The sequence below is a fragment of the Salvelinus alpinus genome, chromosome 4 (assembly GCF_045679555.1).
Source record: "Salvelinus alpinus chromosome 4, SLU_Salpinus.1, whole genome shotgun sequence".
Classification (NCBI taxonomy): Eukaryota; Metazoa; Chordata; class Actinopteri; order Salmoniformes; family Salmonidae; genus Salvelinus; species Salvelinus alpinus.
In genome coordinates this window covers 53492226-53564314 of record NC_092089.1, presented here as the reverse complement: position 1 = coordinate 53564314, position 72089 = coordinate 53492226, and the positions used below count along the sequence as shown (strand labels likewise).

The following is a 72089-nucleotide window of genomic DNA, read 5'->3' as shown; positions in this document are numbered from 1 at the left end:
TTTAAGCGTGATCAGTTTGGATAGATTATTGCCTGAAAGGGGGCTTCTGCATTGATTCCCTCATGTCAATCATTGACAGTGACTCTCAAATTTCCAGACATCAGCAAGTAATGCGCAATCATTCGGCCAGTGGATTTAGAGCACTGTGGATTTAAACATAACACATAAACAATAGGAAAATACCAAGCCATGTCAGGTTGGGGCAACAATGGTAGTAGATGTGGTGTTATCCCAAAACATTGTAAATTGCTTTAAGACCCAGTGAAAAACACTGTAAATGCAATTCCTTCTTTATTCAGTCATCTGAAGAACTCAGTCTTATATAATGTCTTTATAACCTCAGCACAGGTCAATAACACCCTTCCTCTTAAAAATAAATGTAAAAAAGAGAAAAAAAGAGGGAAAAAAGGGAAACATGAAGTGGTGTTTGTATTGGCCTCCCTACCCACTCCCCTGCCATGTGCCAAAATTTTGGCTACTTCCTGAGTCATGGGAGAGATTATTTGCACAAATGAAAATATGTTTAAATAATGGAAATTGGGATCAACGAGTCATTCTGCTTGAATGATTCCTGTTCTTAATCCCTAAAAACTAAGCACACGGAAAGTACTGGAAAGCATTAAAATGGTTGGCTGTGAAAAATCCAATTTGTTCATTAGAGGTGAAATCAATGTGGCGTTTCATGTGGAGATACTACTGTGATAGTCAAATTGTGGTGAGGCTATATGCCAATATTATAGTCTAAAGCACTCATTATCAAACCAGTGCATAGGAATAACAAAGACGAGTTAAAAAGGATTTGGATACAAAATATGGAATACATAGCTGGAATTAGATGATATTACAAAGAACCAGTATATTTCCCACACATACTGTAAGGACTCATAGATCAACAACAAAAAATGTGCTTATAGCCATCAAGACATGCAATTACTGGGAACTCTATAGTCCAATACAAACAACACGGCTAAACTGGACGATTAAAAACTGAGATGAATCGATATGTATCATTCTCTAACTCGATTGTAAAACTCAATTTTCTCATAATGGCCCCTGCTAATGAGGAAGCTCCAGCAGGTCATGTGACTAGAGTAGGCCCTAATCATTGGAGTGTTACAGTAAGTCATGCCAGTTTATTGGCGTAAAATTCCATAATGGCACCAATCAATAGCCACGAGGAGGCTTTCACGCCAACTCCCGAATTTGACATATTTGAATAACAACCACAGAGGGAGAATGAGGGGCGGTATTGAGGCTCATCGTCAGTGAGAAAAGAGACGATAGCATCTGATGTGATTTTCATGCTATACCTGCCTGTAGATAGGGCAAAAACAGCTTGAAGTTGACAAATTATGGACTGACATGGGTCATGTATAGGTGAAAGACCTGGACTGTAATCATGAAAAAAAACAGTGCCTCCTTTTTAGTGTCAAATCTAGGTGACCTCTTGAGCCACTTGTACTTATTCATCATCATGAGACGAAAAAACAATGATGGAATGGAGATTTAATTTCTTCATGTATGGAACATATTTTGCATAGTACCGTTTTTCAAAAGTTTGGGACTCCCATATCACCTTGATGCACAATGGAGGTGGACCATAGACAGAAAGGTTGGGGGAATAACTGATTCAATTAAGGTCCTCAACCCCCTCTGATGTCCCCTAACCCCCTCCCTGAGAACCATGAGATCTGTGCGTAGGGAATAATGTAGGGCTGGAGGGAGCCGGGGTGGGAGATAAAAGGCCACATCAGAATGATGATCTCTATTGATCGGCAACCTTGGCCCCACAGAGGAGGTCCAGCATTCGTCACGTCGAAGCTGAACCCAATAGTTGATCCACGCTGCCTCTGATGGATGGAGCCTGCTCTCCAAGTTTGTTTAATTGATGACATGTTCCTTTTGAGGTGGACCACCATTATGTTCTACTCATTCATTGATTTTCCAAAACACTTTTTTTCCCTCTTTTCTCTCCTTTTTTTCATGACCGAACTGCACAAGATAAACTCCCCACTTTGACAGGCCCCCACACCAAGTGGTGTGTCCTTCAAGAGGCTCACGACCAGCCAGTTAGATCCTTGAGCACCACTGATGAACGTACCTCTTTGTTAGTGTGGAGGCCTGCTTGGTGTTTCGACTTAAAAGTATGAGAACTGATTAAAAGGGAGAAAAAAATTCCCTCTTCTCATATCACTATCCCCCAAACATGGATAACTGAGTCACTGATGGTGGGGCTCAAGGCTGAGTTGAGATTAATCTGAAGAGTAAACTCACACGCATGCACATGTCACATGTTGCCCTCCCTTATATTTTCCCTTTTGGTTTGCAGTGATCTTTAAGTTATTTAGTGCCTTATTTTATACATTTACATGATTGTCTATGTTGCTGTGTTTCTCCCTCTTGTGTTTCCTAATTGATTTGTTGTAGACTTATCTCCTTTGGCTGGTCTCCTTGGCCATCTTAACTACCCTCCAGCAGCACGGATTATCTCTGGGACTGAACGTATGGCTAGTGTTAGCCAGACAGTGTTGGGGAGTAGTGAACTACATGTAGCTCAACTAGTAATTTAACTACATTTTGCAGTAGCTTAGTGGTAGTTGAACTAAATGAATATCTTGATGGTGTTTTCAGCAGTTAATAGAGTAAGTCAACTATATTTTCTTAAGGGTAGCTTTAGTGTAGCTTAACTTCTTCCAGTGTGAAGTAATTGGTAGCTTGGAAAACTAATTTCACAGTAGCTTCCCCAACACTGTAACCAGAATTGCTTACAGCTGCACTGTGGTCGGACAGGCTTCCTGTTTAGATTAAGACACTGTGGAACCGGGCACGAGATATGGCTCAGAAAATGTACCTCCTATCTAGGGATGAGAAATGCGTTTCACCCCGAATTGTCCCATTATCCCAACTGTTACACCGAGAAGATTGAACGACTTCTCGTTTTTAAGTAAACTGTCGTTTTCGTCCTTATGCTAGCTAGCAGTACCCACAGCAGCCATTATGGAATGACACGTCGCGTTGAACATTAAAGGAGGTGAATGGCTGATACTTCCATTCCAAAAGGGCTGCTGTGGCTTATGCTATCTAGCACAAGGACAAAAAAGGTACAATTCCGAGCCATATCTCGCACCGGCTCCACTGTGTCTTAATCTAAACAGGAAGTCTGTCCGACCCCAGTGCAGCTGTAAGCCAGCATAGGGTCGGAATCTAGTCTTTCTAGGTCGGTGTGAATGTGTGTGTGAATGGTGTGAACCAAAGATTGTTTAATTAAAAACCTTTGAATCCTGTATTATGTGGTGGCCTGGGATCTCAGAATTAGTTTTTGACACATACACACGTACGTATGTATGTATGTATGTATGTACGTACGTACGTACACACACATACACAGTCCATGTGGAGTATCAGTTTCAGATGGGGAATACCTCACCACAGTGATTGGCCATAACATAAACTATTTTATTTACGTAAAAATTCCCAAAGTAATTTGTTCCATTTTAATTTCAAGTATATTTTCCTTTTGAAATTAGGTAATTTACAAACTCATGTTTAAAGTTTTTTTCACCAATTATTTGCTGAGATATTTTCAAGTTCTCAAGCCTTTGAGGCCTCTTGTACTCTAGCTACAGTTGAATACTGTTGATTTGTCCACCACAAACTCATCTTATGAAGGTAAACTAAATTAGAAAACTTTGTGAAAAAACACCATCACATTATGCTACAGTAAATGTGCACAGTCTGTGGAGAGAATCTAACACTTGTGTGATGAAGTAATCCTTACCTGAACACATCACTAACCACTGTGTGTAGACAATGGTATATGTTCAAATACGTAAACATTCAAGTGGGAGCAGGTATCAAACAAAACTGTGAATTGTGTTGTGAAACTCCAGCGCAGTTTCCATCAACTGTTTGGACAGAGAACCCAATATGAGCAGCTAATGTATTGGACCTGTTCAAGAGGCTAAAGTATAACCATGCCTAAGAGGTTCTTAACAATCCACACAGGAAAGAATTTGAATTGGTAAATCACACAATCCTATACCAGGGGATCTGGAGTGCGTAACTTTGTCATCTCGAGGGCCGCTGTGAAAACTAACACTTACTGAAGCAGCCAAGCGACCAGTCAAGCGGCAGCCTTTGGCCTTCTGAGGGAAATTCCAGCCTGAGGGGGAGATTCAGAGTTTCCAGAATATTATTCAATGGTATTGTCAGAGAAGGCTAACTATCTGGGCAACAATGCCAACCAGAGAGAGGGGGTAGTCTCTGTTTCTGTTGAAACAGGTGATGCAGGCTGATTCAGGCAAAACACAAACTAAAGCAGGAAGTACCAGTGACTCGCTCAATACGGAAGTGGTCAGATGACGCGGATGCTATGCTACAGGACTGTTTTGCTGGCACAGAAAAGCACAGAAAAGGACTCAAAACTCAGTCATCGGCTTCATTAAGTGCATCGACGACATCGTCCCCACAGTGACATATTGTACATATCCCAACCAGAAGCCATGGATTACAGGCAACATCCGCACCGAGCTAAAGGCTAGAGCTGCCGCTTTCAAGGAGCTGGACACTAATCCTGACGCTTATAAGAAATCCCGCTATGCCGTCAGACGAACTATCAAACAGGCAAAGTGTCAATACAAGATTAAGATTGAATCCTACTACACCGACACTGACGCTCATCGGATGTGGCAGGGCTTGCAAACTATTAAGGACTACAAAGGGAAACCAGGCCGCGAGCTGCCCATTGACACGAGCTTACCAGACAGGTAATTGCCTTTTATGCTCGCTTTGAGGCAAGCAACACTGAATCATGCATGAGAGCACCAGCTGTTCCGGATGAGTGTGTGATTACGCTCTCCATAATCGATGTGAGAAAGAACTTTAAATATGTCAACATTCACAAGGCTGTGTTGCCAGATGGATTACAAGGACGTGTACTCAGAGCAGGCGCAGACCAACTGGCAGGTGTCTTCACTGACCGAGTCTGTAATACCTACATGTTTCAAGCAGACCACAATAGGCATGTACCCAAGAAAGCAATGGTAACCTGCCTAAATGACTACCGCCCCATAGAACTCACGTCGGTAGTCATGAAGTGCTTTAAAAGGCTGGTCATGGCTCACATCAACACCATCATCCCGGAAACCCTAGACCCACCCCAATTTGCATACCGCCCAACAGATCCACAAATGATGCAATCTCAATCACACTCCACACTAACCTTTCCCACCTGGACAAAAGGAACACCTATGTGAGAATGCTATTCATTGACTACAGCTCAGCATTCAACACCATAGTGCCCACAAAGCTCATCACGGAGCTATGGACCCTAGGACTAAACACCTCCCTCTGCAACTGGATTCTGGACTTCCTGACGCGCCGCCCCTAGGTGGTAAGGGTAGGCAACAACACATCTGCAACGCAGATCCTCAACACAGGGGTCCCTCAGGGGTGCGTGCTCAGTCCCTTCCTATACTCCCAGTTCACCTACCACCGCATGGCCAATTACGACTCCAACATCATCAAGTTTGCTGACAACACAACGGTGGTAGGCCTATTCACCAACAACGATGAGACAACCTATAGGTAGGAGACCTGACAGTGTGGTGCCAGGAAATCAACCTCTCCCTCAACGTGAACAAGACAAAGGAGCTGATCGTGGAGTACAGGAAAAGTAGGGCCGAACACGCCCCCATTCACATCGACTGGGCTGTAGTGGAGCGGGTCAAGTTCCTTGGTGTCCACATCACCAACAAACTATCATGGTCCAAACACACCAAGACAGTTGTTAAGAGGGCACGACAACACCTTTTCCCCCTCAGGAGACTGAAAAGATTTGGCATGGGTCCTCAGACCCTCAAAGTTATACAGCTGCACCATCGAGAGCATCCTGACCAGTTGCATCACCGCCTGGTATGGCAACTGCTCGGCATCCGACCGTAAGGTGCTATAGAGGGTAGTGTGTATGGCGCAGTACATCACTGGGGCCAAGCTTCATGCCATCCCAAAAATTGGCAAAGACTCCAGTCACCCAAGTATTAGAATGTTCTTTCTGCTACCGCACGGAAAGAACCGGAGCGACAAGTCTAGGTCCAAAAGGTTCCTAAACAGCTTTTGCCATAAGACTGCTGAACAATTAATCAAATGGCCACCCGGCAAATTTAAATTGACTATTCAAAAGAATATATACACTGATGCCACTCGCTGTTTATTATCTATGCATCGTCATTTTACCCCTACCTGCAACTACAAATAACGTAGACTAACCTGCTCCCCCGCACATTGACTCAGTACTGGTACCCCCTGTATATACCCCCGTTATTGTTATTTATTGTTACTTTTTATTAATTTTTTTACTTTAGTTTATTTAGTAAATATTTTCTTAAAACTGCATTGTTGGTTAAGGGCTTGTAAGTAAGCATTTCACGGTAAGGTCAACACCTGTTGTATTCGGCGTGTGACAAATAACATTTTCATTTATTTGATGATCGGGGCCTGACTGCAGGTCACATAAAAAGGGTGTATTGTTCTAGCTCTAGCGGCATACTCTGAGGTTTTCCATAGGGACTGTCATATCACTTAGGATTACCCTATGGACCATTCCATGTCTTTGTAGTTGTTAAAGCTGTGTAACATGTCCAGTGTTACCAAACCAATTTTAACTAGCCTACTAATATTGTTGCACTCGCTAAGTCTAGGGGACTTAGGCCTAGTTAACTGGTCTGTAACCTGATTTAAGACATGCATCTATGTGAGAAATCAACGTATGCACCTAGGTGTTGAATGTACCCAGGGAGGAAGCAACCTTACTTTGGTCCAGGGCCAGCTCTGTCTCTTTTGACCTCTTGGTCAGCCAGTCCAAGCGGATTATTATTTGTTCAGATGGTGACGACACATAAATGTGTACAAAAGGAAAAAAATACTGAAGTCATGCCCAAACTAAAGACTCGAAAACAAAACGAAATGGGTCTTGGCCACCAAACAAAACCAGCCGCCTCACGGCTTGCATGCTGACGATCACCTTACCTATAAGATCTAATCCCTGTCTAAATCAGGGGAGACGGGGGGGGGGCGGGGGGGTTCTACTAAACTATATTGAATTTTTTTAAGAAGGTCATACCAAGGATACTTTTGTATTTGATTAAGAATTTGAAGACCCCTTGTAGTATCCCAAAAAATATATGTATATATATACACTGCTCAAAAAAATAAAGGGAACACTAAAATAACACATCCTAGATCTGAATGAATGAAATATTCTTATTAAATACTTTTTTCTTTACATAGTTGAATGTGCTGACAACAAAATCACACAAATTATCAATGGAAATCAAATGTATCAACCCATGGAGGTCTGGATTTGGAGTCACACTCAAAATTAAAGTGAAAAACCACACTACAGGCTGATCCAACTTTGATGTAATGTCCTTAAAACAAGTCAAAATGAGGCTCAGTAGTGTGTGTGGCCTCCACGTGCCTGTATGACCTCCCTACAATGCCTGGGCATGCTCCTGATGAGGTGGCGGATGGTCTCCTGAGGGATCTCCTCCCAGATCTGGACTAAAGCATCCGCCAACTCCTGGACAGTCTGTGGTGCAACGTGGCGTTGGTGGATGGAGCGAGACATGATGTCCCAGATGTGCTCAATTGGATTCAGGTCTGGGGAACGGGCGGGCCAGTCCATAGCATCAATGGCTTCCTCTTGCAAGAACTGCTGACACACTCCAGCCACATGAGGTCTAGCATTGTCTTGCATTAGGAGGAACCCAGGGCCAACCGCACCAGCATATGGTCTCACAAGGGGTCTGAGGATCTCATCTCGGTACCTAATGGCAGTCAGGCTACCTCTGGCGAGCACATGGAGGGCTGTGCGGCCCCCCAAAGAAATGCCACCCCACACCATGACTGACCCACAGCCAAACCGGTCATGCTGGAGGATGTTGCAGGCAGCAGAACGTTCTCCACGGCGTCTCCAGACTCTGTCACGTCTGTTACATGTGCTCAGTGTGAACCTGCTTTCATCTGTGAAGAGCACAGGGCGCCAGTGGCGAATTTGCCAATCTTGGTGTTCTCTGGCAAATGCCAAACGTCCTGCACGGTGTTGGGCTGTAAGCACAACCCCCACCTGTGGACGTCGGGCCCTCATACCACCCTCATGGAGTCTGTTTCTGACCGTTTGAGCAGACACATGCACATTTATGGCCTGTTGGAGGTCATTTTGCAGGGCTCTGGCAGTGCTCCTTCTGCTCCTCCTTGCACAAAGGCGGAGGTAGCGGTCCTGCGGCTGGGTTGTTGCCCACCTACGGCCTCCTCCACATCTCCTGATGTACTGGCCTGTCTCCTGGTAGCGCCTCCATGCTCTGGACACTACGCTGACAGACACAGCAAACCTTCTTGCCACAGCTCGCATTGATGTGCCATCCTGGATGAGCTGCACTACCTGAGCCACTTGTGTGGGTTGTAGACTCCGTCTCATGCTACCACTAGAGTGAAAGCACCGCCAGCATTCAAAAGTGACCAAAACATCAGCCAGGAAGCATAGGAACTGAGAAGTGGTCTGTGGTCACCACCTGCAGAACAACTCCTTTATTGGGGGTGTCTTGCTAATTGCCTATAATTTCCACCTTTTGTCTATTCCATTTGCACAACAGCATGTGAAATTTATTGTCAATCAGTGTTGCTTCCTAAGTGGACAGTTTGATTTCACAAAAGTGTGATTGACTTGGAGTTACATTGTGTTGTATAAGTGTTCTCTTTATTTTTTTGAGCAGTGTATATAAAAATCTGCTAGTAGCCCATCCAATCACGTTGAATAATCGATTCACTACATGGAACAGACCCCCCCTCACATTTGTTTGTTTTATTTGACATGCATTTAACTCCTTATTTGTGTCACTAAACAGTCTCCATAGATACTTCCATAATTATTTTTGTTTGACTGGTACCGGGAGACCTTCAGACGAGTCTCGAGGCCTATGGGCATTCTAGAGAAAAACTGATATGTAGGTGTTCGTGAGAGTCTCACCTTTACACAGAGGGGTCATATTAGTGTGTAGCCGAAACTGTTCAGACGTGACAGACAGAAGTTGGCAGATTGGCTGTACCGAGTCCCAAGACGCTTATCTCATCGTGTTCATGAGAGTCTCATCTTTCCATAAAGGGGTCATAATAGTTTGTAGGCCAAACCGTTCGGACGCTACAGATTTTGTGAGAAGACTCGATTTTCGGGCTGTCTCATGTTCTGACCTTAGGGGGTTAATTGGCAGCACCTGATGTGCTTATCAACCAGGCTCAACACTTGGACCAGGTTGCTGCTGCCCCCTGGGGGAATGGAGTGTGGAAGTGTATCCTAGATAATGTTTGTTTACGCTCTAAAACTAACTTTGCCCCCATGTCATAACAGCAGTAAAATCAATAAAAAAACAGGCATACTATGAGGGAAAATGGGTTCCCGACTAGGATTTGGCATCAACAGAGTACACCAACAACAAAAGGAGGGGAAATTGTGCAACAACAAAAAACATACTTTTTTTTTTCGATATAAAGCAAAAAAAACATACTTTTTTTTCGATTTAAAGCACCTATCTAAGATCCAAGGGCCCTGAGAATAGGATTGGATTACTGTCGGGCAGATTTACTCGCTTTGCTCTCGACCACTGCATCATCGTAGGGCCCCCTGCCTCTGGATCAATGGGGATATTTACTGCGCCTGTTTCAGGGAGACTTTCACAGTAGGCAGGGCATTAAACAAACACACGACAGGCCCTGTCCCAATGACAGGACGCTCTGTCTGTCTAATTGTCTGTCTCTGTCTGTCTGTCTGCCTACACTGTCACGCCCAAAATGCCACGCACATTCACTTAAACGGGTATTAGACCAGCAGGCCGGAGATGGGAGGGCGCTAGGCTATTATTTCAACAAGAGACAAAAGACAGTCTGAAAGAAACAGAGAGCATTTCACTAATAATGCAGGCGCATTTCACTCATAGCCGCGGACTGATATAGCCGTGTGTAGCGCGGGGGCGGCTATGGTTTCACTCCAGTTTGTTCAGGTTTTGGTAAAACTGCAGATTGTTTAAGGAGACCTAGTCCTAAAGTGTGATGAACGGAGTGACAATAGTGCCATTCTGACACACATATTTGCCTAAACGGTTATACAGTAACAATTCTCTTGTATTTGTTAACATCCATAGTATCTGGGAAACATTTGGCACAACCAAGTGAAAATTCCCTCACACATAATGTCAAGTTTATTAAACACTCACTGGTAATATATCTGTCTATGTCAGCGCAAAGTAAATCATGTTATGATATTGGGTTTATGGAAGTATCAAATATATGCTGAATTGCTAGTTGTGTGTTTTCAACCTCTGCCCTGAGTCCCCACGTAACCTCCTGCTCTGCAGGCTGGTGCACCATAATTGAAATCACTTGAGGTAAAATGGCCGTCCTTCACAAAGTGCTTTTATGAAGGTTAAAGCGGCATTCAGCAGTTCAAACAATAACTGCGCCATTACCCCACCACTGTTTTGGTCAAAAGCTGAGGGATTGGGCTGGAGAAATGTAACCACTCTCAATTTCCTTGACCTCTCTCTGGCTGGATGCAAGGACTGACCATCCATGATATCAAAATGATAGTTTAGCTATATTTTGAGGCTATACCGTGTTTGTTTACATTTACGTTGTTTACAGACATTGGACTAAAACAAGCTTATATGTTGGGTTCTGATCTCATCAGACATGTCTAAGTTATATTCTTAAAGAATCAAATGGGTGTATATATAATTACAAGTAAAAAAAAAAATACATGTACCAATCGCAGATTGCCCCTTTAAGCTACAGCCTATTGAATTATATTATAAAATACCATACAACTGCTACTACCCAAGACTTGAACAAAAGTCTATGTATTTTTATGTCCTGTCTGGAAAATTAAGAATTTTCACTTGGTAATTGCCAGCACATGAGCTCAAGAACGTGTGGAATGCTGTACTCAAAAATTTGCCAAAAAATTATCTGACAGCGGCGACACAAAATGCAGTTGAGAAATACTTTGCAGCATTAATTTCCACCTCAGGGAAAACTCAACTGACGGTCACAACCAGTTGTGTTATACCCCTGTACAACAAATAAATAGACCATGGTGTCGATCAAAGTTGAGAAGAAATCCTATTACGTGTAATAATTATTGTCATGTTGAATGTGGTTAAACTCCTTGTTAACGTGGGGGCTTATGGGTAAGCATGCTTTCAGCCCCTATACTGTCACTCATCGCTAGAGAAAATGATTACATCCAGTCGCCAAAGGCTGATGTGCTGATTTGTGAACTTTTTTTTACAATAGGTGTTCTATTGTGCTCTGTCCTCACATATTACTTGTTATATGAGTACATACATTTTTCTGCCCTGAGGCCCTCTGATTGGATCAAGTCATTATCAAGTCTGCAGCCCCGTAGTCATAGCCATCAGCTGCTTAGAGAGAGGATGCTTGTAAGAGGGAGGGAACAATTATGGCCAAGACATTAACTTCATTTTTATGGACACTGTGGTGTATACATGAGGGATAATAAAAAAGCTGAAATCAGATAATCTTATTTGTCATTTGGAGCTAGTTCAGCGGTTTAATTTTGGTCAAATGCATCATTTCTTTTCATGTTGAGTTGAAAGATGTTCTTTGATAAACCGCAATGGAAAATGTGTTTTAAAATAGTGTTAAACAATTCACCTAATATTGTATTAAGGAATTAAAATGGCTACATTAGCGTCCGTCATATCTCCATGTCCTTTTGGCAGAGACAAGGCTATGACAGAAACATTTGTTCCTCTTGAAATAAGTGCAAATGGAATTTGTTTACAGGTTTAATTAAATATTTTTATCTAAGTCATCTGTCTGCAAGTGCGTGATAATGTTGGGTTTAATTGTATCTCAAATTAGAAAAACATGATGATAAAGTGGTCATGACTGCGCATGAAGAAAATAACATCCAACCTTGCCTACAACACAGACAAAACTGGATAGGAGGGATATTTAAAATGAGTTGACAAAAGTATCTCAACACAGGAGATTCAATCGCACACCAGCACAGGCAATGTTCATTCTCACCAGATGGCCTTTCTGTGTGAACATCAGCAGTGTGTGCCTGCTGGTGTGTGCGTTCGTGTGTCTGTGCCTGCATGCGGCCCATGTGTGAGGTTTAGTGTGACACTCCAGGGGGCGATGCTGGGCGGCCGATCACCAGTGCTCGCTTTCTGTCACACACACACACACACACACACACACACACACACACACACACACACACACACACACACACACACACACACACACACACACACACACACACACACACACACACACACACACACACACACACACACACACACACACCTACTCCAATCACATATGCCACACAGACATCATTCTCACACATACACACCACAGCAATATGAAGGAATGCATCTTGAATGTGATTAAGTAGAGAGAACTTGTCACTACACTGCTGGTAATTGAGGAACATCAGCTTCACATGCAGAATCTTTCCCTCTGGTACAAACAGAGGTTTTTCATATCTGCCATCGATCGTGTGACCTGTCATTGCTGTCATGCCACACTAACAAAGGTAAATTCTCTGTGACACATTTACATTTACATTTACATTTTAGTCATTTAGCAGACGCTCTTATCCAGAGCGAATTACAGTAGAGTGCATACATTTTATTACATTTTTTATATTTTTTTAAATATATTTTTTTATACATACTGAGACAAGGATATCCCTACCGGCCAAACCCTCCCTATCGGCCAAACCCTCCCTAACCCGGACGACGCTATGCCAATTGTGCGTCGCCCCACGGATCAATGTAATAATGTAATCAATGACACAATGTAATATGTCTGTGACAAATACTCGTTTGGGGCCCTGTCATCGCTAAAGGGGCGTGAATCAGTGTCCCACTCCAGCTACACCTGCTAAGGAAGCAGACAATATGCTGATGGCCAACAGAACTTGCTCAAACAAATCGAGTAATTTCCAATGGAAATTATTCAACAACAAAAAATCCTTACTTTATTTGAAACAAGTGTAATATGGATTTAAAAATATATATTATTATGACCATATATGTGTACCAGAAATGATTTATTATTATACACTGCAGTACTTTAAAACTTAAAAGTACCTTTATGTGAAAGACTTGGAGTTGCAAAGAACACTGTCATGTCTTGTTTCAATAGGACAGCAAGAACAAGGCAACCCCATATTCTAAAGCTGTACTAAGTGGGTCATAAACCAATATAATTTCAAAAAATGTGTTTACACACAACTGGCTGCACTAAAAGCTCTGAAGGATATTTGCCAACATTAGTGTTAGAAATAAAGTGGATCGGATTTGTAAATATTATAACTTTTCTGTTACATATCATCGGCATGGAACACTGCAGATGTAAAACTGCATTGTATACACACAACCCAAATTCATTTTTCCATTTCCATGCAGTGAGCAGTAGGACAAGCAGTACTTACTGTTCCTCAGGTCTGAATAACTTCTATCTTCTAACTGTTCCGATAGGCACAGACACACACACACACATTTTATAATAATCTAGTCACTAATCAGTGTGTGTTTTATGCATACACACACACACACATGTTGCCAATGTTATCAATCGATATAAACAAACTTTTACATCACCAATCTATTATGTTCTGATGAGATCATATCTGTGCAGTGCAAGTGTCCTTTATTCAGATGCAAGATATCCTAGTCAAGGGAAGCTGGGGGGACAGATGCTTGCTAATTATATTCTTTCATTATATATTTTTTTACTCTTCAAGGGACAAAGAAATGTTCCCAAATTGAACATGTTCCCTCTCAGCCTCTATCAGGATTTATATATGTTTTATTCACCATCAATGTCTGGGAATCGAGCTCTTAACTGCTATTCATCCCCAGAAGGACACTACTGTTTATTTTATGTTCAGGGACCATCAGGAAAATGCTTTTTACATAAAACAGAAGTCTTTTTTAACATCACCTCAAAGCAGAAGTTCTGTATTTTTACTGGGCCTACTGATTTCACATCGACACCTTGGGGGTGACAACCTACATTAGGGGAAGAACACCCTTTGATACATGTAATGATGTTGGAAAAGCTACATTAACTACACACTACCCTTACATACATATTTTGCCTGTATCATTACAATTCAATAGTGTGTCGTTTTGTTTCTCAAAAGTTAATGTCGGCAGTATAAAGGAAAGAAATCATAGCTGCTGAGGAAACATTTTTAAGGACAAAAGAATATTACAGGAACTAAACTTGGAAGCATTTACTATGTGGTTGTTTTGATATGGTAATTGGCTGTGATCAAATAATCAAATCAAATCAAGTTTATTTTATATAGCCCTTCGTACATCAGCTGATATCTCAAAGTGCTGTACAGAAACCCAGCCTAAAACCCCAAACAGCAAGCAATGCAGGTGTAGAAGCACGGAGAGAGATTAAATATATGCCTGTTTTGTAGATAGGGTTCTGTTGGGTAAACTCTTATAAAATAAAAGGTGTTATCTACAACCTAAAAGGGTTATTCAACTGTCAACATAGGAGAACCCTTTGAATAACCCTTTTTAATTCCAGGTACCAAATAACCCCCCCTTCCCCCCCCCCCCCCCCCCCCCATGATGGCATGTTTTCTTATACTTGTTAAAAAAAACATGACTTGTTTCTGAATAATGGAATGGAATCATTTCTGGGGAGCAGATTCTGTCTTTTTTCCCCTTCTCTTTCTTTCTTCCCGGGGGTAGGCTAAAATGTATTTTTGTTGTTGTTGTATTTGCATGTTTCAAGTGTTGCGTGTTCTAGCTTGTTAGTTGAACTACCTCGACAGTGTCTTACTCTACTTTTTAGATGGTGGACAGAAGTTTCAAGTAAAATGGTATTTTCCTAGATTTAATTATTAACCATAGCTCAACATTTAAAATAAGGAAATATTTAGAATGAGGATTAGTGAAATTGACTATGCAAAAAACGAATCACAGGAACTTAACTTACTGCCAACATCAGGCAGTGAAGAGTTGTGCCTGCTTTAAAGAGTAAAGGATCCCAAATGGGACATTTCAACTTGTGTTCTGCAAAGGAGTGGAGTGATTTGTCCATCTATAAACTTGATGGGCAAATGCAACACATTTATTACTTTTAAACTTTTAGGAACTTTTTCTGCATCTTCGGGTTTTCTAAAAACATTCAGCACCAAACTGTAAATATCAATTGTTGAACTTGAGGTCTTGGGTTTCTCTCAAACTCCATGTGACAAATGTCCAAACTGCAATTACTAATTGCTTATTTTAAATGTTATTTCAAATATTTCTTTCTAAGTAAATATACAGTAGAATGAGAAAGAGGTAAAAAAAAAAAGGCTAGACTATTTGACACTTTTATCTCATCTAATCTCATCACAAACCTTCTAACCTCTTTTGAAAGAAACCAGGAATCCAGCCTGAAAATAAATAAATAACAACAGCAAATGTAGAGAAGGAGACCAGTCAAACACGTGACCTGTTCTCTCTTTTTTTTTTATTGGAGAAGGATTTGATTGAGTGAATGAGGTTGTACTCAGATGAGTACCATAAGAGGCCGTACCAGAGGGCCAACTCTGCAAATAGTAGGAGTGGTACGCTGAAAACAATTAAAACCATTTGTGATAGACAACTCAGTCAAAGGTTAACGATAAGTCACAGACAAAACGTCTGGTTTAAAAAGTGCATTCACAAACATGACAAATACTCTCAAAGGATGTCTATTTTCATGTGATACAAAATATGCATACCTGTTATAGAGTTGTCTGTATTTCTATACACATGTATTTCTTTCAAATTATTTTTTTTTTTAAAGGTTAAAAGCAGGTTTGTGATAATAGCAGCTTCAGATATCTCAGCTTCTTCACTGTGCATCCGAACATGTTGCACATCGTCTTGGCTGGATATCCAAATGAAACTTCACAATGTGTCTCTGTTGTACAACTGAAATGACATGTTGTCTTTATTGAAAGAGATATTTATAAATGAAGTCTGCAGTTTAGAAAAAAAGGATCAATAAAATGCCGGGGCCATTTTAAATATATTTTCTTATACCCGCTTTTTTAGTCAATATCATAAATACTAAAGACACAGGACAATATTATAAGACAATGCTGGGAGACTAAATGTAAAGATTAAAATAGTTGAAACATTTTTTCAAGTTTTCTACTTCACGAGAAAAAATTGTTGGCGAGCGCAGTAACACCATAATTCCAATTTACTTCAGTCCCTTGCTCTTTGTGAGCAAACATAAACATTAGCCAAACAGCAGCTAGTCAGTCTATGCACATATAAGCGCTCGCTCAGCTTCATTTTAGTCCTTGCCCATCACAATTGAGTCAAGATATTACTTTTCAAAAATAATCCTTAAAAGCAGTCAAACATACTGATAGAAACCAATAAGTACCATGCAAATCTTGCAAGACGACATATTCTCAAACAAGAGACAAAGTATTCTTCGTACGAGCGAAATATCAATGAGGGGTGAATGGGCGAAAGGCAAAGACCTCTAACCAATACTAAATATTATATTTCAAAAACCAAACCAAAAAAAAACGTAATCTGTACATAATATAGTACATAAGAGTTCAAACTGGATTAGCAGTTTCTTTCCTTTTCGTAAGACTCTTGTCTTTCCTCAAAGTATTTTCCTTAATTGATCCCAATCTCTTTATTTTCCTCCATAAATCGAGCGAATGGGCGTCTAGCCCCAACCTCCAGAACTGTCTTATCCAGCCCAGTCATGGGAGGGCTGCTACTGGCATTCACCCGGTCCATACGGTCCATACCTCCTGACATGGCCCCTAGCGAGGTCATACCTCCTCCACCCAGGCTGACTGGCAACTGGGGGATGCCTCCATTCTGGATGACGGAGATCTCGTTGTTCTTCATGGCCAGGCCGTTGGTGATGGCGGCAGCATACTGGTTCCAGAAGCCAGGGTCTACGTTCATGGCCCTCGCCGCCAGGTCCTTCTGAAACATCTCGCTAAACTTCATGGCGTCCCCGCCCAGCAAGGCCATGGGGTTCTCCACGGAGAGACGGCGTCCACGACGGGCTGGCGCATTGTTCCACATGTGGGTGCCCATGTGCACCTGCATTCAGTCAACAGGAAACACAAGGAACAGACATTATTATTCAAGAGCCTCTGGTCTTTTTTCATATTCTTTATGTAACTTTCTTTTTAAGTCAGACAAATGTACCCTTTTTCTTATACTTTTAAATATATATTATTATTATATTCTCTCTCATACCTTCAGGTTGCCTTTAGTGGTGAAGGCCCTTCCACAGATCGAGCAGCCAAATGGTTTTTCTCCTGTGTGTGTGCGCTCATGGATCTGCAGGGCACTAGCTGAGGAGAAGTTCTTCCCACAGTTGTGGCAGTTGTGCTGCTTGGGGGTGCGACGGGGAGTTGGCGGTGCCAGCATGGGGGTGATACTGAGGCTCATGTTGGTCTGGGGTGCAGAAGCGGGCACTTGGATGCCCACGGGCATGTAAGGACCGTCATTCAGTGACATGGGCTTGCTCTGCCTGTGCCCATTCATCTCCATTTTGATCATGTTGGATGCTGTGTTTAGCAAGCTAGAGTTGCTCAGACCTAGAGAGAGAAAACAAAAAGAGGATATGTTTAGTTGGGAGAACGGAGACATATGTTATTCAAATGACACATGTGGAACACCATGTTTTTAGACATTTCAGGTATCATTCAATTAAATTGCGATTTGTATTCATCTAATTTTCAGAGGAAACAAATGAATTAACAGTAAATGAACTATATCAAAGTCAGGATCATTGAATATACCTCTATCTCTGCTCAGGAACATCATGTTGAAGTGGTTCTCCTCCTTGATGAAGTGCCTGCTAGGCTGGGTTATGCTAGCAGTCAGGTCCAATGCCCCATTACCTTCAGACACAGGTGCTGGGGAATCTGACTTCTCAGATTTCACTGTAGCCATCCTGTTGTTCTCCTGCCCCTCATCTGCTGCAGTGCTGCTGTTATGGTTGAGTGTGGCTGGGGACTTGGATCGATGACTCTCAGGGTGACTGTGAGCAGGGGAGATGGGCTGCATGGACCCTGAGGACTCAGATAGTGCTGGGCTTCCCACACTCTGGCCTTCCAGGTCCCCCGAGGCATACAGCGAGTCATTGTTGAAGAAGTCGTTCTCCCCTCCAAACCCGCCACCGTTCGGCATGGGCTTCAGCCCAAACGAGCGGCTCATATTGACAGAGGAGTCGATCATCTTCATCTGGTTCTCCAGAGCAGCGATGCTGGAGATGACAGAGGTAGGTGGGGAGCGACCAGGGGACATTCCTGAATATGGATGGAGAGGTTTGGATGGGTCAATCATCTCTTCTCCTTCTTTCAGCTCTGCTTCGTCCTCCATAGCTGCCTCCATCTCATCCAGTAGATCGTCATCATAGTTGCTCATGGCATCTAAGCTCTTCTCGTCAAAGGAGAGGTCGGTGTCCATATCCTGTAGAGACTCAGGCAGCGGGGTGTTGGGGATCTGGCCCCCCATGTGCATGCGGATGTGCTGCTGCAGGACCACAGCGTTCGTGAACTTCTTCTGGCAGATGGGGCAGGAGTGTTGGACCCGAAGAGGGGGCTTGGAACGATGGACCCCAAAGTGCGTTTTCAGATTGCCCTTGGTGGTGAATGCTCGGCCGCAGACCTTACATTTGAAAGGCCTTTCTCCCGTGTGAATGCGGTAGTGCATCTTAAGGGCGCTCTGGCAGCTGAGCACACGGTGACAGATGACACACTGGTTGGGGTCGGTCATCTTCTTGTCGATGTTCTCCACCAGCTGCTGCAGCTTTGAGGTCTCAGACGTTTGCATAGAGTCCAGAAGGCCGCCGAACGGAAACTTGGCCTTGAACTGATCAGAGATCATGGGGAGGATTGGATGAGAGACAGAGGGGGCAATGATGGGTTCAGTACAGCTGCTAGTGGATGTGGTTGCGGTGACCGTGGTGGCGAGGACCACTTGAGTAACGGTGTTGGTCTTGTTCTCACCAGGCCTGGAAGTGGGGAGGTTTGGGGGTAGGTGGATGCCCTCTGGTTTCAGAATGGGAGGCATGTCACCCCCTAAGTTGGGCTGCGGAGACTGTGAGGTGGTGATCATGCCTGCTTCTGTGAAGAGGTTAGGTGACAGAGAGGCACATTCGCTGGAGGGTGGGGAGGGCCTCTGGGGTGATCTGCTAAGGGGAGTGAGGCTCGGAGAATCACCGTAGCCTCCCATCATGCTGGGGAGAGTTGGGGGGAACTGGAGTCCGGTTGAGGTGGGGACTGTGGGGAGAACAGGTTTGCTGTCCAGCCAGGTGGTCACCGGCTTCTCTGGGGGGAAGGACATACCATACGGAATGCCTGAGCTGGTCGGCACGTTATCCAGGTATTCTGGCACGGGATAAGGGTTCATCTGGACATGCGGGTACTTTTCCTTGTGCCTCTGGAAGTGGACCTTCAGATTGCCCTTGGTGGAGAACCGGTTTCCGCAGATGTTGCACTTGAAGGGCCGTTCGCCAGTGTGAGAGCGCAGGTGGATCTGCAGGGCACTGTCACTGCCAAACACCTTGGCACAGAACCTACACTTATGCTTGAAGAAGGGGTCCTCGGAGCTGGGCTTGGTGTCGAAGACGGACACGTTGGGGGGCTTTCCCTTGCGGTGCCTCATCAGAGCGGAGAGTGGGTCAAGTGCATTGGCAGTGGCAGCTATGCTGGCTAGCGGGTTTGGGAAGATGACACTGCTAGATGAACTGTGAGGTATCAGTGGTAGATTGGAGGGACTGGTGCTCAGGAGGCTGTTGTGGCCTAGTGAAGGGGGGCTGCTGGAATTCCTTGGCAGAGCTGTAATGCTGCTGCTCATGCCTCCTCCAGCAGCGGATCCAGCTCTGCTGCTGCTGTGTGTGATTGAAGTAATGCAGGAAGGCAGTAGAGATGACAGCACATTACCACTGGATGGTGGGAAAGAGGAGTTTGCTGAAGTGGTGTTGGGCATTGAAAAATGTGACTGCTGATTACTACTTTGCTGGGTATGGGAGAAGAGGGGCCCATCTATAGCAGAGGTGAGGGAGGAGGAGGAGGAGCCCAGGCTGTTTAGCGGTGAGGGCAACCTGATGGGCAGCTGGTGGACAGGGGGAGTGATGAAGTTGTGTAACTGCTGGAGTTGGTTGGAGGATGACGGCCCCTGTGAGCCAGCAACTGTGTTGTGGTGGCGGTGGTGGTTCTGGGACAGCTGGTCGACAGAGGGCTGCCTTTGCATCAACGCCACCTGACTGCGGATCTGTTCGATCAGTTGGAGTTGGTGGATCTGTTGCTGCTGCAGCGCCATCAGCTGGTCCAGGATCATGGGGATGGCCAAGGGGGAGACCCCGCTGCCGGCCACCGCGGCACAAACACTCTGGGAGAACTGAGCCACTGCCACACTGGTGCTGTGTAGTGTCTCCAGAGTGACGTTGGTGCTCGGCATGCTGTAGCTCTTCACAGAGGATGGGGCAGGATCGCTAAACTGAGGTAGAGCACCATCTGGCTCTGGGGAGGCGTCACTCACTTCAAGGTCCACTGGTTTCTCAGGAGACAGCTCCATGGGCTCGTCCTCCTTGTCCAGGGCACTGCCCCCCTCCAGGGCTATCTCTGCGCCCTCATCGTCCTCACCGGGGCTGTGGCTGCTGCCCTCTCCAGCGTCCTCACTGTCTGCCTGGTCACTATGGCAGCTTGGCGAGGGCGATGGCTCTGCAGGATACTCCCGGGAGGGTTCCGTTTCGTTTTCATTTACTATGAGCACCAGGGGGTTCTTGATGCAGCTCGTCAAGTGTTCGCAGAAATCGGACCACTTGAAGAACTCGGCGCAACACTTCTCACACACGTGGGTCTCCTCGCTCCCACTACGGCTCTCATTCCCACTGTCTGAGTCATCCAGCACTTCTCCTGTGGCTGAGGATAGAAGGGGATGGAAGGGGGAGGGAGAAAGTCAGAGTGATGGGAGGGAGACAAAAAAGGAGAATTAATGAATAAATAATCAATAGAATTTCAACACATATTCTGCAGAGCAGTTCTGCAAAGATTTAACCTTTAATAAAAAATGTATTTCTTTAACGTGACCAAAATCAATATTCTTTTCTTTTCTTTTACTCTGAACAAATTGCCCTAGTTCACCAATTCTCAAGACCCAGTTTTGCACATTCGAGCCCTCTCAATAGAGCCCAGCTAATACTTTTCTTTGTGCAATCCATCAAATTATGAGGGCCTATCAATTGTGGATACTGCCGCTTAATGAAATTCCATAGAAGCCATTGATTTCCAATATTCATACAATTCACAGCTGCCTCGTCTGTTGGGTACAAATCAGGTCTTTGATGGGCCCATTAGGATTCTCCTATATGCTATCAAGCCTCGTCATTTCCACCTGAATTTCAAATGCCTGAGCCTCTTCATTTAGCATTGCTAAGGTAATGCATAAGCGCTGCATCTAAAGTGAATAAATAAAGGCCACCTTCAGCAACTGCTTGTCACTAGCTGCAATGCAATATGGAGGCCTAGTGTATTCTACTTTGAGAGATATTTATAGGATATGTTTCAAATTAAAATGTTTGAGACTTGTTGTTGCTATTGTTGTTTATTTCTCACAGAATGTACTGGGAATTTTTTTACCCGTAACGTAAATGAGGATGTGAGCCCAAAATATTTGAATTACTGAAAATTGTGCCCTTATGACATCTTTTGAAATGAGAAACATTCTCTTTTTTTAAATGAGTCACATGCAGCTTTTGTTACTCAATTAGGTTTGTTCATCTTTCTTCCTCTCTCTCCCTTTTTGAAATGAGACTCAACAAATGACATGCTAGTGCCATGGCAGCAGTCTCTGATTAGTTACACATGTTTAATCACAGTTGTAAGAAGCCACTTCCTCTTCCGCATACTGTCGTCAAGTGCCAAGAAAGCAAGTATGTTCACCCGATCATGGTCCTAATTCACACCTGATCAAACCATGAATACATGCCCCCTTATCTGTTTATTTTATCATGTTCAAGTGGATGCATGGCTGTGTGTGTGTGTGTGTGTGTGTGGGGGGGGGGGGCAGTGCCTTAATTATTCCCATAGTGGGAGCTTGCTACTCTCCTACATGGAAAACTGCATGACTGCTTTACTTCAGAGACCCCAGCCACTATGACTTGACACCCATAGACCCGTAATTAGGACAGCAAGGAAATGTGCAGAGGTTTTCTAGCTCCTTCTACTCAGAAACATAATTTGCTTGTTTTGAAGTGCTTAACATGTGTGTAAAAAAAATCACAAGGAGAGAAATAGTGGTTGTGGATGTGAGTGAAACCTTTGAAAACATAAAATGGTAAAATGTAATGACATGGACCACCTTTTAGGTTACTATGGTTCAGTGGTTTCTTTCAACCTGAAAATGCATTTCAAGACTATTTATTTCCAATTAGTATATTATCACAATCAGTGAATTATGTAATTTAATATATGTGTGTGTGTGTGTGTGTGTATGTATATATGTATGTATGTATGTGTATGTGTGTGTGTGTATATGTAAGTGAAAATAATAAAATAACTAAATATTAACATCAAATTTAACTAATTAAAAATAAAAAGATAGTTAATTGTATGATAATTTGCTAAAGAAAATAAATCAAACAGATCCACTACAAACGCTTTTTCACCCAGTAACAGGGAGTGAAAACATTAAAGTAGTATTCCCACACTAACCCTAACCTTAGTGCAAGAGTGTTTTAAAACATAATTCAAAAAGCCATCCCAGGGAGTCATGTTTATATTCTGTGTGTGTGTGTGTATGTGTGTGTGTGTGTGTGTGTGTGTGTGTGTGTGTGTGTGTGTGTGCGTGAGAGAGAGAGAGAGATAATAGGGTATTGTAGGTGCTTGCTTGTGAGGGCAAAGGAACAAACACAGATGAAATGAAAATCAAAGCAAAACCAAACATGGCACTTCTCCAGGGAAGCACTCGGCCACAAGTCAACAAACAGGAGGACATACTAGGACAGATGCGGTGTTGATGCTTGCAGTTAAGGGTTACATTTGGACTAGTATAGAGTCTGGTTCGGGTGGCATTTTTTTGGTTCAAATGTATTTTCCAAATGTCAGAACATACGACTGTCTTCCACCCCCCCCCCCCCCCCTAAAAAAAAGGTGTCCTCCTTTTTACTATTTAGACAAAAGTTGTGGCCATGGCCAAAATAGGCTGTGGATGAGGGTGTACTATACAGGTGTTACTGGAACACACACACCAACAACATGAATATAAACTACGTACCTTCCCATTTCCATAAATTATCCCTCGTTTCTCTCCAAATCAATCCAAACCTTTTACATTTGACAGACTACAGCGGTTCGTTCAACACGCAGAAGACATTGAGAGAACCCATATTGCTCTATGCTTCAGTTCATTCGACGGGCACAACATCGCCGACCTGTATCACGGCCTTCGTGACGCCTGCGTGTCAGTTTAATGAGTCATTAGTGAAATAATTCGGCACTCTTCCTGTAATTTCTGGCCAACGGGATGACTACACTACACCATCAGGGTCCGGTGTCTTTAACGTAATTAATAATCAACAGAAAGGCTTTTAGAAAAGCTATTAGCTCGTCCCCAGGAACACGCTGGGGGCAGAGTGACGCCAGTGGCAGGCATTATTTGATTTCTTCCTGTATGGTGTGACACAATGGCATAAATTAAGATACACAAAATTAAGTTAACGATATGACAACAAACATGACGTGCAGTGGAAGCCAGGCATGAAAGAATTGCGATAAGTTCATACAGTATTTTTCATAAATTGTGTCTTTAGTGGTGTACATTATTTTTAGTGGTATAGGATACACAGCTTCCATTTGCACAAATGTACCTACGTATACATTTTGTGAAATAGTTAACTTCACACGACCCCAATACAAAACTATGAAAAGAGCAAATTATTGGAAATAGCAATGCCACGTGATTGAAGGCCGAAATCTCCTTAGCCGATCAACGGACACGGGCTCATTTCCATAATTTAGGGTGAAAGGTCAATGTTCTCAATGAGTAGGCATTGTTATAAACCGATGCAGTTATTATTGTCAGTCTCTCATTTCATTCATACAATTTGCTTCGTAAGTGAGTGCCTTTGTTGGCCTATGCCCAAACACACAACATAAACGTTGATGAATAGTGAATTGAGTATTTTAATATCTGTTATCTAGATCTAAGAATTTTGGCGATTAAAAAAAAAAAATTGCATGTTCAAGATGAATACAAATTAATCTATTGAGAATTCTCCTTATAGTGAGATTACTGTAAGTGATTGAATTTGAAGGGAAATTATTTGAGGATGTGGATATCACATACAGTACATTTCATTGCATTCCAACAGCGTTAAGTTGTAGCCCCAATTCTGGCAATGTCCTTCTGTTCAGAACAATTATATGAACAGGAATTAGAAATTGAGGTATCACTACTTTTCAACAATCCCTTTCTTTGCCACAATGTGTTGGTCTACATAGATTTGTCATAGAAACATATCACCTCATTTATTTAATTTACTTTGTGAACTGATTGAAATCATATGTGTATCATCCATATCCCTATTGCTAAAATAAAAGCAAATGACAGTAGTATAATGCCAATTTTCAATATATATATTTACTTTGGTTAGTAGGCCTACAATCTGGAATATCATTTCATGACTAACATTGTGAAGGGTATCGCTGTCTTATTGAGATAACTAGAGACTTCTTTCTGGGAAGATACGCATTTGATTTTGGGGTTGATTTTCTCATTCCGGTGCAAATCTTTGCAAATAAAACATACAGTGGGGAGAACAAGTATTTGATACACTGCCGATTTTGCAGGTTTTCCTACTTACAAAGCATGTAGAGGTCTGTAATTTTTATCATAGGTACACTTCAACTGTGAGAGACGGAATCTAAAACAAAAATCCAGAAAATCACATTGTATGATTTTTAAATAATTAATTTGCATTTTATTGCATGACATAAGTATTTGATCACCTACCAACCAGTAAGAATTCCGGCTCTCACAGACCTGTTAGTTTTTCTTTAAGAAGCCCTCCTGTTCTCCACTCATTACCTGTATTAACTGCACCTGTTTGAACTCGTTACCTGTATAAAAGACACCTGTCCACACACAATCAAACAGATTCCAACCTCTCCACAATGGCCAAGACCAGAGAGCTGTGTAAGGACATCAGGGATAAAATTGTAGACCTGCACAAGGCTGGGATGGGCTACAGGACAATAGGCAAGCAGCTTGGGGAGAAGGCAACAACTGTTGGCGCAATTATTAGAAAATGGAAGAAGTTGAAGATGACGGTCAATCACCCTCGGTCTGGGGCTCCATGCAAGATCTCACCTCGTGGGGCATCAATGATCATGAGGAAGGTGAGGGATCAGCCCAGAACTACCCGGCAGGACCTGGTCAATGACCTGAAGAGAGCTGGGACCACAGTCTCAAAGAAAACCATTAGTAACACACTACGCCGTCATGGATTAAAATCCTGCAGTGTACACAAGGTCCCCCTGCTCAAGCCAGCGCATGTCCAGGCCCGTCTGAAGTTTGCCAATGACCATCTGGATGATCCAGAGGAGGAATGGGAGAAGGTCATGTGGTCTGATGAGACAAAAATAGAGCTTTTTGGTCTAAACTCCACTCGCCGTGTTTGGAAGAAGAAGAAGGATGAGTACAACCCCAAGAACACCATCCCAACCGTGAAGCATGGAGGTGGAAACATCATTCTTTGGGGATGCTTTTCTGCAAAGGGGACAGGACGACTGCACCGTATTGAGGGGAGGATGGATGGGGCCATGTATCGCGAGATCTTGGCCAACAACCTCCTTCCCTCAGTAAGAGCATTGAAGATGGGTCGTGGCTGGGTCTTCCAGCATGACAACGACACGAAGCACACAGCCATGGCAACCAAGGAGTGGCTCCGTAAGAAGCATCTCAAGGTCCTGGAGTGGCCTAGCCAGTCTCCAGACCTGAACCCAATAGAAAATCTTTGGAGGGAGCTGAAAGTCCGTATTGCCCAGCGACAGCCCCGAAACCTGAAGGATCTGGAGAAGATCTGTAGGGAGGAGTGGGCCAAAATCCCTGCTGCAGTGTGTGCAAACCTAGTCAAGAACTACAGGAAACGTATGATCTCTGTAATTGCAAACAAAGGTTTCTGTACCAAATATTAAGTTCTGCTTTTCTGATGTATCAAATACTTATGTCATGCAATAAAATGCAAATTAATTACTTAAAAATCATACAATGTGATTTTCTGGATTTTTGTTTTAGATTCCGTCTCTCATAGTTGAAGTGTACCTATGATAAAAATTACAGACCTCTACATGCTTTGTAAGTAGGAAAACCTGCAAAATCGGCAGTGTATCAAATACTTGTTCTCCCCACTGTATGTGGTAAATGAAACATTATTTTTAGAGATACAAATTAACTGTACTTTTCTAGAGGAAGTAGAATACACATAAGACGTAGGTTGTTCTTTAGGCTCTATGCGGCTGGGGCTAGATCTTGTTTAGCGTGTGTGTGTGTGTGGGGGGGGGGGGGGTGTATTGATTTTCTTATAGCATGAGAAAGGAAGGTATTAGAAAATCCAATGCGGTTTTCATTTCTTTAAGAGTCTTCCTTTACTCAAATGCAAATATGAAGCACAACACAATCAATAGGGGGATTGTAAGACTTTGAATCATTGAATTCACTATCTTGCTCAGCAATCTTCGGCATGCTAACTGAAATGGCTAATCTGATCGCTAATATCAAACAAGGTATTCATGCTCTCTACTGATTCTGTGAAAGCCACTGAGCAATGTATTTAGCAAATTATTGAGCAATTAAACTCTCCGTTCTTAAAGGTCCAATGCAGCCGTTTTTATCTTAATATCAAATCATTTCTGGGTAACAATTATGTACCTTACTGTGATTGTTTTCAATTAAAATGGTCAAAAAGAAACTAAAATAGATTCTTAGCAAAGAGCAATTTTCCAAGCAAGAATTGTTCTAGGACTCTGTGAGTGGTCTGAGTGGGGAGGGGAAAACTGAAAACGAACTGTTATTGGCAGAGAGGTTAGGAACTCTCTTTCTTATTGGTCTTAATCTCCAAATCTCCATCCTACCAAAACAGCCTGAAATTTCAGGTGGTCATTTCAAAACAGCTCTTACACTAAAATGTCACAGTATTATTCCAACCTCAGTGTGAAAATATATATAAAATCCTGTTTTTGACTGCACTGGGCCTTTAACAATTTCCAGATTCACGCACACGCCACCCCTTCACCCCAGTCATACATGCAAACACCCGCACACACACACACACACACACATTTGCAATTCATATAAACTCCATAATCATGCAAAATAAATAAAAAGCACCTAAAAGGTTAGAAAATATTTTTGTTTATTATACAAGTCACAAAAGCTTTTTACTCAGGAAATTACATTATCTAATTTAAATGCTTCTCCTTTGCCTAAACAAACACTGTTTCTTTTGATATCACATGCTTGATGACATGATAGCATCGCCTGAACCCTCTACCAAGCATTTCCACCTAGGTCCGAGTTTAGCCTTAATCTCACATCCCCGGACTCGCCAACTCCTCTTCCCCTTTAAAAAGCATTTTTCTCAAGCATTTAGGAGAGCTTAGGATCTTTAAAAGGGAGATGAATCGCTATAGGTCCAGCCCAAGCTGTGAGAGAGGGGGTTGAGGAGGAGGGCAAATAAGGATGCCTGCTGGTTTTAAGAATGTTGGAATTCCTGTACGAATTACTTTTTTCCATTGCATTATTTCTCACTATCTCCCCCCATTTCCCTGTGTTACTTTTACATTCCGTCTACCCTATTTATTTTGTACTACAACTGTCCCGGCAAGGTGGCTAGGGAGCAGAGGACATTACCAAAATGACACACACAGCTGTGACTATCCCTGCTGCCTCCTTCCAAGACAGAGCCGGTGGTGATGATGTATGTATGCCACGTCTCAAACAGCTCCACTCTCGGATCTTCCCACCAGCACTGTCACACACATCCCCATCCGCACCTGCAGAGCAGTCCCCCACCAAGCAGAGCTCTCTATTTCACAGGCCTGGCCCTCACGCAGAGTGGTACAGTAATATCCTATCCTCTCTAACAGAGGGGCCTTTGTCATTGCATGCAGATGTGGCCCTAGCCCAAACATTAACGATTTGTTTGTGTAAGCGTATGCAATACATTATTCAATGACGGCACTCTCTCCGGATGATTGTTTGTCACATGATGTTGGCGAGTTCCTCTTCATCAAGGGGAATTATATTTATTGTGTGTTTTTAAGTGCAAGGGGTTGTAATTAAAATACAGTCATATTGGAGTTCCATCGTCTTGGAAACATATTTGGCATGGCAGTGTGGGTGGTCCAGAAGCTTCCACCAAAATGGTGAGAGAGGATTAAAACAAAAGCCAAACAAAGCCTCGCTGAAGGGGAAGTGGGGATACAGCCCATGTTGTCACTGCTATCAGGACGTTCCCTCGCTACATATCATCTTTCCTTTATCCCTTTCTGAATTCCATCCATCCACTTCAATATGTTTTCCCTCTCTCGTTTCGCTCGTTCATTTGCAAATGTTAAGTGTTAGCAGACACCCTAACACTGCGTCACTTAAAGAGGTTTGACATTATGAATGGTTGGAGAAATAGTTGTATTTTCAGTTGAAAATTGTGTGTGTGTGTGCTTCCTCACCCCTGGGGAAAGAGCTCTAAAGGGACTAGATGCAGAGGTAGCAGCATTGAGATGAAAGCCTGTCACTGTTAACACTGTCTAGGACAGGGGTAAGCCGCGCTGCCAAGGTCAATGGGACAGATGTTCTAATTGTATTATGAGCTTGACATCGAGCCGCAGCCCCCTGGCAGGGCGAGGTAGGCAAAGGTTAAGTCAGCGAGCTCTATCAAAGCACTTCTAACCAGCCAACCTCAGGGCAAGTGGCTGGGAGGCCTGGGGGGGAGAGTGGGGGGGGGGCCCAGGCCAGGTCAGACAGAGGCTTGTTGGCACTGCATGCGATTCTACCTTTTCAGGGCCACCACACAATAGGGCCCTAAAGTGCTACATTGGACAACCATGTAAACTCCCCACAAAAGCCCTAAGCACAAAAAAAGTCAAATCAAGGCGGGATTTAAATAACTGATAAATCCCAATTAGACGCAGGCAGGAGGTGTTAACGCAGGCGAGAGCAACAGCATCATATCTGAATTGCAGAACCAGGAACACAAAAAGACATTACATACAAAGAGAAGACTGGATTCATCCAATAACCTTTAGAAAAACATCTACTATGGTGTTTTTTTATCCTATGAATACTTGATGCTATAGGTATAGCATCTCTTTGCTGTAGGCCTATGTTCTCTTGCTGTGTTGTGACTGAGAGGTTACACACAATCAGCCAAGTCAGCGACTAACAGAATGGACGTTAAGTCCTAACAGTGTACTGAAAGAGGATTGGACCCTCTGAATTCCTTTGTACAAAATACACAATTTTTACTTCAGGCACAGTAATCAATAGTGTTGCCAGTAGCTGTACAACGGCAATACGTAAACTGATCACAGTTACATCATACGTTTTGTCTGACACAAAGTGGTGTAGTTACTTTAGGTCGTATCGGTGGAAATACTGCATTGTAGGGTATCTTATCGAATGGTCTATCACTGTCTTTTGTCCAACGCTTGAGAAGGCTTCTCTCAGTGAAGCGCAGTCTGTCCTGACAACAAGCATGTCAGTGCATTCTTCCAACATTAGAAAGGATCATCCATAGCAATCGAAAAATTAAAATGCTAAGCAGTATGGCATTGGTAGTTCTCACACAGCAATCATGTATGGCGTGTGGTCTGTGGGTGTACGTGTGTGTGTGTGCATCTCTGCATACACATGTCTATGAGTGAGTGTAGCCGTGTCTGCAGCCAGGTCATCCATGATACAAGTCAGTATTGAAATTTGCCGTACGGGAAACATGGGTGAACGTCTAATTCTGACGTGAGACTCTGCGAGCTGGTAGCAGCGTGATCCGCAGACTATGTTCATCTTCATCTCTTATCAAAAGTAAAGACTTATAAGACAGAAGGAGAGAGGCATTCCACTCAACTCTATTTGCCCTAAGAGGAAAATATCCAAGCCAACATAACTGAAGAGAGCTTTCTCATTGACACAGCTGTTTGATATGAGAGAAGGATGTGTGACTTTTTCTTGAACAGGCCCATGACAGTAGTCTCTTAAGTATGCGTCACATCGAGTACCTCTTTTCTCTTCTTATTGAATTTATTGGAAAGACTGATTTCCTTCCTCCTCCTACTCACATCAACCTCCCCTATAGTTAACGAGGATCATCTTTAAATGAATGTTTTCCTTTATAAGGTTATTATTACCCTCTAAAACACAATAGATGGCATATGACAATCAGAACCACGCTGTTCTCAGCATATATGCCTGTAATCAATAGATGCCATTTTACTATCCCTGGTTCTTGACATATACAAGAGAATGTATTACTAACCTTATATACAGATTATACTTCAATGCTGGCTTTACTCTTGCAATTCATTGCTATAATAAACCAACAAGTGAGGCAAGTGTGATGTATTGTCCAATCAGCTTAGCTAGCTACATTACATTTTTGTGACACTGACTGCCCTATTCATGTGTAACACATGGCATGGTATGATAAGACAATGCATACATAAATGAATCACAACCCATGCTCAGCATTGTGACTCGATCACCCTACAATGTTCATATGGAAATAAGACTGTTATTTGTGCCTAGGGATGACATGACACTTTTTCTATTTTACAGGATCAGTACAATGGATGCTGTATGTGCTGGTCAGCGACGGTTCAAGATAATGACGGTTATTTGTCGAGAATACCACGTAAGCTGTATGGATAGTCAATAAGAAATGCTGACTAACACATCACACTCTTCCTCGAGCTAATAGAAAGAGGGAAAATAATATGTTGGTAATTTCAGAATGCTGTTAAAATGACTAGAAAATTCCTTTGGATTGTGTTAGAACTTTTGGACGTCACCCATGGGCACTAGTGGACAAACACTATTTCAGCACAAGAAGAGAAACAAAGAGGGATTATAAATTATAAAATGAACAAGACCTATTGCATTAAACTTAAATATATTTCTATTTTTAAGGCATATAGGAACTTTTGCAAGCTGTAGATACTTAAATTGTTTTACAAATAATTATGTAGCTAGATCACGATTCCTGAAATGTAAAATAAATAACAAAACAAACAATGTATGTAAAATACTGAATGAATCTTTACTGAATAATGAATCATAGACAATTACCCATTTATGAATTTACATGCGCATTAGACTACATTATAGACAAATCACGGGAGCCTGACGTAAAACGCTATCGAAGATTTTGTATTCGATAAAAAAAGGTTTGTTCAACATTAATGTATGCAGGAACATTTTTTATTTTTATTTAAAAAAAATTCCGGATAGGATATAAAAACAAACTGACATGCATTTTCGTTGTGTGTGCTTTGGGTGAAGATTTCACTTTAGTTTTCTAATTAAAAGCTTTTACACTCTTCAAGCGCATGCAGCACAGATTACCAGGAAAGAGTGACCCCTTTCACACGGCTAACCCTGTCAACTGATCGTGTAGACGTTGTGAACTGTAGGAAACAAACCAAGTGTGATACGTTTACGTGAGGGAGTAAACAAAAACATTTCCATGACAAAACATGCTATCGCAGAATATGCAACCCGCTCCTTTCAATGCCAGGATAGGCATCGACACTGGAAAATAACCTACCGTATGCCAACATAAATGAATAAAAGACTATATATTGTTCTCTTTTATGAATAAAATGTTATACAATGTATTGATGCAAATACTTTCTCAAATTCCGAAGGCATAATTATGATGTAGAGCGTGGTATGTTCAACATAATTACATTGCTTGCAATTTTAAATGTTTACATCGTGTGTGTGTGTGTGTGTGTGTGTGTGTGTCTCTCTGTGTGTGTCTCTGTGTGTGTCTCAGAGAGAGAGAGAGAGCGCGAGACAGATCCACACAAACTGATGAGGTTGCATTTAAAGAAAACACATTTTTGATTAATATAATATTTGAACGCATATTAAAATAGTTTCAAACGGTATAGTTCCTTGATAGTTTTCCTATCGGAGTTTCTTATGAACCATACTCTGAAACTGATAGCTCACTTGCACTCGTATAACGCAGCAGGAAATGTATTTGCATGTAAAAACTAAGACACGTATAAAATTGTGTTGTGGGTGTTATCGAATTAACACTGTTAAATGCCAACTTGAGGCCATTGCATTTGCTTGTGTTATGTTGCTTTGTTAGCCAAAATCACAACCAACAACGGTAGGCTATTAAAAGTGCCTTCAAAAGTGTTTTTGATAGTAGCTTAACGTGCTCTGAATAAAGATTGGAATGTCACCAAATGACTATCTTGTAGTTAAACAGGTAGGCTAGTTCTTGGATTAAGTAAATAAAGAGTTCCCAACCCTTTTGGAGGTTGCGTTGGGTTTGACAACATGATGAAACCGGTGGAAGCGATAAGGAGAGCTATAAACATAAGCAAAGCAAACCATAAGCAAAGTGTCGCAGGGACCACGACATATAGGTGTACGAACACATTCTATTTTAAGTCAAATGACCGAAATGATAAAGTTTTAAAAAACAGCCTTTTCAACACAAATTATGTCCCGGTCAGGAGCATGAACAGATGCCTTCTTGTATTCGGAGAAAACAATACTTGTGTTAGACATGCGTATAAAAAGATTGTCCCACCCGCGCATAGAAGCATGACTTACCATTTTCGGACACCACCCCGGCTATTGTGGGATCCTCGTCCGACTTGAGATGCTGTGGCTTCGCTTGCTTGCGACGGGACATGCTGCTGATACGCTGCGAGATGTTTCTGCTTTTTGCAGATACATCAGCGGCGACCGAATGAAAAAAAAAATGTTCACAAATAGTCTGGTTGCAAAAATTACGGGAATTAGCTGGTGTTGCTGTTGCGTGGATTGCGCATGTCGGTATATAATTATGATATTGAATAATGCATTGCGATTAATGGTACTGTGTGAGGGGGATTGGCTGAAGTCCAGCGGACACACACTGGATATGGTAATGAGGGACAGACTAAGCAATTAGCTGCTTCACTCTCAGACTATCTGTCTCTCTTCTCTAGCTATCCACCTCCTCCAACAACACACAAAATCTCGCTTGTTACGCCCAGCGTTCAGGGGGGTCTACGTCGCGGAAGGTCAGCTTTTCTCCCTTTCTACGGAGCTTTGTTTCACTACTGCTGGAGAGTCATTGACGCAATTCTTTTCTTGTGTGTATCCCATACTTCAGCCATGCTTTTAAGTAGTATGTTCCACTTGGGTTGTGAACTTGTGATAATTTAGATGACGGAATTCGAACTGCTTGCCTCAATGCTCATACTTTCCATCCATCTTTTCTTCCATCTTATTTAGGCTAGATAACTTTTGTCCCACGACTGAGTACTTCCCCTGAATGTGGCTGTGTGCATCTGAAAGTGTTTTTAATGTCCCTGAAGTGGTTCAGTCTTTTTTTAATCTTCATATAATTGACAGCATCTTCATTTAAAAAAAAAAAACTCCTTGCCGATGAACATCAGTCGCCTACTTGCCGATGAACATCAGTCGCCTACACCCGCTAGAAGCGGATGGGACGGATAAAGTTTTTGAGGATGGTTGTCAGTTGTTCCCAGTGCGCCTTGATGATGCAATTCCGTTGTAAAGGGGAATTGTAAAAGTTCGGTTTGATTGCCAGTGGATAAGCAAGGAACATACTCGTTCGAATTGCCGCTCAAAGTTTGTTGTGCGTCTTCTCAGAATCGGCGCGCCTTGTCGGAGTTATGAAGTATGAAATAGTTCCTTGTTTGTATAATGAGCGTTTATAAAAATACATGTAAAAAATACACCCCAACTGGCGCTGGGTGGCTAGGTGTGCTCTTCCCCCTCGTTGTGCTTTGCTCCCGGCTGCGCGTTTGTCTCGAGCTGCTCTCCAAAGACCCCCCTCTCTTCCGCCAGTTGCTCGCCAAAGACCCCGGTCCTTTCCAAAGAGCTTTAGATTTTTTTCCTGATCGATCTAGGTTCTCATATGTCGGACATGAATGTCGTTTTCGACTTCACTTGATGGTTCGTAACAGGAGCACTGCTCGGGAGGTTTGATGTAGCCGTTGTTGCCCTCGCCTTTAGCTCCGTGTGTGGGGACTGCGCTGTGTGTGAGAGAGTTAAACCTTGGGCTAGGTTCAGCCCATTGCCTTGAGCGACCGCTAGGATGTACCACACAGTTACAGTTAAAGTCAAAAGCTTCACACTAGGCTATGGATTCCACGACGGAGCGATTTGATATCATATGTTTCCAAATATCCACCATCGGAATCATTGGGTTGTCTAAGGTGTAGTAAATACAATGAATCTAAAAATGGGTCTGACTTTCTGCATATCTGATTAGATTTCGTTTCCCTGTAGCTTCTAACATGCATTTATTGCGAACGATTTGCTCTATATTTTATCATATAGGCCTAGTGTTTTTTTGTTTTTTTAAATGTACATAATGTGGAAGAAAACATTGGAAACAAAATGTTGACACTAAGAGTTAATTTGTATTTCATTGTACATTTGACTCCGGTGATGCTGTGCTGGAGGCCTACTTCCTTTTGATACTTTATTAATAAAAAAACATATCCACATAAAGCGTTTATTTTGCAGCAGTCTACAATTACATGTTTGGTGTGTTTTAGTTCAAGATAGGGGCTATAACAAACAATCAATAATGTATTTTCATCTGTGAAATAATATAGCGTGTTTTATTCTCTTCCTCGGTGTTCTCCTGTGTTAAATAAACATGCCCTGGCTACATTTTCTTGCAAATTGTGATTTTCATTGTAGCCTAGTAGCCTACTTTGCATGGGTGGGACTTGGGGCGTTGAGGAGGGGTTCATTCGGAGGAAGGGCTGTATGAGTGACAAACACCTGTGTTGACATATTTTGTCAATCTCTGTCTGGTTTACGTCCAACATTTTTTTTATTCGATTTTCAAAATTCAGATTTGTTTTAATCACATAGAAAACGGTAAGTAATAATTCATTTAGTTATTTTTCATGTCATAGTAGACTATCAGTTTGTTTCTCTTCCCTGATGCAGAAACGAACACGAATTAACATTTCCCCGTCGTGCATGGATGCCATTCTAACACCTGAATATATCCTTACTGTGAAATTCTATATAGCTCTTTAAATATACCCCCCCCCCCCAAAAAAAAAATTACAACAATAAGTGCAGTTTTCCTATTGTCCCTATATCAAACAGCTGCCTCTCAGCCAAGTGCAAATTATCTGATAATGTACGTTAATATATGTCAGTTAACCTAAGAATTAAGTTTATAAGTGACATTCTTAGTTTATCGTTTAATTTCCTATAGTGCACCTTGTTAGGGGATCCTCTGGGTTTGCTTTCAAGATAGGCCTACCGCTGAGTGTTTTTCATTGCATTGGACTGGGTCTTTTCCCCTATGTCTAACATGTAGTGAGATACATTTTCATTGACAACAAGGTCATCCAATGAGCAAATTTGTAAGAAATTCCATCATCCCCTTAGAAGTTATGTCCAAAAGGATGTTATTATCTGGTATTAATAGATGCAGCCCTAGGAAGACAAAATCAGCTATTGATAATTGCAAGGAGTATACCGCAGCTACTGTATCGATCGGCGTGTCCTCCATTCCCCTGGTATAGAGAGATAAGAAGACAGGCTCTTTAGAGCAATATCATTTATTTTGACCTATCTGCTTGCTACAGACTTATGATGAATAGCTAGAGTGGCTAAAGTCCTTTATCACAAAAGTTGCCCCTTGATATAATATTGATTCTTTATAACTAGCTTGCCACACAAAAAATCAAACTGTCCACTTGGCCATCATCATCATCAATATCATCACAAAGGCAGAGGAATGAAGATCCCCTGTGCCTTCTAAAGGGAGCTCTCACAATCTCCTCTCTAATCTTTACTTCGCTGATGATGAAAGGAAAAGAAAAGAGACAAAATGCTATTTAATCCTGTACACACACACCTTGTGTGTAAGGAAGACACAATTCGATCAGTAGTATTGTCGACTGGAGAGGCTTATGTTGAAATTGTTAATTCATTGTAGGTACGTTTTTGATTGATGTATCCTGTTGGCGCGCGCGTCTCATCCCCTGTCTCCACAAACGTCAATCTCCAAAGATGACAACACTGTTCTAGTTCAAACCTACCGTAACCTTCTGTCAGTTTCACCTGCGTGAGACTAGCATCGTGGGAGGCACTTGCCAAGTGACTTGGTCCACTGATTCATCACGTTAAAATAACTAATACTCTGGGCCTCCCGCCCACTCCTTCACTCCAAAACGCCGTTCCTGTTACCATTCTTATGATGCAGTTATGGCCAGTTATGGTGTTTTCTTCGGAGATTGAGTTGGATATTTATTTAAAGGGAGCATCAAAGTTGATAAATGTGTAGCTTAGTTTGCATTGGATTAAACAAATATGGAGATTTAATCAATAACGCGAATAGCCTACCAAACACATGCATAACTATTTTGTAAACCTAATATGGGAAATCCAACTCTTCTGCCTTTTTAAAACTATTAGCATAATGATGACTGTATTAGGCCAACAATAAAATGTTTGTAGCATATACGCTATTAACGGTGCACTCTGTTTGTATCCGCTCCTTGAGGTCGAGTGCACTGGTAAAAGGGAGGGAGAGAATGAGGGAAACAAGAAACACGTAATCTCCCAAATAACCGTTTTAGTCCTTTCCCCCTGGATTTGTGTCTTAAGGTAAGAACAGGGCACTTCTACTGCTGGTACTATATTGTTAACATAAAATGTACCGGCTGACTTTTATTCCATACTCTTTCCAAACACCCTGCGCTGAACAGATAGCCTACATTATATACTTCAAAGGATACTCGGGAGGCCACGAGACTGTTACAATGGGACTTGAAGGTAAAGTGTTGCTTTACAGTCGTAGTTGTAAAGGGGAGGTAGCCTATTGCATGCATAGTGATGAATAAGAAAATTAAAGTAATCTTCGTCATTTATCCTATGTAGAGGTGTGGTAACAGAAACGTGTTTGTATGGGGAGGTCATTTATCTGTTGGAGGTAATACATCATAATTAATCACGGTATTTTGAGGCAAATATCCGGTGTAGTCAATGTTTCGTTATGTCTGTGAATGAAACCATGCGTAGTCGTTCATGTCTCTTGAGCATATTTGCTAAAGCACAGACAAGAGTTCCCATTGCTGCGACTTGTGTTATTGTGACTTCTAATCTGATAGGGTGCGTTTTACAAGCCACCTCCAGCACCAATGCGCATCGTTTTGTCTGGGGCTAAACATTTCATCATAGGCCACAGCTGTGAAGTAAGTTGTCTTGCTGGTCTTTGTTTCTGATATGTAGATGAAATAGATTACAATATCCAATACAAAGATTACAGTGGTCTTTTTTATTAAATGCGTTTGTATTTGTTCTTTGCCGTCCTCTTTTGTGGATGTATTATATTACAGACCCATACCAGTTCATGTCATGGTACTCCAAATGTATTTGTTTATGTTTAAATCTGTGGTTAATGTTTCATTTTGAGGACACCACACCATAACACCAGCTCTCACAGGCTCACATCAGAATTAGACATTCATCCCCAAACGTCAAATTTCGAAGTTGTTCTAAAAGTCAAATTTCGAAGTGTTTAAGTTTAAGTTCAGGAATTACCTCAAAGGTTAGGCATTAACTCCGAGTGGTTAACCTGTTTGGGATAGGGGGCAGCATTTTCACGTTCGGATGAAAGCGTGCCCAGAGTAAACTTCCTGCTACTCTGGCCCAGAAGCTAAAAAGTGTTTAAGGTTAAGTTCAGGAATTACCTCAAAGGTTAGGCATTAACTCCGAATAGTTAAGGTAGGGGATAGGGCTTAAAACTAAAATATCAAAAACAACTTTCTAATCAGAGTCAGATGCTTACAGTCATCTGCCATCCCCATCCACAAAGTCCTAGCAAAACCGAAACCTACTTGAAGGTAACAGCACTCACTGTTGCCCCTAGTGGCCGGCTTCCACGTCCTCTCCCGACATGGATGGAAGTCGAATACTGACTTGTATCATGGGTGACCTGGCTGTGCATGCAAGGTACACAGACATACACAAGCATATATATACAGACTGCTGAAATTTGTTGGTACCCCTTCCACAAATAACAAAGGATGCACAATTTTCTCTGAAATAACTTGAAACTGACAAAAGTAATTGGCATCCACCATTGTGCATTCCATATTTAATAGAAATCCGACTTTGCTTTAGATTTTTTTATTCAACATATTGTAAATAATAAAACAAATGAAAATTGCATGGACAAAAATGATGGAACCCTTAACCTAATATTTTTTTGCACAACTCTTAGAGGCAATCACTGCAATCAAACATTTTCTGTAGCTCTCAATGAGACTTCTACACCTGTTAACAGGTAGTTTGGCCCACTCTTCCTGAGCTAACTGCTCCAGCTGTCTCAGGATTGATGGGTGCCTTCTCCAGACTGCAAGTTTCAGCTCTTTCCATAGATGTTCGATAGGATTCAGATCAGGACTCATAGAAGGCCACCAGAATAGTCCAATATTTTGTTCGTATCCATTCTTGGGTGCTTTTAGCTGTGTGTTTGGGGTCATTATCCTGTTGGAGGACCCATGACCTGCGACTGAGACAGCGCTTTCTGACACTGGGCAGTACGTTTTGCTCCAGAATGCCTTGATAGTCTTGAGATTTCGTTGTGCCCTGCACAGATTCAAGGCACCCTGTGCCAGGTGCAGCAAAGCAGCCCCAAAACATAACCGAGCCTCCATGTTTCACTGTAGGTATGGTGTTCTTTTTCTTTGAAAGCTTATTCTTTTCGTCTGTGAACATAGAGCTGATGTGACTTGCCAAAAAGCTCCAGTTTTGACTCATCTGTCCAAAGGACATTCTCCCAGAAGGATTGTGGCTTGTCAATATGCATTTTAGCTAATTCCAGTCTGGCTTTTTTATGTTTTTCTTTCAAAAGTGGAGTCCTACTGGGTCTTCTACCATGGAGCCAGCTTTCGCTCAAAAAGCGACGGATGGTGCGATCAGAAACTGACGTACCTTCACCTTGTATCTCTTTGGCAGTTATCCTTGTTTTTTTTTCTACCATTCGCACTATCCTTCTGTTCAATCTGGGGAAGATGTTCCTCTTGCGGCAATGCCCAGGGAGGTTGGCTACAGTTTCATGGGCCTTAAACTTCTTAATAATGATTCCAATTGTTGTCACAGGAACATCAAGCTGCTTGGAGATGGTCTTGTAGCCTTTACCTTTACCATGCTTGTCTATTTTCTTTCTGATCTCCTCAGACAAATCTCTCCTTTGCTTTCTCTGGTCCATGTTCAGTGTGGTGCATACAATGATACCAAACAGCACAGTGTGTAACGGTTCTCCTCCTCCTCTTCATCCGAAGAGGAGGAGCAAGGATTCGACCAAAATGCAGCGAGGTGTGATGACATATTGACATTTATTTAAAGACGAACACGAACACGAAAAACACTTGGAAAATTACAAAATAACAAAACGACGTAGACAGACCTGAACATGGAACTTACATAACTACACGAAGAACTCACGAACAGGAACAGACTACATCAAACGAACGAACAACCGAAACAGTCCCGTGTGGTGCGCAGACACAGACACGGAAGACAACCACCCACGACAAACAATGTGACAACACCTACCTTAATATGATTCTCAATCAGAGGAGATGAAAACCACCTGCCTCTAATTGAGAACCATATTAGGTACCCATTAACCAACATAGAAACAGAAAACATAGACTGCCCACCCAAACTCACGTCCTGACCAACTAACACATACAAAAACTAACAGAAAACAGGTCAGGAACGTGACATAACCCCCCCCTTAAGGTGCGAACTCCGGGCGCACCAGCACAAAGTCTAGGGGAGGGTCAGGGTGGGCATCTGACCACGGTGGTGGCTCAGGCTCTGGGCGAGGTCCCCACCCCACCATAGTCAATCCCAGCTTACGTCTCTCCCTCAGAATGACCACCCTCTTACTCCACCCACCTAATATACCGGGTAACATCAAAATAAGGGACAGCTCCGGGACAAGGTAGCTCAGGACAGATAGGTAGGTCAGGATAGAGAGGTAGCTCAGGATAGAGAGGTAGCTCAGGATAGAGAGGTAGCTCAGGATAGAGGGGCAACTCCGGACTGAAGGGCAGCTCCGGACAGAGAGACAGCTCTGGACTGAGGGGCAGTTCTGGATACATGGCAGCTCTGGGCTGAGGGACAGCTCATGGTTGTCTGACGGCTCTGGACGCTCATGGCTAGCTGACGGCTCTAGACGCTCATGGCTAGCTGACGGCTCTGGACGCTCATGGCTGGCTGACGGCTCTGGACGCTCATGGCTGGCTGACGGCTCTGGACGCTCATGGCTCGCTGACGGCTCTGGACGCTCATGGCTCGCTGACGGCTCTGGACGCTCATGGCTCGCTGACGGCTCTGGCTGCTCATGGCTGGCTGACGGCTCTAGACGCTCATGGCTGGCTGACGGCTCTGGACGCTCATGGCTCGCTGACGGCTCTAGACGCTCATGGCTGGCTGACGGCTCTGGACGCTCATGGCTCACTGGCGGCTCTAGCAGATCCAGTCTGGTTGGCGGCTCTGGCAGATCCTGTCTGGTTGGCGGCTCTGGCAGATCCTGTCTGGTTGGCGGCTCTGGCAGATCCTGTCTGGATGGCGGCTCTGGCAGATCCTGTCTGACGAATGGCTCTAGCGGCTCCTGACTGACTATCGGCTCTGACGGCTCGGGACAGACGGGCGGCTCTAATGGCTCGGGACAGACGGATGGCTCAGATGGCGCTGGGGAGACGGATGGCTCAGATGGTGCTGGGGAGACGGATGGCTCAGATGGCGCTGGGGAGACGGATGGCTCAGATGGCGCTGGGGAGACGGATGGCTCTGGCCGGATAAGGCGCACTGTAGACCTGGTGCGTGGTGCCGGAACTGGAGGCACCGGGCTAAGGACACGCACCTTGATGCTAGTGCGGGGAGCAGGGACAGGGCACACTGGACTCTCAAAGCGTACTATTTGCCTGGTGCGTGGTACCGGCACTGGTGGCACCGGGCTGAGGGCACGCACATCAGGACGAGTACGGGGAGAAGGAACAGTGTGTACAGGGCTCTGGAGACGCACAGGTGGCTTAGTGCGTGGTGCCGGAACTGGAGGCACTGGGCTGGAGACACGCACCATAGGAAGAGTGCGTGGAGGAGGAACAGGGCTCTGAAAACGCACTGGAAGCCTGGTGCGTGGTGTAGGCACTGGTGGTACTAGGCTGGGGCGAGGAGGTGGCGCCGGAAATACCGGACCGTGCAGGCGTACTGGCTCCCTTGAGCACTGAGCCTGCCCAACCTTACCTGGTTGAATGCTCCCCGTCGCCCTACCAGTGCGGGGAGGTGGAATAACCCGCACCGGGCTATGTAGGCGAACCGGGGACACCATGCGTAAGGCTGGTGCCATGTAAGCCGGCCCGAGGAGACGCACTGGTGGCCAGATATGTAGGGCCGGCTTCATGACATCCGGCTCAATACTCAATCTAGCCCTGCCAGTGCGGGGAGGTGGAATAACCCGCACCGGGCTATGCACACGTACAGGAGACACCGTGCGCTCTACTGCGTAACACAGTGTCTGCCCGTACTCTCGCTCTCCACGGTAAGTACAGGGAGTGGGCGCAGGTCTCCTACCTGACTTCGCCACTCTCCCTTCTAGCCCCCCCCCAATAAATTTTTGGGGTTTACTCACAGGCTTCCTACCGCGTCGTCGTGCTGCCTCCATTCGCCGGTATCCCTCCTCGCACTGCGCCAGAGAATCACAGGCGGGCTCCGGCACTCGCCCTGGGTCGATCGACCACCTGTCGATCTCCTCCCACGTAGTGTAGCCGAGATCTTTTTCCTGCTTCCGCGCTAGCTCCTCATAGCGCCGCCTCTCTGCTTTCGCTGCCTCCAGCTCAGCTTTGGGGCGGCGATATTCTCCTGGTTGAGCCCAGGGTCCTTTACCGTCCAATATTTCCTCCCATGTCCATGAGTCCTGGTTTCGTTGTTGCGCTCTCCCACGCCGCTTGGTCTTTGGTTGGTGGGTGATTCTGTAACGGTTCTCCTCCTCCTCTTCATCCGAAGAGGAGGAGCAAGGATTCGACCAAAATGCAGCGAGGTGTGATGACATATTGACATTTATTTAAAGACGAACACGAACACGAAAAACACTTGGAAAATTACAAAATAACAAAACGACGTAGACAGACCTGAACATGGAACTTACAGAACTACACGAAGAACTCACGAACAGGAACAGACTACATCAAACGAACGAACAACCGAAACAGTCCCGTGTGGTGCGCAGACACAGACACGGAAGACAACCACCCACGACAAACAATGTGACAACACCTACCTTAATATGATTCTCAATCAGAGGAGATGAAAACCACCTGCCTCTAATTGAGAACCATATTAGGTACCCATTAACCAACATAGAAACAGAAAACATAGACTGCCCACCCAAACTCACGTCCTGACCAACTAACACATACAAAAACTAACAGAAAACAGGTCAGGAACGTGACACAGTGACTACTTTTCTCCATCTAAATAGGCTGAATGACTAATTACAAGATTGGAGACGTGTGATACTAATTAAATGAACAAATTAGTTTGAAATATCACTATAATCCAGTTATTTATTATCTTTTCTAAGGGGCACCAACACGTGTCCAGGCCATTTTAGAATATCTTTGTAGAATAATCAATAATAAATCTATCTTCACAACTTCTTTGCTTTATTCTGTGATATACCAAAAGGCATGCAAGTATACATGATAAAATAGCTTTTAATTTCATCACTTTTCAGGAGGAATTAAGCATTATTTCAATGAGCTGTAAGGGTACCAACAAATTTGAGCACATCTGTATATATACATTACCAGACAAAAGTTTGGACACACCAACTCATTCAAGGGTTTTTCTTTATTTGACTATTTTCTACATTGTAGAAGAAAAGTGAAGACATCAAAACTATGAAATAACACATATGGAGTGTTAAACAAATCAAAATATATTATTCAAAGTAGCCACCCTTTGCCTTGATGACAGCTTTGCACACTCTTGGCATTCTCTCAACCAGCTTCACCTTGAATGCCTTTCCAACAGTCTTGAAGGAGTTCCCACATATACTGAGCACTTGTTGGCTGCTTTTCATTCACTCTGCAGTCCAAGTTATCCCAAATCATCTCAATTGGGTTGAGGTCGGGTGATTGTGGAGGCCAGGTCATTTGATGCAGCACTCCATCACTCTACTTGTTGGTCAAATAGCCCTTACACAGGCTAGAGGTGTGTTGGGTCATTGTCCTGTTGAAAAACAAATTATAGTCCCACTAAGAGCAAACCAGATGGGATGGCGTATCGCTGCAGAATGTTGTGGTAGCCATGCTGGTTAAGTGTGCCTTGAATTCTAAATAAATCAGACAGTGTCACCAGTAAAGCACCATCACACCACCTCCATGCTTCACGTTGGGAACCACACATGCAGAGATAATCCGTTCACCTACTCAGCGTCTCACAAATACATGGCGGTTGGAAACAAAAATCAAAAATTTGGACTCATCAGACCAAATGACAGATTTCCACTGGTCCAATGCCCATTGCTTGTGTCTCTTGGCCCAAGCAAGTCTCTTCACACGGAACCCAAACCGGCCGCGCGCCATTGTGCATAAATGTATTTTGTCCCCCCACACCAAACGTGATCACGACACGCAGGTTAAAATATCAAAACAAACTCTGAACCAATTTCATTAATTTGGGGACAGGTCGAAAAGCATTAAACATTTATGGCAATTTTTCTTTGCAGCAATTTGACCATGAAGGTCTGATTCACGCAGTCTTATCTGAACAGTTGATGTTGAGATGTGTCTTATACTTGAACTCTGAAGCATTTATTTGGGCTGCAGTTTCTGAGGCTGGCAACTAATGAACTTATCCTCTGCAGCAGAGGTAACTTCCTGTGGCGGTCCTCATGACAGCCAGTTTCATCGTAGCGCTTGATGATTTTTGCAACTGCACTTGAAGAAACTTTCAAAGTTCTTGAAAAGTTCCGGATTGACTGACCTTCATGTCTTAAAGTAATGATGGACTGTTTGTTTGATGGCGCGGAAGAACATGGCTGACGTTTTACATTCTCCCAACCAATTGTGCTATTTTGTTATTTGTTTGCGTTTTGTGAAACGTATTTTTTAAACTTATTGTGTACATAATGTTGCTGGTACTATCTCTTAAGACTGAAAAGAACTTCTGAACATCAGAAAAGCGATGACTCACCGCGGACTGGATGACACTTTTTCCTTTAACGAGTCCGACGAGAAGTATATCCTGCTTTCACTGGAAAAGGCCAAGATCCACGCCTTTTGCGTGAAGAAAAGACGCCGGAAAAAGGGCCGCAGATTGGGCAGCCTTCTGAGAATCCGGAGGAGAGTGAGTAAACTCCCACTGCCATCCGTTCTTCTTGCGAACGTGCAATCATTGGAAAATAAAATTGATGACCTACGATTAAGATTATCCTACCAATGGGACATTAAAAACTGTAACATCTTATGGGATTTTCCATGCACCGGCAGAACAGAGACACTACCTCTACTAAGATTAGGGGTGGGGGTGTGTGTCTATTTGTCAATAAGAGCTGGTGCGCAATGTCTAATATTAAAGAAGTTGAGAGGTATGGCTCGCCTGAGGTAGAGTACCTTATGATAAGCTGTAGACCAAACTATCTACCAAGAGTTTTCAACTATATTATTTGTAGCCGTCTATTTACCACCACAGAACAAAGCTGGCACTAAGACCGCTCTCAACCAACTCTTTAAGGCCATAAGCAAAGAAGAAAATGCTCACCCAGAAGCAGTGCTCCTAGTGGCTGGGGACTTTAATGCAGGCAAACTTAAATCAGTTTTGCCACATTTTTACCAGCATGTCACATATGCAACCAGGAGAAAAAGAATCCTAGACCACATTTACTCCACACACGGAGATGCATATAAAGATCTCCCCCGCACTCCATTTGGCAAATCTGACCACAATTCTATCCTCCCGATTCCTGCTTAAAAGCAAAAACTAAAGCAGGAAGTACCAGTGACTCGCTCAATACGGAAGTGGTCAGATGACGCGGATGCTACACTACAGGACTGTTTTGCTAGCACAGACTGGAATATGTTCCGGTATTCATCCAACGGCATTGAGGTGTACACCACCTCAGTCATCGGCTTCATCAATAAGTGCATCGATGATGTCGTAACCACAGTGACTGTACGCACATATCCCAACCAGATTCCATGGATTACAGGCAACATTCGCATCGAGCTAAAGGCTAGAGCTGCCACTTTCAAGGAGCGGGAGACTAATCCGGAGGCTTATAAGAAATCTCGCTATGCCCTCAGACGAACCATCAAACAAAAAAAGTGTCAATACAGAATTAAGATTGAATCTGACGCTCGTCGGATGTGGCAGGGCTTGAAAACTATTACCGTCTACAAAGGGAAACCCAGACGCGAGCTGCCCAGTGACGTGAGCCTACCAGACGAGCTAAATGCCTTTTATGCTCGCTTCGAGGCAAGAGCACCAGCTGTTCTGGATGACTGTGTGATAACGCTCTCGGTAGCCGATGTCAACAAAACCTTTTAACAGTTCAACATTCAGAAAGCCGCTGGGCCAGACAGATTACCAGGACGTGTACTCAAAGCATGCGTGGACCAACTGTCAAGTGTCTTCACTGACATTTTCAACTTCTCCCTGACCAAGTCTGTAATACCTACATGTTTCAAGCAGACCACCATAGTATCTGTGCCCAAGGAAGCGAAGGTAACCTGCCTAAATGATTACCGCCACGTGGCACTCGCGTCGGTAGCCATGAAGTGCTTTGAAAGGCTGGTCATGGCTCACATCTTCAGCATCCTCCCGGACACCCTAGACCTACTCCAATTCGCATACTGCCCCAACAGATCCACAGATGACGCAATATCAATCGCACTCCACACTGCCCTTTCACCTGGACTAAAGGAACACCTATGTGAGAATGCTGTTCATTGACTACAGCTCAGCGTTCAACACCATAGTGCCCTCAAGGCTTATGACTAAGCTAAGGACTCTGGTACTAAACACCTCCCTCTGCAACTAGATCCTGTACTTCCTGACCGGCCGCCCCCAGGTGGTTAGAGTAGGCAACAATATGTCTGCCACGCTGACCTTTAACACTGGGGCCCCTCAGGGGTGTGTACTTAGTCCCCTCCTGTATTTCCTGTTCACCCACGACAGCGTGGCCAAACACGACTCCAACACCATCATTAAGTTTGCTGACGACACAACAGTGGCAGTCATGATCACCGACAACGATGATACGGCCTATAGGGAGGAGGTCTGAGAACTGGCAGTGGGGTGCCAGGACAACAACCTCTCCCTCAATGTGAGCAAGACAAAGGAGCTGATCGTGGACTACAGGAAAAGGTGAGCCAAACAGGCCCCCATTAACATCGATGGGGCTGTAGTGGAGCAGGTCGAGAGTTTCAAGTTCCCTGGTGTCCACATCACCAACAAACTATCATGGTCCAAACATACCAAGACAGTCGTGAAGAAGGCACGACAAAACCTTTTCCCCCTCAGGAGACTGAAAAGATTTGGCATGGGTCCCCAGATCCTCAAAAGGGTCTACAGCTGCACCATCGAGAGCATCCTGACTGGTTGCATCACCGCCTGGTATGGCAACTGCTCGGCATCTGACCGTAAGCCTCTACAGAGGGTAGTGCGAACGGCCCAGTACATCACTGGGGCCAAGCTTCCTGCCATCCAGGACCTATATAATAGGCGGTATCAGAGGAAAGCCCATAAAATTGTCATAGACTCCAGTCACCCAAGTTATAGACTGTTTTCTCTGCTACCGCACGGACCAAAAGGCTCCTCAACAGCTTCTACCCCCAAGCCATAAGACTGCTGAAGAATTCATCAAATTGCCACCGGACAATTTACATTTAATCCCCCCCCCCCTCCCTTTTGTACACTGCTGCTACTCACTGTTTGTTTATCTATGCATAGTCACTTCGCCCCCACCTACATGTACAGATTACCTCAACTAGCCTGTACCCCCGCACACTGACTCGGTAACGGTGCCCCCTGTATATAGCCTCGTTATTGTTATTCTTATTGTGTTACATTTTATTACTTTTTATTTTAGCCTAATTGGTAAATATTTTCTTAACTCTTCTTGAACTGCACTGTTGGTTAAGGGCTTGTATGTATGCATTTCACGGTAAAGTCTACGCTTGTTGTATTCGGTGCATGTGACAAAGTTTGATATGTTTCTCTTTGCTTTTTCAAGCTGTTCTTGCCATAATATGGTCTTGGTCTTTTTCCAAATAGGGCTGTCATTTGTATCCCACCCCTACCTTGTCACAACACAACTGATTGGCTCAAACGCATTAAGAAGGAAAGACATTCCAGAAATGTACTTTTAACAAAGGCACACCTGCTAATTGATATGCCTGCCAGGTGGCTACCTCATGAAGCTGTTTGAGAGAATGCAAAGCTGTCATCAAGGCAAAGGGTGGCTACTTTGAAGAATCTCAAATATGAAATATATTTAGATTTGTTTAACACATGATTCCATATGTGTTATTTCATAGTTTTGATGTCTTCACTATTATTCTGCAAGGTAGAAAATAGTAAAAATAAAGAAAATCCCTGGAATGAGTAGGTGTGTCCAAACTTTTGACTGGTAGTGTATATTATATATATATCACACACACACACACACACACACACACACCTGTTGCCAGATCCTTGCAATAGTGTGCAACTGCAGCCTGTAGTTTGGGGCGTTCCTGTGTCCTTCACCCCCCCCCCCCCCCCCTCCCCCCCCCCGTCAGCATCCCATTGGTTCCTGCATGAACCCCCTCGAGCATGACATCTTCATGCTTGTGTGACACTTATGAATGTGCACAACATATGGGGGTGAAGGACATTGTGTACTGGTCGCCCCCGCCGCCCTCTAGCACAGCAGTGACACCGTGTGCTAGCTTGCTAGGTATTTGACTATTTATATGAACAATACTGTCTGATTTACGTATCAGATGTTAAAGCATAATCAGTATTAAGTGATTTGACCCGAAACTGCATGGTGATCATGACATGTTTACCCTGTTTCAAATTAGGCGAGATTAACTAGAGATGAGTCAAATTTGATCTGACTGGCCCAACAAGCCTAATTAAAATGAATTGAATTGACCAATTTAATCTGGTACTGTAATTACATTTGTAGCTTGGGTGTAATTGGACTTTGAGTTGGCATGGTAGACACAGTGAAATGTTCATCGTTTCCAAGAAAAAACATGTCAAATTGGTTGTGAAAGGCAACCTGACGTATTGACAGGATCCCTGTGTTACCAGCTATGCACACAAACAAAACATATTTGGTGGATCTGTCAGTGTCAGACAATATTGTGGCACGTGTTGGGAAACGAGATGGTAATATATAGATATTTTTTCTTGGGGGGAGGGGAATTGCGCAAGCCAAACAGAGAGAGGGTAGGGCATAAGAGGATGGCAGAGAACATTCAGGGATGATCATAGTCACTGACACAGAGGTAGAAAGAAGAGCAGTTTTTTAGAAGGAAAGAGAGGAGGGTCTAGTGTGAGAAGGTTATACCGGACACTTGACTGTGTTCTACCTGTGACATGTAATGTCACGTAATGCAATGTGTCAGTTTCATCATAGTGTGATTCTAATCCTTGTCCCAGGGGTCAGGGCTATGGCAGATTATACTCGGACCAGGGTTGGGATCAATTCCAGTCAATTCGAAAGTACACAAATTCCAATTTTCATCTATTCTTTTCAATGAGGAACATTTAGAATTTGAATTTGGTTGACTTTCTGAATTGACTGGAATTGACCCCAACACTGACTCGGATTATACTTTTGACTGAAAGTTAAACTCAGCCAATTGAAATGTGAGTAGTCAAGGTTTCCTAAATCAGTTCTAAACTTGAATAAATCCTCCTCTAAAATGATGGGCCCTACTAGACTCTCTTAGACCAACTTTAATCTCAAATTAAACCAATACAGAGCCTATAGCATACTTTAATCTCTCACATTCCAGAACGTTTCACCATCCTGGTGAATGCTGCTCCCTGCTACTGTAGTCTGGATCACTTAGTGAACCAGGGCCTAACATACTATATTCTGTATATTTTCACCACATTTAGAGAAGTGTCATAGTTATGTTTTTATCTTTTTACAATGTAATTATTTTAATTGCTTAGAATCCATGTCAAATTCCTGCAATACTACAGAAAATCACATTGAAAGATATAGTTATCTTGATTCTTTCTGTTTTGAAAGTGTGGTCTGGGATGTCAGTGACGAATGACTGAATATGAAATAATGCTGTGAGTTCCACAGGCATGAAATCAGGAGCATCTCTTTTAAGATAAAGCAGTTTGTGTATGTGAGAGCGTGTGTATGTGGCCAGCTACGATCTGTGCTCGTGATGTAAATAAGATAACTGTGTATCAACACACATGCACACATGCAGGCACCCACGCGCACACACGCACCAGAATAAGTTATTTGAATATAGGCACTTTTATATAGTGTGAGAAGTGGGGTGCTGTTGCGTTGGCAAGCTGGGGAGATACTGTAGGTATGAATAAAATTGGTCTGGTCACCCCAGATCCACGGTAGAATTTGACGTTCATCCAGGTCCCCAGAACATCGGGAGACGACTTGAATAATGGCCACTATGGGCAGAACATATATAAAAACACTCTAGCAAGGCGCGAGCATACATTGCTAGGCACTCGTTTTTAGTTGTCTTGTTGTAAAACCAATCCCAAACCTTAGCCCTTAACTTACAGGTCACAATCAAAGGTTTCCCTGTTTTTCCAAACCTTTATTTATACAAAAGCTAAATACATCATAAAATGATCTGTAATACTTGACATAATACTCAGAGGCACAGCTAGCTGTCAACATGCTCCTTTGTAATGCTTGGAAATGATAGTTCAGTTATCGAATTTTATTGCACAATCTGCTCACCTGCTCGATATTGTACTGTTGAGAAAAAAATCGGAACTCTATTTCACGTTTTACATTTGATTCAGCTATTCCAGTCAGGAATTTCAAAGTAGAGTTCAATTTTCAATAGTGCTGTACTGTGACATTCGTGGTCAGTCAGATTTATGTAAATTCACCAGGGGAGATGTTGATCATGGATGTTCTTGGCTAGCTTAACCACACTTGGGCTAGCTAATGTTTATTAGCTAGCTATCCAGCGAGCTTACCTTGTGTCCACAGTACAATTGGCAGAAAGGGACTAGCTAGCTAAAAATGGTCAAATTTGAGCAGAAATTGGTGAATTATTTTCATGTGGTAATCAGCCACGTTTTGGTTAGCTTGCTGGCTAGATAGTTTACTTCTTGGGAAACAATATTCATGCTAACATTCATTGTACACTGAAAAAATATATAAATGCAACATTTTCAAGGATTTTACTGAGTTACAGTTCATATGGAAATACATTAGGCCTGAATCTATGTATTTCACATGACTGTTAATACAGAAATCTTAAAAAAAGGTAGGGGAGTGGATCAGAAAACCAGTCAGTATCTGGTGTGACCACCATTTGCCTCATGTAGCGCAACACATCTCCTTCACATAGAGTTGATCGGGTTGTTGATTGTGGCCTGTGGAATGTTGTCCCACTCGTCTTCAATGGCTGTGTGAAGTTGCTGGATATTGGTGGGAACTGGAACACGCTGTTGTATTTCAAACATGCTCTATGGGTGACATGTCCGGTGAGAATGCAGGCCAAGGAAGAACTGGGACTTTTTCAGCTTCCAGGAATTGTGTACAGATCCTTGCGACCTGGGGCAGGTCATTATCATGCTGAAACATAAGGTGATGGCAGTGGATGAATAGCAGGACAATGGGCCTCAGGATCTCGTCACAGTATCTCTATGCATTGAAATTACCATCGATAAAATGCAATTGCGTTAATTGTCCATAGCTTATGCCTGCCCGTACCATCACCCACCACTACCACGGGCACTCTGTTCACAACTTTGACATCACCAAACCCCTCGCCCACACGACGCATGTCTGCCATCTGCCCGGTGAAGTTGAAACTGGGATTCATCTGAGGAGAGCACACTTCTCCAGTGTGCCAGTGGTCATCAAAGGTGAGCATTTGCCCACTGAAGTCAGTTCAAGACCCTGGTGAGGACGACGAGCATGCATATGAGCTCCACTGAGACGGTATTTGACAGTTTGTCCAGTAATTATTCTGTTGTGCAAACCCACAGTTTCATCAGCTGTCGGGTGGCTGGTCTCAGAATATCCCGCAGGTGAAGAAGCTGGATGTGGAGGTCCCTGGCTGTGAGGCAGTTGGACGTGCTGCCAAATTCTCTAAAACAATTTTGGATGTGGCTTATGTTAGAGAAGTTAACATTCAATGACATGTCTGCAGTCAGCATGACAATTGCGTGCTCCCTCAAAACTTCAGACATCTGATGCATTGTGTTGTGTGACAAAATTGCACATTTTAGAGGGGCCTTTTATTGTCCCCCAGCACAAGGTGCACCTGTGTAATGATCCTGCTGTTTAATCAGCTTCTTGATATGCCTTTCCTGTCAGGTGGTTAGATTATCTTATACAAATAAACCTAATCAAATGTTATTTGTCACATTCGCCGAATACAACAGGTGTAGATCTTACAGTGAAATGCTTACTTACAAGCCCTTATTAACCAACAATGCAGCTAAGAAAAATGTGTTAAGTAAAAAATAGGAAATAAAAGTAACAAATATTTAAAGAGCAGCAGTAAAATAACAATAGCGAGACTATACTCAAGGGGTACCGGTTAGTCGAGGTAATTGAGGTAATATGTACATGTAGGTAGAGTTAAAGTGGCTATGCATAAATAATAAACAGTGAATAGCAGCAGCGTAAAGGGGGGGGGGTGTAAGGCAAATAGTCTGGGTAGCCATTTCATTAGCTGTTTAGGAGTAGAAGGGGGTAGAAGCTGTTGAGAAGCTTTTTGGTCCTATTCTTGGTGCTCTGGTACCGCTTGCTGTGCGGTAGCAGAGAGAACAGTCTATGGCTAGGGTGGCTGGAGTCTTTGACAATTTTTATGGCCTTCCTCTGACACCGCCTGGTATAGATGTCCTGGATGGCAGGAAGCTTGGCCCCAGTGATGTACTGGGCCGTATGCACTACCCTCTGTGGTGCCTTGCAGTTGCCATACCAGGCAGTGAAGCAACCAGTCAGGATGCTCTCGATGGTGCAGCTGTAGAACTTTTTGAGGATCTGAGGACCCATGTTTAATCTCCTGAAGGCGAATAGGTTTAGGTTTTGTCATGTCCTCTTCACGACTGTCTTGGTGTGCTTGGACCATGATAGTTTGTTGGTGATGTGGACACCAAGGAACTTGAAGCTCTCAACCTACTCCACTACAGCCCCATCGATGAGAATGGGGGAGTGCTCGGTCCTCCTTTTCCTGTAGTCCACAATCAAATTTGTGCACGAAAGTTGAGAGAAATAAACTTTTCATGCATATGGAACATTTCTGGGATCTTTTATTTCAACTCATGAAACATGCGACCAATACTTTACATGTTGCGTTTATATTTTAGTTCAGTTGTTGTGTCATACATCAAATCTTATCAATTAAAATACACTGTCTGGCTATATCATATCTCATTATTTGTATGTGATTAATTATTATTGACGTGTATGTTTATTTCCCAGATATGCAAGTGTCTTCTCACATCATGTCAGTATCGCTTGTTTCATTTCTGATACAGAAAATGACTCAAAGCCTCTCAAAGCCTTGTCTCTCTGTGTTCCTTGCAGTAAGCCATAGTTATTTTATTTTTGCCCTCAAATCATGTAATCCTTGCATTCTATGGCCAGAAAATGATATCTTCAGCTAAAATGTCGTTGAGGCTTATTTAATGAAGCCTAAATGAACATTATTATTTAGTGTTATCTTTTTTGTGGAGACCTTTGCCATTAACCATTCAGAAATAATGTTAAAACTTAACCGTAGATTTGTTTCTGTTTTAACCCTATCCCAAACCTTAGACCTTAACTTAACCAGTCAGCATTAATGCCTAAACTTAACCACGTCAAAACTCGACATTTGTCCCAGAACGTCGAGAGATGAAGTCAGACCGTGAGATCTTAGTGTGTGGGTGCTTGCACTGTATGGAGTATATGTGTGCATGGAGTATACTGTATGTGTGTGGCAGAGGTGGCCGTTAGATATAGCCAGTGTGGAGGAGAGGTTGTACAGCAACTAGTTCCGAGGCCTTGGTCTGGTCAGCTGTGGCTCTAATGCCATTTCCAAGAACAATGAGCAGAAAAGGGCTAAAGCCTCAATGATGACACTTAATCGCGTTGGAATTCCTTGCCTGACCTTGGAAAGATATTAACCACTCGACAGGTGACACCGGGTGCATGTGTGTCTGTGTGCATGCACACGCATCTAAAGTCATTTGTGAGTTCAGTCTTTAATATGTAAGTGTATTTTAGAAAAAAATTGACAAGGACATTATGAATCATTTTACGATTGCTTGTTTAATAAACGATGATTTGAACGATATTAAGAGATGTGAAATAACAAAGAGGGATTTATGGAAAATCTCAGTTTTATACACCAACATTCAGTATAGTGACAATTCCCTGTTCATAATTGTAACGTAAGTTCATATAGTGTACAGTAAGTGATGCTAAACGTACCCAACCTAAATCTGAGAAGTGTAGCATAAGAGAGGCATGTTAGCATAGGAGATGCACTTATGGTGGTCGAATATAGTCAGGCTGAGAGACTGTCTGTGTTGGACAGGAGGCAGACCATTGGGGGCAGGGATCTGGGGTCTCTAGACTAGTGATATGTGTGCCACATTGTCTGTTCAATAGAGGCCTTTGAATTTTTAAACAGCATCAGTTACCTCAAACTGTCATTGTTTGGTCACCATTAACCTTGCTTAATCCTGGTAAGTGCGTATCTGACAGTGTAGGGAGGGATGGATAGTGTTCAGGTGACTTAACTAGCCATGTGTTTTATTAGAAATTAATATCACAACATTCAGTCATTGTTTATAGAGGGTATGGGTTAACAACGTGTATGTGTTTGCGTGCGTGCGTGCGTGCATGTGTGGTGTTTGAGAAAGAGTGCGAAAGAGAGCGATTGCCCACACAGATTCTTTAAACATGAGTAGTTAGTTCTTGTTGTAATGAATGCACCAATCTGCTAAGGTGGAAAATGTGTGTTCCTGCGAGCTCTCCTCCAATGACTGTTTCCTTTCAATCCACATTACCTTATCTGGCATCAGCCATATTTTATTGAACTCCCTTGGTCTCTACCACGGAGGTGGGTTTCAATACAAACAAGTAGGGTCTATTGAAAGGCTCGGCAGCCCTTGGGTGCCATAAAAGCAGAAGCAAAAAGTAACTTAAGCTGATACTTCTCGATGTGAACAAATGGGTTGTCTGGAAGCTGGTAAATAGAGAAAAAACTGTGTTGCTCACCAAAGTCCATGGGACCAATCATAGAACACTGCACTCGTCTTAGATGGAGGATTACATTTATTTATTTTTTTTTTTTTTTACATTTAACCTTTTTTTAACTGGGCAAGTCTTCTTATTTACAATGATGGCCTACCGGGGACCAGTTGGTTAACTGTCTTGTTCAGGGGCAGAACGACAGAATTTATCGAGATTATCGAGAATAATATAATACAAAAAAGAAAGCGAGCTGTATTCAGAACTCTCACAGAGAGAACAAAACTGTCTCTATTCAAATGCGTTTCCGCCCCCCTTAAATGGACATTTTTGTGTCTGAAATTCACATGTGCAGAAAACAACAACAAAAAAGAGCTGCAGACAGGACTGTGGAAAGGCAGAGCGTTACTGTGATAAAGCGACAGCATCAATTAGAACAACATGGTGTATATGAATCAAAAGGCTTATTAAAAAAGCCCAGGTCACTGTGGCTGCGGCTGGTAAGAGCTTTGTGTACGTTTTCTTGACTTGTTGAATTCATGTCTGGGTTTGCCAGGTCCCGTCTGCTACCTCTCTCTCTTCTACTCTCTGGAGAGTGTAATCCAGTATCACTTCTTACACTTGGCTGTGCAATCCTCGTCTTTCGAATCTATAGTAACGTTACCTAAAACGTTAACTCCTCACAGAAGCATGCAGCGTTTGCCTTTTAGTTTAAAAAAAAATGTTTTCCAAGTCTCGTATTTCACAGGGCACTTCACAATGTCATGAGCTATTTTGAAAATTGTAACACTGGCACGGAAATGTATAAATCACATATAGCATCTGAGGTGTTTCAGAAACAGGGTTACTCATGCAGTGTATGTGTCGGTGTGTTAATGTTCCATGTTCCTATCTGTCTGCATTGTGTTTTGGAGGCCTGCCAGATTGAAGAGGAAGAGCACCTATTTTGCAGGGAGGTAATTGCTACACAAAAGCATTTTGATTGCCAGGATCTTTCACTGGGAACAGCCCCGGCTCCCCTTTCCACCTACACCCACCAACAACCTGATTACAAATCAACTTATTGATTTGATGAGTGCAAGATGTTTGCTAATAACTGCTCTCATACCATCTGTTAATCTTTGTTGTGATTAAAGAGGTAATCCCAATACCCATTATTCCCAATGACACGGCCAGGATCTTTCTCTTACGCAAGGGAGAGCAGCTCCAAGGATATCGGTGATCTCCGACTGCGATTGAGAAATCGGCTCCCACCTCCCACACAACAAACGTGATACAAGAAATAATTACAACCCACACTAAAAGTCCATTACCTCTTATAATCACACGAAATGATTTTTCTTAAATATGATAATAAATCACAGGGCAGATCAATAGCCTGAAGACCAACTGCTATGCACTGATAACGTATCAATCAATATTTAGTATTTCGATTTTAATTAATACCCGACCAGCGTCCAGAGGCCTGTTAACAGAGAGAAAATATTATCTCTAAACCAAGAGACAATAAATGAATAGATGAAAAGAATAGAACCCTGTTAGCATGCTCAAGTTGTTCCTCATATCTGTCATCGATTAGTTAGTTGTTTAGCTGTGATTAAGGTGCTAGGAAATTATTTAAAAGAGGGGTAGTGTGTGTGTGTCTGTTGGGAGGGGACAGGCAATGTCAGCATCTACAGATGGCCATGTCTCCAGAGCATGCTGGGTATTGAGGCGGGAAAAGCATCACTAAGCACCTGCAGCCAGGATACAAAAACATCCCTGAACACACACACACACACACATTCTAAAACATCCTTATTTATTGATAGGATTACTATAATCCAATGCACACATGTAAAACCTGTCATTTGTATTAACACATTAACTTAAATTAAAGCATCCAGTAAGATCATGGATCACATTGTATTTCAGTTCTTGAGTCTTGTCATTCACATAATTAACGTACCTCATATACTGCTGAGCCATTCAATTGAGTTCATTATAGATCAACTGAACAAAGCTATACTTACTTTACAGTATATTCCACAGTCTAAATCACACAGACTTAAGGCTTAGCATTAATTGAAGTTCATTTCCTGAACTACTTTGCACTGTACAGTAAAACCCACAATTAATTTGCCATCGCATGACTCTACAGAAACACTTAACGAAATAGTTTCAGAGCATTTAGTCATTACATCCTGAGTATGTTGCACGCACACTTTAAAGAAGGGGTGTACGGGGTAATCTTTCCTTGGTTTTAACTGGTAAATCACTGCTTAAACATAGGACTGCCAACTGTTTTCAATTGGATGGCCACCACAGACATTTGCAATCATTTTTCTTGATAAAGAGATTCAAATAGATAAATATTGTCCAGTGCATTCAGAAAGTATTCAGACCCCTTCCCTTTTTCCACATTTTGTTACGTTACAGCCTTTTTCTAAAATGGATTAAAAAAAAAAAAATCGTCATTAATCTACAGACAATACCCTATAAAGATAAACAATTTTTAGATACAGTTGAAGTCAGAAGTTTACATACACTTAGGTTGGAGTCATTAAAACTCGTTTTTCAACCACTCCACAAATTTCTTGTTAACAAACGATAGTTTTGGCAAGTCGGTTAATACATGTACTTTGTGCATGACACAAGTCATTTTTCCAAACATTGTTTACAGACAGATTATTTCACTTATAATTCACTGTATCACAATTCCAGTCTGTCAGAAGTTTACATACACTAAATTGACTGGGCCTTTAAACAGTTTGTAAAGTTCCAGAAAAAATGTCAGGGCATTAGAAGCTTCTGATAGGCTAATTGACATAATTTGAGTCAATTGGAAGTGTACCTGTGGATGTATTTCCAGACCTACCTGCAAACTCAGTGCCTCTTTGCTTGAAATCATGGGAATATCAAAGAAAATTGTAGACCTCCACAAGTCTGGTTCATCCTTGGGAGCAATTTCCAAACGCCTGAAGGTACCACGTTCATCTGTACAAACAATAGTACGCAAGTATAAACACCATGGGACCATGCAGCCGTCATACCGCTCAGAAAGGAGACGCGTTCTGTCTCCTAGAGATGAACGTGCTTTGGTGCGAAAAGTGCAAATCAATCCCATAACAACAGCAAAGGACCTTGTGAAGATGCTGGAGGAAACAGGTATAAAAGTATCTATATCCACAGTAAAACTAGTCATCGACATAAATTGAAAGGCCGCTCAGCAAGGAAGAAGCCACTGCTCCAAAACCGCTATAAAAAAGCCAGACTACGGTTTGCAACTGCACATGGGGACAAAGATTGTACTTTTGGGAGAAATGTCCTCTCTTCTGATGAAACAAAAATAGAACTGTTTGGCCATAATGACCATTGTTATGTTTGGAGGAAAAAGGGGGAGGCTTGCAAGCCGAAGAACACCGTCCCAACCGTGAAGCATGGGGGTGGCAGCATCATGTTGTGGGGGTGCTTTGCTGCAGGAGGAACTGGTGCACTTAACAAAATAGATGGCATCATGAGGAGGAAAATGATGTGGATATATTGAAGCAACATCTCAAGACATCAGTCAGGAAGTTAAAGCTTGGTTGCAAATGGGTCTTCCAAATGGACAATGACCCCAAGCACACTTCCAAAGTTGTGGCAAAATGGCTTAAGGACAACAAAGTTAAGGCATTGGAGTGGCCATCACAAAGCCCTGACCTCAATCCCATAGCAAATTTGTGGGCAGAACTGAAAAAGCTTGTGTGAGGAAGGAGGCCTACAAACCTGACTCATTTACACCAGCTCTGTCAGGAGGAATGGGCCAAAATTCACCCACCTTATTGTGGGAAGCTTGTGGAAGGCTACCTGAAAAGTTTGACCCACGTTAAACAATTTAAAGGCAATACTAATTGAGTGTATGTAAACTTCTGACCCACTGGGAATGTGATAAGCTAACAGTCCAATATGCTCTAGACAGCTAGCGGGCCGCGGCTAGCAGGCTAGCGGATGGGCATTCAGGGGACGTCGCGACGGAGGAGCCAGTTGAAAAAAAAAAGTTGGTCGTGATGGGTCGGGGGGGGGGGGGGGTCCAGAATTGGCAAAATAGGTATTGTAGCCCATGGAATGGCTGATGGACCTCTTCGGCTAGCCATTTGATGGACTTATCAAAGGCTAGTTTGTTCTTGCTTCGGGACAGAGACGTTAGACATGAGTGGCCACTTGGATAGCAGTTAGCTAGCTGCGATGATCCAGGTGAAAAGGTTCAGAGTTTGAGATATGGAGAAAAATCAGTCCGATTTGCGCTATGCAGACTGGCGAGAGTTGTCCTGGCTAAAGGTAGCTGATGACCAGCTAGTAGCTAGTTAGCTGGCTAGCTTTATTTGGGGCTTCCGGTTCAAAGTAAAGAAAATAGCAGATCCATACCACATTGGGTGAGGCGGATTGCAGGAGAGTATGTTGAAGTTGAGGTTAAGAAAAATATAAAAATATATATACACGATAAGACGAGGACAAAAGACGTCTGACTGCTACGCCATCTTGGATATTTTTTCAAAAGAATTGGCTAAATATGATAAACTATTAATACATTTTAAAAGAAACAAACTCCAACATGCCAGGGCATTTGTGGTAGCAAACGTTAAACAATTGACGTAAAGAAAAAACATATACATTCTTTTATTTTCACTTCCTTACATTATAAAGTAAAATAGCATATTGTACAGTCACACTTTATTTGGATAGTCCATCTGTGCTCTACAGATGGTCATACTATCAACACACTATCTAAGATTATGGTTAGGTTTAGAATACGGGTTAGGGTAGGGGCTAGGATTAGGGTTAGTAGATAGTTAATTGAAATGTTACTGATAGTCTGTAGACCACAGATGGACTATCCAAATGAAGTGTTATTACCTATTGTGCATTGAGAGATCACAGCAGAGTTGTGAGTAAAGAGGTGCTCAGATGTGTACAGAGGAGCAGGGTAGGTGGCTGTGTGTGTGTGGAGACTGGAGCTGGGGGCTGTAGGATGGGCAGCTTGGCCAAGACATGACCCCTCTCCCTGGGAAGGTAGGGAGGTTGATCTGGGCTAAGCGGAAAGACTGCAGGGCGCTTGGGGTTACCGCTGGATTTAAGCGTCTCAAGGCTGTCTGCTGTCTGACCTTTTGTAGGTCAGCTGGCTATTAGGCCATGACTAGTGCAGGCTGCACACACACACATGCACCAAAGCATGCACACACACATACACACCCTCTCTCCCTCCTCCTTCCCCACTGTCCTACCACCCAAGTAGGGGTAGTAAAGGGTCATCTACAGGCATGCCTCCACATCACAGCTCACAATCACCAAAACATAGATAAAAGGCGATCAAAAGTACACAACATGTTATATGGAATCCTATAGCCTGAACATGGTGCCACACATGATGCGCCTACTTCTAAAAACTACTTGGAATAAAATGGGTTGTTGGTGTTTAGAGACAAAGAAGGAGCACATCAACTGTGTTTTCTTGTAAAGCTCGCCCACCTAGAGACTAGAGCTGATTGGTCAATCCCTAATAATCCCTACTCAAGGGTCGCTGCAAGGGGTTGGCAGGGGCTCCTTAGCCTTATGAGTCAGCTGTCTACTGCAATGCTGTAATTGATTAATTGCATTTTGTAAGACAACTCATGAAAGCCCAGCCCACTATTCAGTTATATAAAAAAAAAAGATTGAATCAATTTTAGAATAAGGCTGTAACGTAATAAAATGTTGAAAAAGTTAAAGGATCTGAATACTTTCCAAAAGCACTGTAAGAGCTACTGAAGGCCACATACAGTGCCATTCAAAGGTTTGGACACACCTACTCATTCCATTTTTTTGGTACTATTTTCTACATTGTAGAAGAGTAGTGAAGACATAAAAACTATGAAATAACACACATGGAATCATGTAGTAACTGGAGTCTTTGACAATTTTTAGGGCCTTCATCTGACATCGGCTGATATAGAGGTCCTTGATGGCAGGAAGCTTGGTCCCGATGATGCACTGGGCTGTACGCACTACCCTCTGTAGTGCCTTGCGGTCGGAGACCGAGTAGTCCGTCTATTGAGGGGGAATAGGTTTTGTCTTGTCCTCTTCATGACTATCTTGGTGAGTATGGACCATGATAGTTTGTTGGTGATGTGGACACCAAGGAACAGGAAGCGCTCAACCTGCTCCACTACAGCACCGTCAATGAGAATGGGGGCATGCTCGGGCCTCCTTTTCCTTTAGTCCACAATCATCTCCTTGGGTGACTGGAGTCTCTGACAATCTTATGGGCTTTCCTCTGACACCGCCTATTATATAGGTCCTGGATGGCAGGAAGCTTGGCCCCAGTGATGTACTGGGCCGTTCGCACTACCCTCTGTAGCACCTTACGGTCAGATAACGAGTAGTTGCCATACCAGACGGTGATGCAACCGGTCAGGATGCTGTCGATGGCGCAATTGTAGAACCTTTTGAGGATCTGGGGGCCCATGCCAAATCTTTTCAGTCTCCTGAGGGGGAAAATGTTTTGTCGTGCCCCCTTCACGACTGTCTTGGTATGTTTGGACCATGATAGTTTGTTGGTGATGTGGACACCAAGGAACTTGAAACTCAACCTGCTACAGCCCCGTCGATGTTTATGGGGGCCTTTTCCTGTAGTCCACGATCAGCTACTTTGTCTTGCTCACGTTGAGGGAGAGGTTGTTGTCCTGGCACCACACTGCCAGTTTTCTGACCACCTCCCTATAGGCCGTCTCATCGTTGCCGGTGATCATGCCTACCACTGTTGTGTCATCAACAAACTTAATGATGGTGTTGCAGTCGTGGGTGAACAGGGAATACAGGAGGGGACTAAGTACACACCCCTGAGGGGCCCCAGTGTTAAGGATCAGCGTGGCAGACGTATTGTTGCCTACTCTTACCACCTGGGGGCGGACAGTCTAGGGTGTCCGGGAGGATGCTGTTGTGTGAACCATTCAAAGCACTTCATGGCTACCAACGTGAGTGGCACGGGGTGGTAATCATTTAGGCAGGTTACCTTCGCTTCCTTGGGCACAAGGACTATGGTGGTCTGCTTGAAACATGTAGGTATTACAGACTCGGTCAGGGAGAGGTTGTTGAAAATGTCAGTGAAGACACTTGACAGTTGGTCCACGCATGCTTTTAGTACACGTCCTGGTATTCCGTCAGGCCCAGCGGCTTTATGAATGTTGACCTGTTTACGGTAACCTCCCACCTGGCCAACATCCGGTGAAATTGCGGAGCACAAAATTCAAACTACAGAATTATCAATATTTAACTTTCATAATATCACAAGTGTAATACATCAAAATAAAGCTTAGCTTCTTGTTAATCAAGCCGCTGTATCATATTTCAAAAAGACTTTAGGGCGAAAGCACACCATGCGATTATCTGAGGACAGCGCCACGCATGCAAAACCATGAAAAACATATTTCAACCAGGCAGGTGCGACACAAAAGTCAGAAATAGTGATATAAAAATGCCTTACCTTTGATCTTCTTCTGTTGGCACTCAAAGGTCCAAGTTACATCACAAATGGTCCTTTTGTTCGATAATGTCCTTTATATCCATAAAAACTCAGTTTAGCTGGCGTGCTTCAGTCAATAATCCATCCAGTTTCCCTCCATCAAAATGCATACAAAATTAATCCCAAACATTACTAATAAACTTGTCAAACTAATACGTAAATAAACAATAACATTTAAGACGGAGAATCGTTATTGTCTTTACCGGAGAAAAATACCAAAGAACACGTTCTCTTCTACGCGCTTGGAAACGCTACAGCAAAAATGGGACCCACCTAGAAAAACTACAAATTCTGGCTCATTTTTCCAAAAACCATTCTGAAACTCTTTCTAAAGACTGTTGACATCTAGTGGAAGCCCTAGGAACTGCAATCTGGGAGGACTTCTCCTTATAATAAAAGTGACCGCCATTGAAAATGGTGGTAGGCTGAATTGTTTTTGGGGGGGATGGTTTGTCCTCGGGGTTTCGCCTGCCATATCAGTTCTGTTATACTCACAGACATTATTTTAACAGTTTTAGAAACTATATGAGTGTTTTCTATCAAAATCTACCATTTATATCCATATCCTAGCTTCTGGGCCTGAGTAACAGGCAGTTTACTTTGGGCACGCTTTTCATGCGGACGTGAAAATACTGCCCCTTACCCAAGAGAGGTTAAAGGTTTTGTTCATATCAGCTACCACGAGTGTTATCACACAGTCATCCAGAACAGCTGATGCTCTCGCACAGGCTCTGTGCAGGGACCATCGGCACCCTTGTACACAGCAGAGTCTTGCAGAGATGCCAGGATGCAGGCAAATATGAGGTCTCTGGAACCAGTCAGAAAGCTGAAGAGGGATCCTTACAGCATGTTGTGAATGAGACAACCAAAGAGATGATAGCCCGCTCCTGTGCCACGATCGTCACGCACCCCTTCCATGTGATCACCTTGAGATGCATGGTCCAGTTTATCGGTAGAGAAACCAAGTACAGTGGAGTGTTTGATTCCATCATCACTGTCTACAAGAAACGAGCATAAAAGGCATTTAGCTTGTCTGATAGGCTCGCATCACTGGGCAGCTCGCGTCTGGGTTTCCATTTGTAGTCAATAGTGTTCAAGCCCTGCCACATCCGACGAGCGTCAGGGCTGGGTGTAGTAGGATTCAATCTTAATCTTGTATTGATGCTTTGCTTGTTTGATGGTTCGTCTGAGGGCATAGCGGGATTTCTTATAAGCATCTGGATTAGTTTCCTGCTCCTTGAAAGCGGCAGCTCTAGCCTTTAGCTCAATGAGGATGTTGTCTGTAATGTATGGATTCTGGTTGGGATATGTACGTACAGTCACTGTGGGGACGACGTCGATGATGCACTTAATGATGAAGCCAATGACTGAGGTGGTGTATTCCTCAATACTATTGGATGAATCCCGGAACATATTCCAGTCTGTGCTAGCAAATAATTCCTGTAGTGTAGCATCCGTGTCATCTGACTAGTTTCGTATTGACCGAGTCACTGGTACTTCCTGCTTTAGTTTTTGCTTGTTAGCAGGAATCAGGAGGATATAATTGTGGTCAGATTAGCCAAATGGAGGGCGGGGGAGAGCTTTGTGTGCATCTCTGTGCACGGAGTAAAGGTGGTCTAGGATTTTTTCCCGCTGGTAAAAATTGGGTAAAACTGATTTAAGTCCCCAGCCACTAGAAGCGCCACCTCTGGATGAGCGATTTCCTGTTTGCTTATGGCCTTATACATCTCATTGAGTATGGACTTAGTGCCCACATCAGTTTGTGGTGGTAAATAGACAGCTATGAAAAATATAGATTAAAACTCCCTTGGTAAATAGTATGGTCTCCAGCTTATCATGAAATACTCTACCTCAGGTGAGCAAAACCTCAACACTTCCTTAATACTAGATTTCGTGCATCAGCTGTTGTTTACAAATATACAAAGACCGCCACGTCTTGTCTTGCCGATGCAGCGTAAAACCCGCAAGCTGTATTTCATCCATGTCATCGTTCACCCACGACTCGGTGAAAAATAAGATATTACAGTTTTTAATGTTCTGTTTGTAGGATATTTGTGATCGTAGCTCTAATATTTTGTTATCCTATAACTGTACGTTGGCTAATAGGACTGATGGTAGAGGAAGATTACCCACTCGCGGTTGGATCCTTACAAGGCACCCCGACCTCTGTCCCCGATATCTCCGTCTCTTTCTCCTGCGAATGACGGGGATGTTGGCCTTGTCGGGTGTCTGAAGTAAATCCTGCGTGTCCGACTCGTTAAATAAAAAATCTTCTTCCAGTACGAGGTGAGTAGTTACTGTCCTGATATCCAGAAGCACTTTTTCGATCATACGAGACAGTGGCAGAAACATTATGTGCAAAAAAACACGCACAATTGGTTAAGAGCCCGTAAAACAGCAGCCTTCTCCTCCGGCGCCATTCAAAAAATGTGCTGCAAAGAAACCACTACTAAAGGACAGCAATAAGAAGAGACTTGCTTGGACCAAGAAACACAAGCAATGGACATTAGACCGGTGGAAATATGTCCTTTGGTCTGATGAGTCCAAATTTTAGATTTTTGGTTCCAACCGCCGTGTCTTTGTGAGACGCAGAGTAGGTGAACAGATGATCTCTGCATGTGTGGTTCCCACTGTGAAGCATGGAGGAGGAGGTGTTATGGTGTGGGGGTGCTTTGCTAATGACACTGTCTGATTTATTTGAATTCAAGGCATAACTAACCAGCATGGCTACCGCAACATTCTGCAGCGAAACGCCATCCCATCTGGTTTGTGCTTAGTGGGACTATAATTTGTTTTTCAACAGGACAATGACCCAACACACCTCCAGGCTGTGTAAGGGCTATTTGACCAAGAAGGAGAGTGATGGAGTGCTGCGCAGGATGACCTGGCCTCCACCCAATTGTGATAATTTGGACCGCAGAGTGAAGGAAAAACAGCCACCAAGTATATGTGGGAACTCATTTAAGACTGTTGGAAAAGCATTCCAGGTGAAGCTGGTTGAGAGAATGCCAAGAGTGTTCAAAGCTTTCAAAAAAGCAAAGGGTGGCTACTTTGAAGAATCTGAAATATATTTGTATTTGTTTAACACATGATTCTACAATGTAGAAAATAAGGAAAATTCTTGAATGAGTAAGTGTGGCCAAACTTGTGACTGATACTGTATATGGGTCAGGGTTAGGGTCCTGCCTCTGTCAGAGGTTTTTACATATGTTTGTACACACATTTACTTAGTTTAAGTCAGTCACCTGGACAAAAAATTATTGGCTAGGAATGTTATACTTTTGCTTTCACTTCCATTTTGGGAGGGGAATGCAGCTCTGGTTGCTGAAACATTTTTGGGACTTTTTTCTACGAACTCTGTTCGTGAACCATTATGGTACATGTTCTTAGTAAGTGTTGGGCTTTCAAAAATATATATTATTTACTTTTACGTTTTTCAAATAAGTGCTTTTACAGTGGGGTGTGTCATCTTTTCCCAAACACTATGGTAAATCTGTTGTTTTGTGAAGGTCAAATACTATCCTATGATCTAAGCCTAGCTCCTCTCTGAGAACATGGCACTGGCTTTGGACACTGTCCATGTCAGACTAATGTAGGTCAAAGAAATCAAACACATTAATTTAAAGGGCCAGGTAACACCTCACTTCCAATCCCATAGCTCTTAACGCTTGTGTAGTCTTAACATTCTGTATACTCCCCTTGTCTTAAAACCTCTACGGACCACCCATCCCGGATCCGGGATCATTCTCATCAGAAACGCTGACTAGAATAGCCTAGCCTAGCGCCACAGGGACATAATATAATATAATTTCATGAAATCACAAGTCCAATACAGCAAATGAAAGATAAACATCTTGTGAATCCAGCCAACATGTCCGATTTTTTTAATGTTTTACAGCGAAAACACAACATATATTTATGTTAGCTCACCACAATATCCAAAAACACACCGCCATTTTTTCACAGAAAAGATAGCTTTCACAAAACCCACAAATAGAGATAAAATTAATCACTAACCTTTGAACAACTTCATCAGATGACAGTCATATGACATCATGTTATACAATACATTTATGTTTTGTTCGATTATGTGCATATTTATAGCCACAAATCGTGGTTTTACATTGGCGCCATGTTCAGAAATGGCTCCAAAATAGCGAAAGTAATTACAGATAGCAACGTGAAATATAGAAATACTCATCATAAACTTTGATGAAAGATGCATGTTTAACATATAATTAAAGATACACTGGTTCTTCATGCAACCGCTGTGTTAGATTTAAAAAATAACTTTAGTAAAAAGCACAGCATGCAATAATCTGAGACAGCGCTCAGCCATTCTCCGCCATGTTGGAGTCAACAGAAATACGAAATGACATCATAAATATTCCCTTACCTTTGATGATCTTTCATCAGAATGCAGTGCCAGGAATCCTAGTTCCACAATAAATCATTTTTTTTGTTTTATAATGTCCATTACTTCTGTCGAATTAGCAACTTTGGCTAGCATGTGTAGTTCACGTGTCCATCGAACGTTACGCTAATGAACGAAAACTTCAAAAAGTGGTATTACAAATGTAATAAACTGGTCAAACTCAGTTGAGAATCAATCTTCAGGATGTTTTTCTCATATACACTGCTCAAAAAAATAAAGGGAACACTAAAATAACACATCCTAGATCTGAATGAATGAAATATTCTTATTTCTTTACATAGTTGAATGTGCTGACAACAAAATCACACAAAAAGTATCAATGGAAATCAAATTTATCAACCCATGGAGGTCTGGATTTGGAGTCACACTCAAAATTAAAGTGGAAAACCACACTACAGGCTGATCCAACTTTGATGTAAACTCCTTAAAACAAGTCAAAATGAGCCTCAGTAGTGTGTGTGGCCTCCACGTGCCTGTATGACCTCCCTACAACACCTGGGCATGCTCCTGATGAGGTGGCGGATGGTCTCCTGAGGGATCTCCTCCCAGACCTGGACTAAAGCATCCGCCAACTCCTGGACAGTCTGTGGTGTTGGTGGATGGAGCGAGACATGATGTCCCAGATGTGCTCAATTGGATTCAGGTCTGGGGAACGGGCGGGCCAGTCCATAGCATCAATGCCTTCCTCTTGCAGGAACTGCTGACACACTCCAGCCACATGAGGTCTAGCATTGTCTTGCATTAGGAGGAACCCAGGGCCAACCGCACCAGCATATGGTCTCACAAGGGGTCTGAGGATCTCATCTCGGTACCTAATGGCAGTCAGGCTACCTCTGGCGAGCACATGGAGGGCTGTGCGGCCCCCCAAAGAAATGCCACCCCACACCATGACTGACCCACCGCCAAACCGGTCATGCTGGAGCATGTTGCAGGCAGCAGAACGTTCTCCACGGCGTCTCCAAACTCTGTCACATCTGTCACATGTGCTCATGTGCTCAGTGTGAACCTGCTTTCATCTGTGAAGAGCACAGGGCGCCAGTGGCGAATTTGCCAATCTTGGTGTTCTCTGGCAAATGCCAAACGTCCTGCACGGTGTTAGGCTGTAAGCACAACCCCCACCTGTGGACGTCGGGCCCTCATACCACCCTCATGGAGTCTGTTTCTGACCGTTTGAGCAGACACATGCACATTTGTGGCCTGCTGGAGGTCATTTTGCAGGGCTCTGGCAGTGCTCCTCCTTGCACAAAGGCGGAGGTAGCGGTCCCGCTGCTGGGTTGTTGCCCTCCTACGGCCTCCTCCACGTCTCCTGATGTACTGGCCTGTCTCCTGGTAGCGCCTCCATGCTCTGGACACTACGCTGACAGACACAGCAAACCTTCTTGCCACAGCTCGCATTGATGTGCCATCCTGGATGAGCTGCACTACCTGAGCCACTTGTGTGGGTTGTAGACATGCTACCACTAGAGTGAAAGCACCGACAGCATTCAAAAGTGACCAAAACATCAGCCAGGAAGCATAGGAACTGAGAAGTGGTCTGTGGTCACCACCTGCAGAACCACTCCTTTATTGGGGGTGTCTTGCTAATTGCCTATAATTTCCACCTGTTGTCTATTCCATTTGCACAACAGCATGTGAAATTTATTGTCAATCAGTGTTGCTTCCTAAGTGGACAGTTTGATTTCACAGAAGTGTGATTGACTTGGAGTTACATTGTGTTGTTTAAGTGTTCCCTTTATTTTTTTGAGCAGTGTATATCCAATAACGTCCCAAACGGAGCATTTCTTCATGTCTATCTAACGCATTGCAGACAAAGACATCACATGCCCTCTGTGCGTGGCCAAGAACTGGCAATCTGCCTGACCTGTCACTCCAAAGGCTCTCATCCGGTCCCACATGAAGCTATATGCTTCATTCCACGTTCTACTGCCTGTTGACATCTAGTGGAAGGCATATGAAGTGCATACAGATCCATAAATATAAGGCAATTGAATAGGCGATGCCATTCACAGCGACCCATTTCAGAATTTTCACTTCCTGTTTGGAAGTTTGCCTTCCATATGAGTTATGTTTTACTCACAGATATAATTCAAACAGTTTTAGAAACTTCAGAGTGTTTTCTATCCAAAAGTAATAATAATATGCATATCATATGATCTAGGACAGAGTACGAGGCCATTTAATTTGGGCACAAATTCATCCAAAAGTGAAAATGTCGCCCCCTATCCAAGGGTAAAAAATGACCCGCCATCACTAAAGCCCCGAAATAAAGCAACTTAATTGAATTTTCAACCCCAAATCTTTTTTTGCATGAAGAAACAACCTGTCATTCATCACAAACTTTGAATATCTGGGTTATCCCTCTTCACAATGCAGAAAGACTGCATTTAATCAGTGGACACCACTCGTTTTTATTACAACACACCTGTCGTAATTGTTTTCTTTACTAAAGTGGAGGTTTATTATTATTGCTAAAGGTACTGCATAGGTGTAAACATGTTTTTTTTAGCAAGAGAGCACTTGTATAGCTGCAGAAAATAGTTTTGAATGCATTTTACTGAAGGGAAACAATAACGGTCTTGAACTGTTTTGGCAACATAGTGATATATATTCCTATATACTGTACAATGAGGAATTCAACTACAAAATACTATTCTTCTCCCATTTTTTTAAACCATTGCCCCCACCCACAAGGTGTATAAACAACAACAAAAAATAAGATAATAGATTAAAAAAATTAAAAACGTGAAGAAAATAAATAAATCAACTCCAATTAGCACATGTAGGACAGTATAAGTGTGTGTGCATGGACTTTGCAGATGTATTTCTCACATGTGCAGCACATACTATTTGTTTTACAGTCCTTCTTTGGGGGGCAGAATTGGCATCTCCTCTTCTTGCCTGTACCAGCTGGATCAGGACAAGATTCAGTCCCCTGAAGAGATTTCACAAGCGCTGTAGAGGCTGCTGTGCGGGGGGAGGCGCTCCCTTCTTTGAATGTGTGGGGGTATAAGTGTCTTTCCCAGCTGCTCCAGGAACACCCTCTTCTTGTTCTGCTTATCAGGCATCCAGGTAGGGTTGATCTTGTTCCATATCACAAAGGCATTGTATGAGGACACATCAATGATGTTATGGAAGATGACCAGGGGCCAGCGGGCAGTCATCCTCCTGCAAGTTCCAATCCCCTTGTCCAGGTTGTCCACGCCTCTTTTGTTGTGGTTGTAGTCCAGGATGATGGCTGGCTTCCTGTCTTCACGATCACTGATCTCAGCCGTTTTGTGCAGTGTGCTCAGGAGGACCACATTCTTGTTCGTCTTTGGGAGGTAAGAAACTAGAGTGGGGGTGAAGGCAAACTTTGATGAGAAGGCCTCTCTCCCCCTTGTTGTGAGGAGTGCAGGGGGGAGCTCAGGCTTGTTCTTTCTAACTGTGCCAACCATGGGGATCTTTCTCTTCAGGAGCTGCTGGCTGAGTTCAATCAGTAGCACACAATCTCAATTTCTCATTGTGTGTCTTTTGTGGTGTGTAAATAGTTTTATAACTGCCAGGTCAAAAATGACCCTAAGACAATCTTTATACGCTGGTGGTGTGCAGCTTTCATGGAAATATGAACAAAGGCGATGTTTTTTCTTTTTCTTATGTTGGCGTCACTCTAGGAAAAGTCAAATTTCAAGTTAAAAAAATATAATTGAGAGGGTTTTCTCTGCTGTTGAGCAGGTCATTTTTGATCCTTAAGACAACACAAGGGTTAAAGGGAAATCGCACCCAACCAGCACTGTCATGAAACTAATACCTGTTTGTGGTTTGTGTGTGGACATGTGTAAAGACACCTGCCACCATGAATACTCAGGAGCCAAAAGGCTAAGACACTGCTAAAATTGAAATACAGTACGGGGTGGAAGGAAAGAGAGGGGGGAAAAAGGATAGTGAAAGTAAGAAAATACAGAAATAAAGGTGAGGAGGGAGAGAGAAAAGATAGTGGGGAGAGGTTGGGTGACAGGCAGCTGTGGAGACAGGGTTGTTAGTTTATGTAGGCTGTGGGCTGAGTCGACTGGAAAATTTTGATCACTTTAATTTACTATATCCAGCGCAGCCACTCTCCCTGTCCAGCACTTTTATCAAGCCTGGTGAGCTGGTATTGATTTTTTTTATTTTCTGCTCAGGATAAGAAGACAGAGAGTTAGGGAGCTCTAGTGAATGGAGAACTTTCCTCAGATTGCTGCTGTTCTCCAGCTTATTGCATCCTGTCCTTTGTGGTTTCAGATGATGTCCAGTACGCCACGGCTGCTCCAGCCAATAAACAAGGTGACTAACAATGGAAGTGGGCCAGGAATGAAGAGAAGGAGACAGGGTATAACCTCACAACACTCAGCAGGGAGAAAAGGGGGGGGAAGAGTGTAACGTGTATCAAATACAAATGCATCTATAGTCTATTTTGGAATGACTAACATGTCGTGTAGTTCTGTGTATATCATTTTGATCTGACCATGAGATGATATTAGATTGCTTTAAACAAATATTTTGGGGTCATAGAAAAATATATCATTTTTTTTTTTTGATTCTTAGGAATATCAAAGTGACACTCATTTAAGAGATATAACAAATTAGTTGTTTTTTATATACAAAATGGAAGAGGCAGGATAATGGAAATTATTTATTTTTCAGGAGGAAGTTTCACAAGGTACTATAATGGAGTTTCCATGTTAGAATTAAATGATTTTAGGACTGAAGGCCAAAAGACTATTGAACTTTTATGTGTGTATGTTGGTGTGCCTCTGTGTGTTTCCTTGAGCAAAATTAATTATCATCTTTGCCCCACAGAAAATGCAATTAATAGCGGAAATAATTATTTTTTCGTTTCTTTCCCCAATTCACGGCTAATTGAGAACCTTGATATTAAAGTTGTTGTACATTTTTATGGAATGCCAATTCTTGAGTGTTTGTTTGTGTACGTTAGAGAAAGGATGAGCAAGAGAGAGACAGCGATAGGGTGAGAAGCACAAGGATAGGGAGAGACAGAGGAAGAGAGCAAATCTCAGCTGAAAGAGAGGTTAGTGACAGTCTGATAAAAGATGTCTCCAAAACACTAATTAAAATTGAATACCCCTGCAAATCAACACAACATGCAATCTCCAGGTAATTCATTTAGAGCAACTATCTCAGTGTGAAGCTTTATTTTATTTTTTTATCACTGGTTCTAAAAAATACCTATCCCTTTTATTTAATTTCCCACAATTTATCATCTGCTGCTGTCTCTCTCAATCCTCTTAGGAGCTCTCCTTTCTTCGCTGCCCTTGATGTCACCCACGAAGGGGAAATAAAATCAAACCAAATAACCCA

The 72089-nt window shown here is 43.0% G+C and overlaps 1 protein-coding gene and 1 long non-coding RNA gene across 2 annotated transcripts; one reads left to right on the top strand and one right to left on the bottom strand.

Moving 5' to 3' along the window:
- Positions 1 to 15524: 15524 nt before the first annotated feature.
- On the bottom strand, positions 15525 to 34397 carry LOC139573952 (sal-like protein 3). The gene is made up of 4 exons (XM_071397966.1): positions 32928 to 34397; positions 17876 to 21004; positions 17328 to 17671; positions 15525 to 17168 (listed from the first exon to the last, which is right to left on the bottom strand). The coding sequence occupies exons 1-4, from the start codon at positions 33007 to 33009 to the stop codon at positions 16728 to 16730; spliced, it is 3996 nt and encodes a 1331-aa protein (XP_071254067.1). The 5' UTR covers positions 33010 to 34397; the 3' UTR covers positions 15525 to 16727.
- Positions 34398 to 36860: 2463 nt separating this feature from the next.
- Positions 36861 to 71664, top strand: LOC139573951 (uncharacterized). Its single transcript, XR_011674677.1, has 3 exons — positions 36861 to 36971; positions 37073 to 37139; positions 71013 to 71664. It is a non-coding gene; the product is annotated as an uncharacterized lncRNA (long non-coding RNA).
- Positions 71665 to 72089: the final 425 nt, after the last annotated feature.

Bases quoted from the DNA above. Each gene is read 5' to 3' on its own strand.
- LOC139573952 (XM_071397966.1), bottom strand. From the start codon at position 33,009: ATGTCCCGTCGCAAGCAAGCGAAGCCACAGCATCTCAAGTCGGACGAG. The intron at 21,005-32,927 runs GTAAGTCATGCT...TTCTATCCTCAG, and splicing joins CGGGGTGGTGTCCGAAAATG to CCACAGGAGAAGTGCTGGAT. The intron at 17,672-17,875 runs GTATATTCAATG...TTCTCTCTCTAG, and splicing joins GTTCCTGAGCAGAGATAGAG to GTCTGAGCAACTCTAGCTTG.